Source organism: Pituophis catenifer, unplaced genomic scaffold (assembly GCF_029215685.1).
Source record: "Pituophis catenifer annectens isolate HBS135680 unplaced genomic scaffold, rPitCat1.0.hap2 SCAF_6, whole genome shotgun sequence".
Taxonomy (NCBI): domain Eukaryota; kingdom Metazoa; phylum Chordata; class Lepidosauria; order Squamata; family Colubridae; genus Pituophis; species Pituophis catenifer.
In genome coordinates, this window is record NW_027256886.1 from 78,371,175 (window position 1) to 78,424,369 (window position 53,195).

General features: G+C 40.6%; 2 protein-coding genes across 8 annotated transcripts; one reads left to right on the forward strand and one right to left on the reverse strand.

Annotated features, from left to right (window-relative positions):
• Positions 1–2,127: 2,127 nt before the first annotated feature.
• HNRNPH3 (heterogeneous nuclear ribonucleoprotein H3) lies at positions 2,128–15,030 on the reverse strand. 6 transcript variants are annotated; one of them, XM_070946226.1, is made up of 10 exons: positions 14,873–15,030; positions 6,494–6,612; positions 5,877–6,015; positions 5,220–5,359; positions 4,749–4,835; positions 4,378–4,493; positions 2,998–3,133; positions 2,811–2,891; positions 2,641–2,730; positions 2,128–2,426 (listed from the first exon to the last, which is right to left on the reverse strand). In XM_070946226.1, the coding sequence occupies exons 2-10, from the start codon at positions 6,606–6,608 to the stop codon at positions 2,350–2,352; spliced, it is 981 nt and encodes a 326-aa protein (XP_070802327.1). In that variant the 5' UTR covers positions 6,609–6,612; positions 14,873–15,030; the 3' UTR covers positions 2,128–2,349. The 6 variants fall into 6 exon arrangements, with proteins under 6 accessions (XP_070802327.1, XP_070802324.1, XP_070802326.1 ...); XM_070946223.1 differs by having other exon boundaries at positions 5,175–5,359; XM_070946225.1 differs by lacking the exon at positions 14,873–15,030 and adding an exon at positions 14,168–14,606 and having other exon boundaries at positions 5,175–5,359.
• Positions 15,031–18,590: 3,560 nt separating this feature from the next.
• PBLD (phenazine biosynthesis like protein domain containing) lies at positions 18,591–35,997 on the forward strand. 2 transcript variants are annotated; one of them, XM_070944836.1, is made up of 9 exons: positions 18,591–18,732; positions 23,605–23,704; positions 26,748–26,843; positions 26,933–27,042; positions 27,135–27,164; positions 28,584–28,672; positions 29,616–29,794; positions 34,147–34,209; positions 35,868–35,997. In XM_070944836.1, exons 1-9 carry the CDS (start codon positions 18,649–18,651, stop codon positions 35,978–35,980), a joined length of 864 nt encoding a protein of 287 aa, XP_070800937.1. In that variant the 5' UTR covers positions 18,591–18,648; the 3' UTR covers positions 35,981–35,997. The 2 variants fall into 2 exon arrangements, with proteins under 2 accessions (XP_070800937.1, XP_070800938.1); XM_070944837.1 differs by lacking the exon at positions 26,748–26,843.
• Positions 35,998–53,195: the final 17,198 nt, after the last annotated feature.

Here is a 53,195-nt window from a genome sequence, read left to right on the forward strand (position 1 = left end):
TTGAAGTAGAAAATAACAGTCTTCCATACAGATACTGACACTCTGAATGTGTGGGAACCTGATTCAGTTGCATTAATCTTAGAATGCACCCTTATTTAGAATGAAGAATGAAACTGATGCTAGAATGATCCATCCCCCTTGCCTCTTTTGAGCCAAAGTATCAATATATTGGTTATCAGAGGCTTACATAATGAAGTCCTTGCTTTGATGGACACATCTTTATGAATCTGACTGTATGATCCTGTTAATACACACTACCCTTTGTACTATTACTAACAAGCTTAGTAATTCAGAGGCAGATGCCACTTGAATGTTAGGATTTTTTCTAACACTTGAGTGTTCAACACTAGAACCTATTATTAAAGGAGGCTCCTTATTAAGGCTCCCATTTGCTCACTGTATTCAAGCAAAGCTGTTTTAACCCTCTTTTTGATCCAACACTATAGAGCAGGGCTGTCAAACTCACAGCCCGGATGCGTCATGAACTGGCCACCCCCACCCCCAGTTTAGTAAAGGGGGGGAAAGTCCCAATATAACATATGACAATGTGAGTTTGACAGCCCTGCTATAGTGGAAAAAAGGCATAATTTAGTTTTTATGATAAAACTAAATGATGTTAATATTTTAAGGATGGTTTACTATATAAGGACTACAGTACATCAATATATTGCCTCCCTGAAACTAATATTAATTTTAAAATATTAAAATTAATTTTACTAAACCACCTCCTAGTACTCTTCTTGGAAGACACAGTGCATTGAGTAAAGCACACTGAAATCATGGATCTCACCTTTGTTTTTCCTATTTGATTTATTCTGTAAAACCGTTTAGGATCCTAAGATTTGCAAACAAGTGTATCTTCATAATCAAATATGGCTAGTACGACATACGTGGCTGCTGTCTGTACAAACTTTACCGAGAATAAAACTTATCTACAAATTAACATTTTTAGCTTTGGAATCATAGTATTGAATATAAATTTGAATCTTTTTTATTTTTCTATGACCCATGAAATTCTCATACTGAACTCTCTACAGTATTAAGCATCAAGCCTTGATGCAAATATGCTCAACCAAAAAAGAGCCCTTCTTATGGATCTAAATTACTTCCATTTTTAGTATAAACCTAAAAAAGTGTTTCTCTATACAAAATTTTGTACAAAGTAGAAAAGATTTAAGATTTGTATTGTTTGCCCTTCAATTAGATAAATTGACACAACACATGTCCTAGAATGAAATCTATTTTGCTATCTCCCACAAGACATTTATTACATACATAACATTACTAGCAAAAACAGGCAACAAACTTTCAATTTATCACATTTGACAAATTATTCAGAAGAATCTGGAGGACAAGCAATTAAAACAAAAAAATATCCTTGAATATTAGTACCTTTTCTTCAAAACACAGAAAATGCTTATGTGGCTAAACAGTATTCCATCCAAACAATCTTACATATTAAAAATGCAAAGCAAGAGGACTACTTATATAATCCATCAGACTTTTAGGTGGATATGTTGTTGGTTGTCAGATTGGCCACAATCCTTACATCGGTATCTTCAGCAATAGAACTGGTATCCTTAAGTCAATTGTTTTATTTTTAAGAACTGTAACAGTTACTTCTCTATCAATGTTACTATAGTCCACAGCTCTCTGCTTTTCTCCCATATCTTTCTCATATAGTATCTATTAATAACTTATCTCAAACTTTAATTGCCAAGAAAACAAAGTGAAGTTTCAGACCATGTTTATCAATATATTTTAAATATTATGAAAATTCTGATATACACATTGCTCAGACGGCATGTGTAGCAGTTGTGCCTTAGGTCATTCCAGAATTTTAATTCATGGCCTTCATGTCCTGCACTATTTTCAGACATTCTTCCATTAGTTTTCATTGAATTAGTTTTCATTGACAAACAATTTATTAACACTTAATACTTGCTTTCATTCCAAACCTCAACAAATGTAACATAAATCTGATGGTTATTTCATTTCATAGATGTAGAATCAATAATATAATCTTCCAGTACAAGTGCTTTTAATGAACCAAATTTCTTAAACAAAATCCTAGAATACGCAACTATCTTCAGGAGGAGCTAGTATAAAAACTATCAACATCAGTGGTTTGAATATAAAAAATTTATTTAAAGTCAGAGTATGCAACAAATAAAACCTACAGAAAACAGATTTCCCCATCACAATCTGATGCTTACCAAATAATGGGAAAACACATTCCTTCAGTCATTATAAAGTTTTCAATACAAAAGAAATTTAAGTTTTGTAAGAAAGCCTAGTAGACCAAGTACTGTTTCCTTCCAACACGCTTTGGAGACACAATGACACTCTTCAATACATTCCACGCCAGCCACCTCCTCCCATGTTGCCTTGCCCGTAATATCCACCACTATTTCCGCTGCCACGACCTACAAAATAACCGCAACACTTTTATTCCTGTAGTTAATATCATTTAAACTTTATATCCACCTATACCAATGAAAGAAATCTTACCACCCTTATGATGCCACTCATGCCTTCCAAGCATGGAAGCTATACTGCATTCTTAGTTCTTCATGCAATGCAAAGTACTGGTGGAGATTTAAAACCAATATCTTAATATTAAACAAAACAAAATCTTACCATAGCCACCCAATCCATCAGGAGTACCATATCCTCCAGTGTAACTGCTACCCATTCCCATTCTTCCAACGGAACCATAACCACCTTGCTCTGGAAAAGAGCAGCTACCATTAGTCTCTAGAAATCCTGTATAGACTGAAATTGAATTAAAAATCTGAAATTAAACCTACCCATGGCATCTCTACCATAGCCACCCATTCCAGAACCACCTCCAGCAGTTGAATTGAGGAATAGCTCGATGTATCGATGCTCTTTAAAAGAATAAAAAGCTTACTCCCATAAATGCAAGTGTTACAATTACCTGTACAAAATCAAGGGGAAATGTACAAAACTTCAGACCTATTTACTGTAACTTACGCATATGGTTTTTATCTTTAGACATGGCAGCTACTGCATCTTCATGTGTCATAAATTCCACATCAGCCTCTCCAGTTGCTCTTCCATCTGCTCCAATGTCAATATGAACCCTTATAGGAGTCAGTGGTGAGAAAAACTAAAAGAAAGCAGTAAGTTAAAACTCCTCAAATTAATCCATTATTTTAAGTCTGTCATGTCCAAGATGCACATAGTTGTGTAAAATAAATCACACTTCTCCCATGCATATAGGTTTTACAATACAAATCTTGATTCTGCAGATCCATTAGTTATTATTATTATTATTATGAGTACACGACAGTTTTAATAAAGCATATAACTTCTTTAATATGCAACAGCATATGCAATTATTCCCATAGTTGCTTTTTGTGTACAGAAAAATGTAAAAAATGTGCTGCTGCTTTGGGTCGTATATCTGTAAACCATACACTGGAATGACGCTGAAATATCAAGAGAAGTAACTGAGCTGATATAAATTTACATATAATATTTACATTTTTGCATTAACCTGCAGTTATTTTCAAATCAAAATATTCTTCTTTTCAGCAACTTGTGTCCGATCAGTATACTGGCTACAATTAGCAGGTCCCCTCCCAGATTTACCTATCTATTATACTGTTGCTACTATTTAACATCCTTCCCACTAAGTCCCTAAATGCTAATTTATATTATGGCCACCCCTTTTATAAGCTTGCCTTCATTTGAAGATTTCCAGCCCCCTTAGCAAGAAAAATACAAATTCATCAGCATAGAAGAATCACACAACTTAGATATCTCCTAATAGCTATATTTCTATATTACATTTAACTGACAACTGACTGATGATACCAACATCAAGTTTCAAACAGATATAGATTGCATGGCTAGTTAAAAGAAATTGAATAATAGTTCTTATATTTCCTATTAGAAATTCTCTAATTTTGACTACAGTATTTGTAATTTATATGTGTATCATTTAATTGTAATAACAACTGTTTAAAATTTTGATTATCAGATTTACAAACCTTTCTGAATAATTTTGTCAGAGAAGAAAGATGGGGATATAAATCAAATACTGGGGTTTCTTTTTCTTTTGCATTTTTTTTCTCCTTCTGTTTAATTATGTAAAATCTCCCCACCCCAAGGCGAATTCTAACATGAAACGTGCACTTCAGTTACTTTCAAACACCACTAATCATTCAATTACTAAAAGTAACACACACATTTAATAACCGTAATTTATGTGTTTTTTAAATTCTCCAAAGAAAAAAAAAAGGAAGGTTACTCTGAAACTTCTTGATACTTTAAAACAGTTGCATCTGATTCCAGATGTGAAACTTTTCATCTCTTGTTTCAGCTAGAAATATTTTCAACAATACTCACATTAGCAATATCATTTTCAGTGGCTCGAAAAGGCAAACCTCTCATGTGAACAAAATGACCACCATGGAAACCTGAACTTGCATCTCCTGCTCCACCATAGCCATGACCTCCCATTCCTAAAAGCAAAACAGGTCCATGAAGGCATAACTGACTCTTGACTGAGGATATGCGCTGCCTCCTCTAAAAAAGTAAAGTACAATTGCAGTATTCTAAGTGAGCCAATCAATTCCTGTACTAACAACAGAATTAGAGATACCATTTCTTGTACCCAACTGTTTATAAACAGGATACTGAAAACATCAAAGCAATATCCCTATCTCTAGCCAAGTCTACAATAGACAGCTGAACAACACGGTAACATTTTTTCTTACCTCTCCCATCTCTCATTCTGTCGTCATAGCCATCATTTCCATAGGCATAATTGTTATAGCCACCATACTCATCAAAGCCACCATATCCTGTGAGATTTAAGAGGGGGACAGACTGTGAAGAGTCTTTAAACACCAAAAAGGATGTAAGCTTAGAACCAAACTGATTTGAAATGAAATACAAACATTTCTATGTAGACATAACAGGCTCAAAGACATGCAAACCAAGTTTCAGTCATATTTAAAATCTCATTTCAAATGCCTCTCCATATCTTTTCAATCTCAAGTCATATGGCTGGTATAAACAAAGTGAAATATAGCCAGGTTTCAGACTTGGTATGTATTATAATTACTGTCATTTCTGTATTTCTTGACAAAATGTCAGGAACATGAAAATGACAAGAGCCTGTGGTCATTAGATACACATACCACCGTCATATCCACCACCTCCTCGATGGATTCTGTCATACATACTTCCACGCCCAGCTCCATAATAACCCCCTCTTCCTCCCATTGGTCTATCATATGGTCCGGGTCGCTGTCCCATCATTCTTCGGGGTGGATCATAGAATCCTCGGATTTCACTCCTACTACTTTTGAAGATCTCAATATATCTGAGTAAAAAAAGATTTACAATGTACAAATGTAAGAATACAGATATATAACACTTGGAAAAAATACAATAACTGCACATTTAAAAATTTTTAAATCTAGATATAGCATTGAAGGCAAGTGAACACTTTTTTTCCAGTGTCACATTTAGGATATTAAATGCAAAAGCAAGCAGTTCTGTGATTTACTTTACTGACTAAAAATTCTAACTGCAAATTAAATACAGCAATTCTCTGAACCACACTCCCCCCTGCCCCAGTAAAAAGTTCTTTGAAAAAAATCTGGCTATTATAGAACACCCTCCACAAAAAACAAACAAACGAACAAAACTAGCCCAATTTTAGCAAGCTACGTAGTATTATCAATCCCCCTCCCACCACATCTATTTTACTCCCAGTTACTTAGGGTGTTTTTCTTTAAAAAAAATAGCCAGTTGACTTATGTACCCCAGCCCCCCAAAAGCAATTCTGACCCCCAACCCCCACAAAATATTTACCATCCCAAACTCTCCATCCCCACCTGTGCCCTATTCTTTCCTTGTGTTTCCCCAGAGCTTTTTCTGCTATCTCCTTTGAAGCAAACTGCACGAAGGCCTCCCCTGTGCTTCTCCCCTGGTAGTCCAGCGTCAATGTTATCCCATTTGGCACGATTTCCAACCCTTTAACCCAAGGACAAATAACCCCATCAAGGGGAAGAGTGTTAAAGTCTGAAACATTCCCATCTGTAGAAAATACTTAAAGCAAATCTACACAAATGCAAGAAAATAGCTTAGCTTCCCCCCAACCCAAATACACAGGCTAAAGAGTTTTCATTTAGACATTGTATTACTGTCTCTTTGTTCAGATTACACAGCAACAGCTACATCACAAAGAACCCACCTATACTACATGATGTCATAACTACATACTCCAAATTCTGACTCCTAATAGGCTATCTAAATGTGTAAATTTTTATCCTGCCAATGCAAACTCTTTACTTTTTAGTAGAGTTTTAACAAAGAATACCAACATTAGTAATCTAAATTTTAAAGACTGATTCCCCCTCCCCCAATACTAATAAAATTTTAAGCTGTTTCAAATATCAATCTTGCAGACATAGAAACACTGAAAGTCACTTGACATTAACACTAGAGCTACCTTGAAAGAACTGAACGATCTCCTCCTTGCTGCAGCCAAATGGCAGACCACGCAATCGTACTGTTCCATCACTAGATGAATCATTTGGACCATTATGTTTCCCAGCCCAGTCCATTTTGCTGTTTAAAATCAAACACCATAAAAAACATAAACAGCAAATTTAGCATTTGAGAATGACGATTCACCCCCAACCCCTTCCTAAGCAGGACTGTATATATTAGAAACATCTTGAACTTTTAAAAAAATGCAACAACTGCTCAGAGTATAATGCTGTGATAATTTACAACTGCCAGTCTTGAACTCATACAGAACTAGCATGACCTGCTCATGCAACCTGCCACATAGCTATTCTCAAGACCTCGACTGATAGGCATCTATCTATGAAGACAAATTCTACTACTGAATACTTAGCTCCTCCCTCTTGCATTTGCCCAGCCAGTTCAATACACATATTCAATCACTGCAAAGGGCACTATTTTTAAATTCATACTACTGCAGGCCAGTGAAGCCACAGCAAATTGTTTCCCAAAAATACATATGAAATAAATGCATGCTTCTCAACCTGCATACAAATCTCATGGGTGTTCATTCCAATGCCAGCTACAAGGGCCAAGGCAGCAGTCCTACAGGGCTCAGGACTAGAATTCTCACAATTAAATAAATGGAAAGACAGTCAAACAACTCATTCTGGGGGCAGAGGTTGACAGGGAAAAGATAACATTAAGCTAACAGGGGAAGGGAAATGAATTTGGGTGTGTGCACAAGAGGCTGCGTTATCCCAGCAACATAAAACACCAGCAAAATAGAAAAGCAAAGTTCATGTTGTTTTTTTAATTCATTGAAATTGTAAGGTGCAAATGCAAAATAATACTCAGTAGTCTGTATGGGAGTATGTCTATGCATAGTGTGTACATACAATGTAAAAACTGCAAAAGTTGAGAGAACCAGGAAGTACATTTAATGATACAATGGCTAGCAAATTCAAAGTACAATTCACATACCTGCAGACATTTCCTCCGCTACAATTAGACTAGCATTCTTCCACTTTAATCTTACCCAAAGTAGTCCCTCCACATATCTTGGACTATAGTTCCCAGAATAAAATATCTACAAATAATGTCTTTACAATTTTATTTATGAAGTGTTGGTTGGTGGGGTAGAACAATTTACTTTGAGTTGAAGCTCCACCTACAACTACAGGAAAGAGTAGGTTTTTCTAATATTAAAGAAAAATTATGAGAAAAGTATTATGCTCAGAATAGTTTGTGCTTTAGACCTTGCTAAGGTGGGCTAGAGATATCAGAAAGAAAATGATATTCTCAGCACACACAATTGGGCAGGGGGATTTCACAAAATGAGGAAAAATGGATATGGTACACATACTAAAAACATTTCATAAGATTGCCACTGAAGTGAATTTTCTTGTAGAAAAAGTATCTCACTGCAGTACACAGCTTAAGATGTAATGACAGTAAGAAAGAAGCAAAAGGCAGCAGTACAAGTAGTTCATAATACTCTTGCTACCTGGCTAAATTAAAGCAGATTTTGTAGAGCCTGCTAAAGTCTGATTCATTTATATTACTCATAATGTTAATCCCCCAGGTTCTTGGAGAAGGGGAAAATTTGACCAGTGTATTCAAGTAAAGCTCTATGTCCTGGGTTCTCTTTGCATCTACCAAGTTCCACAGCACATCTAAATATTTTTATATTTAAAATATCCATCCATCCATCCATCCACACAAAGCAAAATGCTAGACTTAAGCATTGGTTTTTACTTTGAGGTAACTGTTAATGCTTAACTGGAATGCCAAATCTCACCAGTTTACATTTTGAAACTAAAGTCTCCATGACTGGCCATACCTTCTAAAGCCGTTATACTAAAGTAACACATATTATCAGGTATTTTCCAGATTATAAGGGCTGGGGACTGTTTAACTTTAGATTAGAAAGGAGACTCTTTAGAAATGTTCTCTGATTTCAATCCAGATTTCCAGAAAATTTTAAACTCTATTAAAATAGGAATGGAGACCTCCTGGGGAAAATTTTATACATTTTCTCTGATTGGAGTTGTCTGTTCCCGTTTTATAAATGGAACAGTGTTTAATAAGGAAGACAGCAATTAGCATCAAAAGATACCAGTCTTACCCATATCAGTTTTACTGTTCTTTAGTGCAATGGTTTATGAACAAAATAGATAACAGTGCTACTTTCATTCTACTACTTATTAAGTTCACATTGGAAAAATTACTTTTCACCAGAGACTTTAGTATACATGCCGCTTTAAGACTCCCTATAATGGTCTCTCACCTTACCTTATCGCAAACAGCTCCTATTTTACATGTTTAATTTCTCCTAAAATGCCCAAAGCTGAGGTGGCAGCAAACTAAAAAAAAATAAAATCTAATTTTATAGTCACAGCACATAAAAAAACACCGAATAAAGGACAGCCACAGCTAGTAAAGTTACCAAACCCAGATTTATATCCCATTACCTGGTTTACCGTTTCACCAAAGCTCTGTGGAGGCCATGATTAACAAGTCTCTCCCAGCAGCCCATACATCCTAAGTCAACTGCACCAATTTTTGTCTTCAATATCTTTTAAGTTCAACTAAAACTGTGTCATAAAGCGTTGAGAGTTTTTCATTTGTTCAGCATGAATGGAAGCTTCACCATCAGAGCAAAATGCATTCTAAAACATTATCTCTAAAGAACTTGATAAGCCGAACCAATTAGAACAGCCAGGGATGGTCAAAGAAGGGAGAAACTTGGAGGAGCAAACACCACTGGGAATGCCAGAAGGAAATTGTGGATCTCCATCTCCGTCTTCTGAAAGCATAGTCATTATGCAGTGCATAGTAGTGCAGAACTTGTGAAAATGCACATTATGATGCATGTAGTATTCCAGAGGCTGCAGTCTCATTTCCTCTTCCTGAAAGTGAGCATCTTCTCAACAAAAACAAGTCACATTTCAACACATATGCAGTGATTCTTAGGGTGGGCTTTTTTCCAGGCAGTTTATACACTCAAAAATAAATTTAAATCTCAGCTGAATCAACAGATTTTCCCGCAGGTTCTTTTCAAAGACAGGTGTGTTTTCACCGCAACGTGACTTCCTCTTCCTTATACCCATCTCCCATTTCCATTACAATACAAAGCTTGGAAAGAATAGTGAGAATAGGTTTAAACCAACTAGAGAATAGGATCTATGGTAGAGCTATGGGGCTTGATATTATTTCACAATCAACATGGTTCCAGTTGATAATGTAGAAGATAACAGAATATTCCTTATTTTCCTAATGTTTATCACTAGCAGAACCTTTAACTCTGCAAATGAATGTTGAACACATTATTAGGGGTTCTTAAGAGACCTTCACTGGAACATAGCCTTAATAGAACTTTGGGGTAATGCAATGTATTCTGTGTTTTTAGACCAGCTTTGTAGCTTTCCAATATAGTATCTTCGTTAAAAAATACATGTCCATTATTTATCAGAATAAGGAACCTAGATTCTTTTTACAAGACCCATAGATGTAGACTTTCTTTTAAAAGACTGTAATAAATAAAGGAAAAATATACTGCTCAAAAAAATAAAGGGAACACAAGCAGAAGACATCTGAGATCTGAATGAATGAAATAGCCTTATTAAATACTTTGTTCTTTACATACAGTAGTTTATACGTTGCTCAAACAACTAAAAGGAACACAAAACTACTGTATGTAACGAACAAAGTATTTAAAAAGGCTATTTCATTCATTCAGATCTCGGATGTCTTCTGCTTGTGTTCCCTTTATTTTTTTGAGCAGTGTATTTAAAAGCACTTGAGAAAATTGAATTGTATGGTAAAATATATTATATACAGAATTTAACATGCATACTTCTTTGAAAGAATTGTAATTATTCTACAACCAAAAAAAAAATATCTTTTTCAGATCACCCAAATTAAACTGCTCTATTCCACCAACCAATTAAGAAAATCTGAAATCACTATGAAGTTTCATTCTGGAGGGTAGCAGAACACTTTACTCCAATCCTGGGCATGGGATAATATTTTCCTTCACTGTGTTTTTACTAGTTCTTTTTAATAAAACCATGAGTTATTGATATACTGTACACTATCATACTCCAATTAAGACATTTCTCACAATTAATATAGAACTGCAGCATCAAAGAAAGTCACTCCCTCTTTCCTGCTGTATAGGTTTAATCTCTTTGGGGCGAATACCTTTATTGTATTTAATTAATGTACATTTAGAACATGTTCAAAACCCAATTGTTTCACAAAATTAATTAGAAATATAATGAACAAAATAGAAATCAAAATGGCTAGCAAGAACATGCTACTTAACAAAACTGAATTATTATTTTTTTTTACTACCTCCACAACACACACAAGAATTTTAGGCATACGTTTACAATTTCCAATTCATTCATATTTTTCTTAATATAAAAAAATGAGAATTAGAACATCAGAGTTATATTCTATTTATGTGGAACGAACAGTTGTTTTCCTGTTGAAGATTGCAATTCCTCTGGAACAATCTGTTGGGAACAAGCCAATGGTGGGGGGCCAGAGTAAAAAAAACAAACAAACCCTCCAGACACCCATCTCAAAAGTGCTTTTTGGACTGTTTTTTCCTTGAGGAGGAAGAACAAAACCATTTCATTTCTCATCCAAGAAACTTCAATTGTGATGACCTGCATAGATGTTCAGGTCACATTAGTTATAATGTTCCATAGACATCCAGACACCCATCCTGACCCTCCCTCTTTTCTTTCCTAAGGCACAAAGTCACTGAAGATATATAAACTCTTGCTCAAGAGTTGAACTTTTTTTGGCTACTAATGAATTAGTCTCAACTAAATAACACATACAGATGTTGTCAAACCACATTTACACTAAATCTGTGCTCACTTAGCTGGAAGTAAGCAACACTGAACTCAATGGATATCATTTCTGTAAATGCACTTTACTGTATTTTTCCTGTAATTATTTACTTCATCTAACCTTGAGCACTACAGCTGTTATTTAGACAGTATATACCACTGATGGCTAACCTTTTTGCCATCACGTGCCAAAAGTGGGGGGAGTGCGGGGTGGTTGTGCACACATGCCCACACCCATAATTCTATGTGCCCTGGCCCCCCCGTGCATGCACGTGCAAACCCCCGGTGCTCCCCCCGCTTTTGGCATATGATGGCACGGTGGACCTGGTAGGCCTGTTTTTCACCCTCCCCAGGCTCCAGAGGCTTTCTAGGAGCCTGGGGTGGGCGAAAACAGCTTTCCCCACATCCCCAGAGGCCGGAAACAGCCCGTTTGCCGACTTCCAGTGGGCCCAGAAGGCCTGAAAATCAGCTGACCAGCGTGCGCATGCTGGAGCTGAGCTAGGGCAATGCTTGCGTGCCCACCAATATGACTCGGCGTGCCATACGTTCACCATCACGGGTATATACAATTAGTTTTACTTACCAATGCCATTTTGATTTCCTAATTTATATCTACTAATTTAGTAAGATCTTGTATATATTTACCCAAAAAGAATTTCCAGTTTCTTCAGTTAAGTTTATTCCCATGTTCAATACTGTTTTAAACATCCAAACTTTATAGGTAGTCCTCAACTTACGATATAGGTCATTTAACAACTGTTCAGAGTTACAACAGCTTTGGAAAATGTATTTTATGGCCTGTCAAGCATTTTGAGCAGTAATAAAATCTCATCACAATCAAATGACCACATTTTGGGCACTTGGCAACTGGCTCACATTTAAGACTGATTGCAATATCCTGTAGTCACATGACTGGAACTTGTGGCTTTTTTGATCAGTTCCCAGCATTTTCTGTGATTTCCTGTAAAAAAATTACCCATTCAGGAGAATGGATTTGGGCTTTTGACTGTGTAATTTGCTTGACACTATAAAAAAAGATTTTAAAAAAAGAAACCTGCTCTGGTCACATAGGTACCTTAACTTACAGCCAAAATTTTGGTGCCAATTGCATTTGTAAGCTAAGGACTACCTGTAAAGACTTCTTGTACTTATTAAAAAACAAAACTGCTTTTTTGTACTGTCAAACTTATAACTATTATCTAAAATACTACTTAAGATCAAATTTTTGATATACTGATCAATAGTTGTACTTCAGATTAAAACATACATACAATAAGAAATTATTTATGAAAATAAATCAAACTTTCCCATACATGTATGCAGAGGTGGTGCCTCAGATTTAAAGGAACTTGGTGTGCCTTTTACTGAAAGTACATTGTGCAATCAATGTAAACAATATTACTTTCAAAAAGACAATTAACTATTTAACCAATTGCCTTAAAAATATCTTAGTAAAGGCACAAATATTTTAGTTAGATCAATTATTATGCTATTATTTTAAATAATAAATTACTTAAACTGGAAATTAGATTAGCTTCACTCCTCTTGATGTTCTGGTTTTGTCATGAGGCCCAAGATACATTTAGAAGGCTCCACTATTGAGGTGGATCTACACATTCTCTTTCTGCTTTGGGCATGTATAACTATAACTTTAGTTAATTTTTAATATTGACTTTTTAAATGTATGTTATATATTTGCTGTTCTTTAAGTTATTTTACACTGCATGGCTGTATAAATTTGATAATAAATTTGAATATGGTAAACTGCCTAGAGCCAGGCACCATATACTTTTGGTAAATATCCCTACTGGTTAATACAAGGCTACGGACACAGCAGTCCTGCTTCAGCATTACCTTTTTGTGTTCAGTACAATATTTCTGCTTGAGCTGGTTCCAGCTTACATTTACTGCACACAAAGATCTCTGCTAAAAAACCACCACACTTTTAAGCGAGAGGCCCTAAATCAAGAAAGCGTCTCTTCACTTACATCACCAATGTGATTAAAGGGAGAGACCCATTCAAGTTCCTTTTCCTGACTTGCTGGAAACCAACCCCAGCCAAGTATCTTTAGTCCTGCCGTTTCTGAAATCCATTCAAAATTCAACCAAAGCAGCTACTCTTATGCACTTCATGTAATATTGGCAGTGGTTACATCGGTTACTAATTCTTTCCCTTATTCCTGGTCTCAAAAGTGGATCGAGCACAGCAATGACCTCGGTTGAGTGGGCCATTTACAACCAACAGCAGGGCCTTTATATCTGATTAACAAGACACAAAGCAGGTAAGGCCCTCACCCGTCCTCACCTGTTGCTGGTCAGCACACCAATGCCACCCCGGCACCATGACCTTTGCGCTCTTTTGAATCTTAAATCTCAAGAGCCTTGGTGGCGCAGCAGACTAAAGCACTGTTAAGTAACACCAGCTGCCTGCAATTACTGCAAGTTCAAATCTCACCAGGCTCAAGGTTGACTCAGCCTTCCATCCTTTCTAAGGTAGGTAAAATGAGGACCCGGTTTGTGGGGGCAATAAGCTGACTTTGTATAAAAAAGAACACCGCTTGGGGGGTGGGGGCGAAAGCCCTAGTAAGCAGGTATATACAAAAGTATGAAGGCTATTGCTTAACGCATTAAATCAAACCAATAAATAAATAAACTGCTTGCAATGCCCGAATCGCTGCCATTTTGGTCCTGTGGAAACTTTTCCACGTTTTTATACTGGTATTCTGGCCCAGCCCCTGCCACCGACGGCATGTTTCCATTTCGCCGGTTCCAACTGACTTCCAAGGCACCTTACTTCCGAGGAGCTGAACTTGGGCTTGCGAAGCTGCTTCAGGACGTTGTCAAGAGAAACCAACTCTTCGCCTTCCAAACGCGCAACGCTTCCAACCGGTCTTGAACCTTCCGCTACGAACGACCTCAGCGCGCAGGCGCACCAGCACCCCCGGGAGGCGTGGCACCGGAGAGATGGTCCTCGGCTGAGGAGGAGGGATATCAATGGCGGAGGCGCACGCTTCTTTTGTCACGCTCCGAGGGACCCCGCTTCGCCGTCTTCCGTCTTTCTTTCCTCCACTCGGGCTTGCCCTACCAAGAGCCGCCCTCGCCCCTTCGAGTAGCGGCGGCTGCAGCCAGCAAGAGGCACCGCGAGACCGTTATAGCAGGCCGAGGGAAGCCTTCGCACAGCTCCCGAGGCGTCGCGGCCACCCCCACCCGCGCTTGTGGCCGGCTCGTTAAAAATGGCGGCTGAGAGCAAAAAAAAAAAAAAAACCCCAACAACCCTTCCGAATGTTCCCGCGCGCGTGCGCACGGCGCCGTTTAACCCTTTCTTTCTCCCTCGCCCCCCTCCCTCCCTCCCTCTCTCTCTTCCCCCCTCCCCTCCCCTCCCAAGGAGTTCGCCCGTTTCTCAGGAGCGAGAAAGGCGGGTCCGCCCACCTCGGCTCTCTTTTCTCCCGGCATATCGGGACAAGTTGCCCGGTCGCTTCCCGCCACCCACTCACCGGCAACACCTCACCCACTTCCCCAGGCGATCGGCCCAAACGGCTGCGCGGAACTCCCCACAAAGAACAAGGAAGCGCTTAACCGACGGCCGACTAACAAGCTACGCAGCTGAGGCAGACAGGATGGCGTCGTAGGCGCGCGTATCGCGAGGACTCCCGTCGCCTAGCGGCGGAAATGGCGCATGCGCGGCGGAATGGCTAGCGAACGAGAGGACGCGCCGCGCGGGGGAGGAAACCGTCGCCCAGGAAGGCGGGGATACGCATGCGCAACGCTCTTACCGCGGCGGTCTGAGATATCTTTTAAGAGTTTGGGGCGGTTTTCTGTTTGGTTGGCCGCCTCCGCACAACTTTGGAATTACGAGTACAGTACCGCTCGTTAAAATGCTTGTCTCGGTGATCAAGCAAACCTTCCGTTCCGTTCCGTTAGAAAGCGCGTTAAAAAGCAAACGTTCAGTTAGCGCAGTGTTTCTCAAAGCCGGCAACTTTTAAGATGCTCAGACTTCAACTCCCAGAATTCTCGAGCTAGCCATGCTGCCTGGGGAATTCTGGGAGTTGAAGTCCATACGTCTTAAAGGTGCAGCTGTTGAGAAACGCTGATCTAGGAGTAAAAAATGCCAATCTTTTCTTGTTGTTGCCAGCATGTAAGGCACCAGCTCTTTAGATTTTATTTTTGTGTTGTTTTCAGTGAATCCTGCCAACAGAGATGATTGCAAGTCTGTTTTGATTTCCTGAACAAAGGATGTGCCAGTTTTTCTGAAAAAAGTAATTATTAGACCCAAATCCTTATATTTTTCAAGACCCTGATTAAGTTCCCTTTCTTTGCTGCTATTTAGGCAAACGATAGGCAGGGTAAAAGCCATGCATAGAATATACCTCATGTAGTGTTCTTGTGGAGTTCTTCAATGTATTATTCTGATTTTCACATCAATTCTTTGAACTAGAATGAATTTTCCTATTTATCAATATCAATATAAAAATAACTTTTACTAGTGGCAAATTATTTGGCTTCATTATACAGAGTCACAAAACAACCCAGATTTGCTTTCTTTTTTTCTTGTTGGTTTCAGTATGTTTTATGATTAGTCTTAATCTTTGTAATAATTGCTTGGTTTTAATTTTGTTACAATTTGATCTTCTGAGAAGTTACATATTTTGATGTTTACAGTTCCTAAATCTTTAATAAAGACAAATAAAAATGATACAATCAGCTGTATAAAAGGGTTAATAAAATACGATCGGACAAGTTTACCATTCTGTTTGTCTATGGCATTTATCAATCATCAGATGGTATAACACATACTTTCAGAAGCCATGTCATTTCATTACGTCTTTTTCTTTCAACAATCAAGACTTACTTGGTGTACAAATCACTTTTGCATACAATGTTCCAAAGTACAAGTACAAGCATACAATCATTATGATTGTGAGTCTGGATGGCACTCATATCACTGATCCAATTGTATGACCCTTCTTGCAGTGGTTGTTAAGAGAACATAGTTGCAAAGTGAACACTATGGTTGTTAAGTGCACCCATGGTCATTAAGTGAGCCCATTGTTTTCTGTGGACCATTTTTCTTGAAAAATGGAAGTTAATGCCAATTTTCAGCAAAAAAAAAATAAAAAAAATCAAACATCATTTGACAGCAGGATGCTGCAAATGGCCATAAATGTGAGCCGTTGCTGAGCATCTGACATGGTCTCATGTCTGGGGGGGTGGGGGGTGCTGTGGGGGTGGGGGGGGTTAGCCACTGGTGCTTTGGAACTGGGTTGTAAGTACCTTTGGAGTGGTCTGTTATAACTTCAAATGGTCAGCGATCAGTTGTAAGTCGAGGACTATCAATATGACAGCAGATTTAACTGTGTTCATTATTAAGGTATGTGTTTTATTATTGAAATGCAACTCAATGATTAGGAGCTCTGCTTTACATCAAGATCAGCTTAGAATAAAAATACTAAGTATGCATTTATCACCCCATGCACATTTGCTTAAAAATCTGCCTTATTTCATGTTTACCATCAGAAGATAATTCCAAGAATTAAATTACAAAGTCTATCAGTTCTTTTTTAAGATTACATAAAGATTCTTTCTTTAATATGACAATTTCATAGGGAGCTTTGTGGTGAACATGAATTTTAAACCAAAAATTTCATTTCATAATTAAGTTAGATTATGATACCTAGTATTTCAGGTAAGACACGGGCTCACACACAAAGACTTGAAAACATATATTTTGACTTGTATGCACAGTGAAAGAGTGTAATTATACTTTTTATAGTAGTTTATAATACAAATGAAGCTTAGTTTTAAAGATATGTACCATATTCAACAACATAGTAGAAGTAAACAATGCAAATATTGTAAATAAAATATTGCATTATTAGTGTAGGTATTGTTAATGCTGTTATCGATGTACAGTCAATGTCTTTCTATATTGGGGAAAGAATTTATTATAAAATCTCGCATAGTAGGTGAGCTGGGATTACAAATCTAAGGGAAAGCTGAAAACCCAAGAAGCCAATGGTAGTCCATGCTCCTTACCTCCCACAATTATGTTCCTCATCCACGTTTTCCAACACGTTTGCTTTCTGATGGGAATATTATGGCTCTCAAAGGTGAATTATGTGTGCTACTAATGTAATGTTAGGGAGGCAAAGGCAGGAGAAAAAGCAATGATGAAAGGAGGGAAGGGTTATGTCATTCACATGGTCAAAACCACAATTGCCTGCATTTTTCTATATTTGAGAATGGAATTTAGTTTCTTTTTTTTATTTAACTTTCTTGAATTAAAAAAAAATGAGCAAGAAGGAAAATCAATTGAAAAAGGGAAAATTTAGGAAAAGAGCAAGATAAAAGTGCAGAACAACAAAAAAAGAATAGAAAAAGAATCAACTTTCTTTGTCTGGAAATAAATAAAAAATACATCAAATTCAGACTTTTAACGTTTCCATAATCCCTTGTTTCTAATCATCAAATCCAAAAATCACAATTTCATTTCTTCCAGTCTCTTGCAAAAAGTCAAAAGGTGGTTTCTAGGTAGAAATAAAATTGGTCAAAGACTTCTTTAGTTTTCATCATTTGTCAATTCCATTGGCTTAGCCATCCATTCTTCCATTGTAGGTATCTGTAAGCCCTTCTAGCTTTGTACATATAGGGGCCTTGCCACTGTTATATATAAAAACAAAATTCCATAAGATCTTTCCATCCATTAACCCCAAAAGGAAAATCTCTAGCTTCAACTGTATGTTTCTTCTGACTCAAAACACATATTTGATCCCAATGTTTTGTAGCTTTCTTAATGTTATTTGGGGATGGAATATGAATTATTTTAGTTTTTGTTAGCTGAGTCCTTACAGGTTTCTTTCTTTGAAATGGTGGAAACTGCTGCCAGATGCAAACACAGTTGTGTTTTGAACTTAAAGGATGGCAAAAAGTCATTCTATAGCTACTGAAGTAATGGAAAAGTTAAACAATGTAGTAGGTTTTACTTCTGAGTAAATTTACAGAATCACAACTGTCCTGGCAACTACATACTCAGTTAAACAAAAACAACTCTTCAAAGTCCCATAGTAAATAATAATGCCATAAATTACTTAGTCTTTGCGTAGTTGCTGAAATAGGTAAAGATGACAAATCAATTTAAATAAAAAACTCCTCCTTCTTTCTACTTGCTGAGTTTAATATTAACTTGGACATTTCTGCAATAACAAGAAAGAGAGACTCAGCAATTTCCAAAGGGCCATTTTAAAAAGCCTTGTAAAATTCTGTAAGGAAGAAAATGCAGATTTCAGTTTTCATAATTGATGCGTTTACCAACCAACCCTTCAGTGGGAATCCTGCTGCTGTTTGTCTTCTTGAAGACGTAAGTTTTTAACAAATTCCTTTAGTTTAAAGAAAATTAACTAGCAATGTCTGCTATTTGTGAGTGATACCATTTTCTTTGACTAGCATTTACTTGACTGTTGATACAAAGGATTAACTGATCCTTTGTACAAACAGAGGATCTACATTGCTTATTTAAGTGACAGGTGGAGGTATGGGTGGGAGGTTTGTCCTCAAGAAAATCTTTTGCCAGTATTTTATGAAGCCACTGTATATTGCCAAAGATTTTGTGTGTATTCCGTGAACCTTTTCAGTTCAAATTGAGATAACAGCCTTGCATTTAGTGTTGCATGATCTGTAACCAAGCTTTGCAAAAATAGAACCAAGGGTGAAATGCACCCGATTCGGACCAGCTAGGGCAAGTAGGTAGCGATGATGGCCGGTGGTTCGGAGAACCGGTAGCAATGGCAGCTGGAGGCTCCGCCCACCCTCCCCATTCCCCGGACTCAGGGAATGCACCATTCCCCGGACTCCTACTGCTCACCTTTCTCCCGCGGCTGGCTGTTAGGGAAGGCAAGCGCCCGAAAGGTAGAGGAGTTACTCACTCTCTTTCTTGAATGAGCCACTCTGGTCCACGCGCCAGCTGTGCAAGCGCACACCCAACCTGCCGCTGAATTAAATAAACGGTGTGCGCTTGCGCAGCTGCGGTGTGGACCAGAGCGGCTCATTCAAGAAGGAAAGTGAGCGACTCCGCTACCTTTCGGGCGCTTGCCTTCCCTGACAGCCAGCCGTGGGAGAAAGGTGAGCAGTAGGAGTCCGGGGAATGGGGCAGGTGGACGGAGCCGTGGGAGAAAGAAATTTTAAAAGTTTTCCTACCAGGTTCTGTGGGCGTGGCTTGGTGGAAGGGGGTCTTGGGACTGAGTGGGCGTGGCTGTGAGTGACATCGAGTTGGCCACGCCCACTCAGTCACAGGACACCCCCCCCACCAAGCCACGCCCACAGAACCGGTAGGGAAAAATTTTAGATTTCACCCCTGGATAGAACACAGTTCTTTCAAAACTGGAATTTTTTGAGAAGTTTATGCAGGTTAGTTTCATGTTCCCTTCTTTTGAACCAAAAAAGGTTGCCTCAACTTTGTATGAACAGTGAGCTGATTATACAAAATTGAGAGAACAAAGACCACAGTTATTATATTTCAAAGTTACCACAAGATGGCGATGGTTAAAAACATACTGTATATCATGGTTATCAGGATATTCCTTTTGTTTTGCTGGGCTTTGAAAATAGAAAATTAGGTTGATAAATTCATGAAGATGATGCTCGGATGCCCATGTATCACTTCTAAGGTCCCTGCCTCAGCTGTTCAGAATTCTTCAGAATTCTTTTATTTTTTTTTAACAGATTTATTTTTGTTTGTCAACAAGAATAAAATACAAAGCCGAAAAACAGAAAAATGAACATCCAACCCCAACAATGAAAAAAAAAAGGGGGGTACAAAAAAAAGGGGGGTGGGGAGAAAAATGAGAGTTGAGCACAACCATTTTTTTGCAATGCAACATGATGGGGACTGTTTTATATTTAAATATTTGTTTGTTTAAATTTATTACATTTGGTAAGTTCAATAAATTTGGTTGAAACTGTCCACCTGCTCAGAAACAAAAGAAAGCAAAAAGAAGCTGGAGAACGGAAAACGTTGGGCATAACGAGTGTATCATGTTTGATCACACTAGTCATGGCAGCCCATTTGTTCGTAGCTAAACTTTGCAAGCCATTTTGTGAGTGTATGAAAAAGAGAGAGTCCATGTGTTCTCAACATTTCAGATCCCAAACCTAAAGATCTTCTGAAATATAGTCTAAAACTTATTTTGGCATAGTATGTTTCCAGTTTGGATGGTGGCAAGCAAATCCTTGCTGGAGAGAATTAGGGGGAATCACCATGACATATGCATCTAGGCCCCCAAAATCATGCACTGCATCTATTGCAGTATTTCTCATCCTTGGCAACTTTAAGGCATGTGGACTTTAACTCCCAGAATTCCCCAGCCAGCATGCTAGCTGGAGAATTTTGGGAGTTGAAGTCCATACTCCTTAAAGTTGACAAGTTTGAGAAACATGTTCTAGACCTGTTGTTGAGGAATTCGCAGAGCAACCCTTGAGTAGCAAGGGTATGCACATGAAAGCGATTGAGAGTAGTTAGGAAATAACACAGCCAACACACAGATACACTGAGTTGTGTTTACTTTCAGGAAATAGTAATAAGGCACAGTCCAATAAACAGTCCAGGTCATGCACGTATAAAGCAGTAGATAGTAAAACAATAGTCCAGGGATAATCCAATAACAAAGTCTTCTTACCAGTCGTTGTAGTCATACAGGATAAACAGTTGCAAACAGTAGCAAACACAGCAAAAAGCATAAAAAAGAGCAGTAAAGAGAAACAAACCAGGTTTCTAGCTCCCTTTTAAGGTCATTGGCTACAGAGCTAACCATATCAGGACACAGTATGATGCAATACAGCAATAAAGCAGTCTTAAAACTTTATTTATGGTTTATATATTGCCAACCCAACAAGTTAGGTAAAATCATTTCCTAACACCTGTCTCACTTTTAACTATAGGGACTCTTGTAGTCCCATCCTGGGATTTACTTCTGGATCAGCTAAATGTTTGCCAAAGCTAACTATTCTCATAAATGCATGCTCGATTCTGGGGGTTCTCTCCAGAGGTGGTATTCACTTACTTTCCCTAACGGTTCGCAAATGTGAGCATGAGCGTGCGCGCTCATTCGCTTTGCTTGCTTGCGCCCCATCCATACATGTTCCTGGCCCTCTATGCATGCGCTTTCCTGGCACACACACTGTCCAAGCATGCGCCCAGCTTCAAAAACATGCCTAAATAGGATGGCATAGAGCCGGGCTGGTGTGGAAGGAAGGCAACCCTTCACAGGCGCCCTCTTTCTGGCTTGCACAAAAGCCTAAAAACTTAAAACTGTCTAAACCAGGGGTCTCCAACCATGGCAACTTTAAGCCTTGGCGGACTTCAACTCCCAGAATTCCCCAGCTAGCTGGCTGGGGAATTCTGGGAGTTGAAGTCCGCCAAGGCTTAAAGTTGCCAAGATTGGGGACCCCTGGTTTAAACAAGCATCCTTGATTTACAACCATAGTTCGTACCAGAATTTCTATTCCTAAGCAAGGTGGTTGTTAATTGAGTCACGCCTGATTTTAAGACCTTTTTTGGCCACAATTAAGCAAATCACTGCAGTTGTTAAGGGAATCATGCAGTCATTAAACGAATCCGGCGTCTCCCATTGAACTTGCTTATCAGACGCTGGCTGAGAAAGTCGCCGATGGCAATCACATGAACTCAGGATGTTGCCTGTGTCGTAATTACACACCAGTTGCCAACCACCCAAATTTTGTCTATGTGATCATGAGGATGCTGTGACAGTTGTAAGCTGGTTGTAAGTCTTTTTTTTTTTCCAGTGCCATTGCTCAACAAATGTTCCTAAGTCAAGAATTACTTGTAGAGAGACACTGTGTTTGCCTTTGGCTACCAGAGTTTGGCTGCAAAAACGTGCACAATTACCAGAGGGCAGGAAAAATAGATTTTTCTGTACTCAGAGCTGCACACATAAATATAAATACAAATATTGTGGTATTTATTGTCACTACATAATGATAATAAAGAGCAATATTTCATTTCAGAAAGCTGACTGTTAGATTTATTTATTTTTTTCTTGGTTTCTTCTTGAATTTTCCTTTCTAAAACAAAGTTAAAACAGAAATAATTAATTTTTAAAGCTCCATATGAACCTCCTTCAGATTTGCCTCTTTTTGAGGTTGGTCCTTTATTTCATTTCAGGAAGATATGGTCACCGTAGGTAGAGAACACACCTCACCTTGAATCAGTATTTTGGGTAGACAATCGTCTCATAGAGGAACTGGAACATGAGTGATTTTTTTCATGTTGTTATTCATGGATCTTCTGTACCTTTTTGTTGAATAAGGAATTGGGAGATAGAAATGGTCCCCTCTTTTTGGGTGTAAGGAGAAGTGAGTTGTTTAAGAGTAAAGGTAAAGGTTCCCCTCGCACATATGTGCTAGTCGTTCCCAACCCTACGGGTGGTGCTCATCTCTGTTTCAAAGCTGAAGAGCCAGCACTGTCTGAAGACGTCTCCATGGTCATGTGGCCGGCACGATTAAACACCAAAGGCGCACAGAACGCTGTTACCTTCCCACCAAAGGTGGTCTCTATTTTTCTACTTGCATTTTTTACGTGCTTTCGAACTGCTAGATTGGCAGAAGCTGGGACAAGTAACGGGAGCTCACCCCATTATGCAGCACTAGGGATTCGAACCGCTGAACTGTCGACTTTTCGATTGACATGCTCAGCATCTTAGCCACTGAGCCACCGTGTTCCCTTGTTGTTTACAAGATACATTTAACTCAAAATATTTATTAAAATATTTATTAAATACAAAATATTTATTAAAAACTAGCTGTACCCGGCCACGCGTTGCCGTGCCTCAGTCTTGTGGGTATACAATATTTTTTGACCGAGTGCCAATAATTTCCCTCTGTGAACATTGAAATGGAATCGTAAAATATTTAGTATAGCGTGTGTTGCTTTTATGTCCAACAGATGGTGCTGTTTTTCAAAAAAGAATGTTTTTACCTGTCACAGGTGTGACATCTATATAATATAGGTATATAAAAACACGCGCATATTCGAATGCAACATTGTGTCAAAATTTCAAAGCAATCGGTGAAGAACTTTCAGAGATTTAAGATTTTGAACAAATGAACATTTACATTTTTATTTATATAGAAAAGATGTGAAACATTATATGCTTGCTACAAAAGACATGGGATGCATTTGTACATCACTGTTTAAATTGGTTGCTGTTCATTTTAGGATCTGGAAGAAGGTTGGCATCAAAAAATTGCTGCAGAAATGAACCTCTCAGAAACAGCCTTCATCAGAAAACTGCACCCCACAGATGACTTCACCAAAAGTAAATAATCATTTGTGTGTTTAAATGTAGCTTTGCTGAAATATGAATTTGACAATTGAGGCACTTTTGATAAAGAAGTTGGGTGTTATTATGACAGATTATGAAATGAAGGTGAAGATCTAACTTATAGCTGAATGGCGTTTGTAGGGGGTTCAAGAAATTGCAGATGGTGGATACAGCTGTCAAATCAAATCAAATCAATCAAAGTCCCTTCAATTTATATTCATAGGTGATGCCATCATACTCACAGGTTTGTTGTTGTGGGAAAAATAGGAGATAGGGATATGAGGTATGTTCACTGCCACAAGTTGACCAAATATATATATAACAAAAAAGGGCAGGTTAAAATATTGATAATATTATCAACAAACACAAAAAGGACCTGGTTCAGCCTGTCATCTCTTTTTTAATGCCTCTTCCCTGTAGATGTTGCTGTTATACTCATAAACTACTGAAATTAGAAAAAGTTGCCTTACTTTCGGTTCTGAAAAGCAACAATTGTTCCTTATTGGAATACTGAGAAGTTAATCAATCTACGGTTTCCAAAATTCCTTGGGGCAGTTCCATCTATCAGATGGCTGCCTTTGAACATTCTGATTTTTTTCTCTCTTAACGTATTATTAGTAAAGGCCTTGGGAATGGACATTAATGACTGGGAAACCTTGGCCTCTGATCGTTCAGCTTGGAGGCTAAAGACACAGCATGGCCTTCTCCAATTTGAAGAGACACTTGTTCGGAAGGCTGAGGCAAAGAGGCAGTCCCGGAACCAATCCGGGAAATCTGGGGACTGGGCAGGGGACAGAATGTATCTGCCCTCAGTATGGAAGGGATTGCCACTCTCGAATTGGCCTTTTTTAGTCACACCAGATGCTGTTTTAGGACCTCTTTCCAGAGCACGATACCATAGTCTTTTGAGACTGAAGGTTGCCAATCAATGAATGAACGTATTATTAAAATTGTACTTAGCCTTTCTGCTGAACAGTGGTTTGCCATAACTAAAACCAAGCATTTAAAAGAGTACAATCAATACATTCGAATCAAAACAAAACAAATCAAAATTGAAAGCAAAATATCGATATTTTTTTAAAAAAATATTTAATAGTCTATTTAATATTATTGACATCAGCACACAGTTTAAAGCTGTGAAAGAAATGCATTTTTGCTATTTTCTTAAATATTGGGCATCAAATGCAGGTCTCATGGGAGGGTCTTCCCTAAGCGGAGAAACTCACAAAAGGGGGCCTTTTCCAGTGATGGGTTTCAAATTTTTTTACTATCGGTTCTGTGGGTGTGGCTTGGTGGAGGTGGCAGGGGAAGGATACTGTAAAATCTCCATTCCCTCCCCAATCCAGGGGAAGGTTACTGCAAAATCTCCATTTCCTCCCAATCAACTGGGACTCGGGAGGCAGAGAATAGATGGGGGCGAGGCCAGTCAGAATTTTTACTACCAGTTCTCCGAACTACTCAAAATTTCTGCTACCAGTTCTCCAGAACTGGTCAGAACCTGCTGAAACCCACCTCTGGCCTTTTCCCATATACCATGTAGGGAAGTTACAGGCGGGGGGGCATCTCTTGGAAATGCCTTTCCTATTGACATAATTAGCTGGGCAAGTTCACTCAGGGGAGAAGTGATTCTCTGGATGACCAAATTGTAAATCAGCAATGGTTCTTTCTGTCCAGACATTACATGACTCCTGTTTCTCAGACCAGGTTTGCACCAGTTGGAAATTCTGCCTATTTTTCAAGAGTTACTCATTGGAGAGAATGCTGTGGTAATCAAGGCAGATGGTCTCCAAGTCTGGTCAACAGCTGGCCCATTCACCATATTGTACAACATGCTCCTTCCAACAGCTAACACCTGCAGATTCAGTAACAAGGCCCCTCTGAAACTGCAAATCTGCTCTTTTTTGCGGTGTCTGTGAACCCTAATCAAACAATTCTTCTAGTTTTCTCCATGTCACCAAAACCTCCCCCTTATTTAGGCTTAATTTCAGTTTATTCTCCCTCAACCTGCCCACTTTTGAGATATGGCAATCTTGAAGGATACGGGTTGTTTCCTTGGTGTTGGGTGGTAGGCACGGGTGAAATCCAGCAGGCTCTGACAGGTTCTGGAGAACCGGTAGCAGAAATTTTGAGCAGTTCAGAGAACCGGTAGTGGAAATTTTGAGTAGTTCGGATAACCGGCAAATACCACCTCTGGCTGGTCCCAGAGTGGGGTGGGAATGGAGATTTTGCAATATCCTTCCCCCAGGAGTGGGGAGGGAATGGAGATTTTGCAGTATCCTTCCCCTGGAGTGGGGTGGGAATGGAGATTTTGCAGTATCCTTCCCCTGCCATGCCCACCAAGCCACGCCCACAGAACTGGTAGTAAAAGAATTTGGATTTCACCACTGGTGGTAGGAATACAAGAACAACTGCACCTTACTACAAAACTCCAGATGACCTCCCCCGCAGATTCATATGGGTATTAAACGACATAGGAAATCTATACAGATTATAAAATCCAGTGGGAGATTTCAGGGCAATGCTGTAAATATCAAACAATGACTTAATTTAACCGGGCTGCATATAAAGGCATTCTACACTAATGAAATATCTATTTTTAAAAATTTATTTATCAAATTGATACACTGCCCAGAGTGTATAAATTTGATAAATAAATAAAAAAAATTAGATATTTCATTAGTGTAGAATGCCTTTTTATGCAGCCCAATCAAATTCTATAAAATTAACCCTTGGTATCCTAACTAGCTTAGAATAGGTCGCTTGGGGGTGATCTTTTCCTGTGTGTACCTTGTGGATTACCAGATCATCTTTAGAGGCATATTTCAAATATATGAAGCATTTTCAGAATGTCCGCCCGAAAGAAATGACCTTGAAGCCAGTCTTTCATTTTCTTCATTGTATTTTTCTACTTTAAAAAAAAAAAAAAGAAAGAACATTGAGTTTTTTGTTCCTTGTACCATTTTTGCTTCCTTGTTTAATTTTTCCGCTGTTGAAAAATCATTTCCAATAAGAGTGATTCGTGAGCATCCTCTTTCAGGTTCCTGTTTTGGATTAAGGTGGTTTACACCTACAAATGAAGTCCCTCTCTGTGGCCATGCCACCCTTGCATCTGCTGCTGTATTATTCCATAAGAGTAAGTGGTATTTTAACCGTTCATAGTTTGACACAACGCACGTTTTTTTAACCATCTTGACGGTTATACATTTCTGATTTTAAAAACAGAAAATATGAATCCCACCCTCACTTTCAAAACTCTTAGTGGAGAATTAAAAGCCAGGAAAGCAGGAGATGAGATTATCTTGGATTTGCCACTTTACTTCACTTATCCACAGGTTAGCTTTACGTGGTACCTCTTGAACATTTCCTTGAAAAGTGAAAGGCACGCATGATTTTCATATTGCTTTCATTTTTTTTTTAAATCTAGGATTTCCAGGAAGTAGAAGAGTTGGTAAAGGTAATTTACACAGCTTTTTTCCCCGTTGCATTTATCACCATAAAATCCAAGTGTCAAACTTGCGGCGTCACGTTGCTGTCATGTGACATATCACAACATTTTTTTCCCTTTGCTGAGCTGGGGTGGGCGTGGCCTGTACGTGATGTATCCGGCCCACGGGCCGCCCGTTTGACACCCCTGCAAAGGGTTCCTTAGGTTTGCTCACTGTTAAATTCTTCCTACATGTGAAATTTAATCCCCAAACTAAATGAAAACAATGTCTAAGTATGCTACAAATGAAGTGGGGAATTAAATATTAAAAGCCTAATCTAAAACCCACTAATTCAGCGTCAAAATCCGTAAAATGGTGGGTGAGGCATTGCATCTAAATCCCACCCCTTTTGTATTGCATGCGGATGATACTGTTAATTTAAATATTATGGCTGTGATTGATCTCCCTTTTTAATGTGTCTCTAGAATTTTCCCGTGAGTGGATCAATATATACATTCCATTTTTCTTTGCGTTGGGTAACATACCAGATAATGCACTTCACTTTTAAGAAAACAGTAAATAAAAATTCTACATGGAACCTTTCTCCTTAGCAATAGCCAAGGGTGTCCGCGGGATATATCCAAAAGGCAATTGTAGCTCTACACATGTGCCACACACACAAAAAACAAGATAAAGCCTTGATCACACCAACTCAACCAGTGGTGGGTTGCTATCGGTTTGATCGGATTGGGCGAACTGGTAGCGGCGGAAACGGGAGGCTCCGCCCACCTGCCCGGAAGTCTCTGCGCATGCGCAGAAGCGTCACATGCATGTGTGAGGTTGCGCACGCCCATGAACAAACCAGTAGCGACAGAAATTGACATGTTGTGAGTATTCCAATATTTAAGGGGCTGCCACAAACAAGAGGAGGTCAAGCTATTCTCCAAGGCACCTGAAGGCAGAACAAGAAGCAGTGGACGGAAACTAATCAAGGAGAGAACCAACCTAGAACTAAGGAGAAATTACCGGACAGCGAGAACAGTTAACCAGTGGAATGGCTTGCCTTCCGAAGTTGTGGGTGCTTGAACACTGGAGGCTTTTAAGAAGAGACTGGACAACCATTTGTCTGAAGTGGTATTTCCTGCCTGAGCAGGGGGTTGGACTAGAAGACCTCCAAGGTCCCTTCCAACTCTGTTATTCTGTTACTGCTGGCATTAAAAAGTCTCCTGACATGCTTTGGGATTGTCTGGTTGGTGTCTGTTGGAGGTTTGGCAAAGAGTGCTTAAATCATACACTGGAGTTAAGGCAAGTCCAGACTTCATGGAACAGGGATAAAACTGGTGTTGCCAGACGTAGTAAATAAGTAATGAAGAAAAGCTTGCTACTATGTGGACATGAGAAAATTACAATAGCTCTCTTTGGCTCATTCTGTCCCATTTTATCACTAGGTAGCAGTGGGGGATATGAACGTTGAAGAGGTCCGTTATTCTCCTGACACAAAAAAGCTACTTATCTGTCTCAGTGAGGTGTATGAAAGGTATATACATTTCAATTGCACATTTCTTTAAATGATTGCATGTACCGGTAAATTTATGCAGTCTCATCTCCCTTCCTTAGTTGATTTCCTTCATTTCTTTGATCTTGCACAAGCTCTAGGAAGGAGACATTCTTTTTACCTCTCCCTGTTAATTTTTGCCTTGCTCACCTTGCTCCAGCTTGATGCCCTCCACGTATTTGGACTATACCTGGCACTTCTCAGCTGGTTGGGAATTCTACTTTCTGGGAATTCCTAGTCCATTTAGGGCAGGGGTGCCCAACCTTGACAACTTGAAGACTTGTGAGCATGGCTGGCTGGGGAATTCTAGGAGCTGAAGTTCACAAGTCTTCAAATTCACAAGGAGTGGAAGTTCACAAGTCCAGAAGTCATTGGACACCCCTGATTTAATAGATACCACAGTGGGGAATCCCATTTTGGACAATCTTCTTATTACTGGACTTTTTTTTGCTTCTACTAAGCTTAATATTTTGGTTTCAAATCTATATTTTGCATGGAAAATATGCCAACGGTGAGCTAAAGCTTACAATTACCATTGGTATTATAGTAATTATTTTTTAAAAAATTTGATTTATATGCCACCCTTCTCCGGAGACTCAGGGCGGTTTACAATGCGTTAAGCAATAGCCTTCATACTTTTGTATATTTATACAAAGTCAGCTTATTGCCCCCACAAACTGGGTCCTCATTTTACCTACCTTTGAAAAAGGATGGAAGGCTGAGTCAACCTTGAGCCTGGGGAGATTCGAACTTGTAGTAATTGCAGACAGCTGGTGTTAATCACAATGTCTGCTGAGCCACCAGGCCCTTAATTAAAAAATGCAATATTGTTCAGTTCATTGTTCTCATTGGTATTTTTAGTTTTGCATTTTCAAGGGTATAGACATCTGTTTTGAGTCCTTAATGGTGAATGTTTGTCACCAAGGTATGATCTGGAGAAATTAAAGGTGGATACTCAGCGTCTTTTGCTGGCCGACAAGACTGGAAAAATAAAAGGCGTAATAATCACAGTTAAAGGAGATCATCATAAAAATCCTGACAGCTATGATTTTTACTCTCGTTATTTTGCACCATGGAATGGCATTTCTGAAGATCCGGTCACAGGTAAGTCTGTATATGAAGGGATTTTCCTATTTTTTTAGATATAGGTGAATAATTCTTATTTAAGAACAGTAAAATACGATAGCAGCAGAAGCCCCAAAATAATATTTCAACCGTAAAAGGAACAAAACATTTATGGAAACATAACTTAGTAGTAGCAACTACTACTAAAATAGGCTTTTATCTATAAAAGTGAGTGCGGCAATAAATTAGTTTGTCTAACTGGAATGCTGCCTCCAGTTTTGGTCATCAGGATACACAAAAGATGTTGAGACTGTAGAAAGAGTGCAGAGAAGAGCAACAAAGGTGATTAGGAGGCTGGAGAATAAAATATACAATGAATGGGTTATAGGAACTGGGTATGTCTAATCTAAAGAGAAGGACTAAGGGTGAGATGATAGCAATAGCATTTAGACTTATATACCGCTTTACAGTGCTTTACAGCCCTCTCTAAGCAGTTTACAGAGTCAGCCTATTGCCCCCAACAATTTGGGTCCTCATTTTACCTACCTCGGAAGGATGGAAGGCTGAGTCAACCTTGAGCCTGGTGAGATTTGAATTGCCAAATTGCAGGCAGCTGGCAGTCAGCAAAAGTAGCCTGCAGTACTGCACTCTAACCACTGCACCACATAACAATCTTCCAATATTTAAGGGGCTGTAAAAAAGAGAAGGGGGTTAACCTATTCTCCAAAGCACCTGAGGACAGAACAAAAAGTAATAGATGGAAACTTATCAAGGAAAAATCCAGCTGGAACTAAGGAGAAATTTCCTGACAGTGAGAAAAATTAATCAGTGGAATGCCTTGCCTCCAGAAGTTGTGAGTGCTCCATCACTGGAGTTTTTTTTTTTTTTAAAGAAGAGATTGGACAGCTATTTGTCTGGAATGGAACAGGGTCTCCTGCTTGATTGGGAGTTTATTTATTTATTTATTTATTTATTTATTTATTTATTTATTTATTTATTTATTGGTTCAATTTATATGCCGCCCTTCTCCAGAGACTCAGGGTGGCTTACAATGTGTTAAGCAATAGCCTTCATATTTTTGTATATACCTGCTTAGTAGGGCTTTTGCCCCCCCACCCCTAAGCAGAGTTCTTTTTTATACAAAGTCAGTTTATTGCCCCTACAATCTGGGTCCTCATTTTACCTACCTCGAAAGGATGGAAGGCTGAGTCAACCTTGAATTGAACTAGAAGACTTCCAAAGTCCCTTCCAACTCTGTTATACTGTTATTGTTAAGGTACCTTAAGACTGTTTGAAGACATATTTTTGAGGTAACATGATTTTTTTTTCTTTGCTACGTACATGGCAAGGTTGTGCAGCATTTTGGAAATAATGCAGAAAGGGCATTTTGGAGTGCACAGAGGTTTGAATGTAACCCCTGCCTGCAACTATTTAAAGCCATTGTCTGCTTTCTATGATGGGATCATGAGACCCCGTGCAGCAGTCACATGATCCCGGAGAATAGAATAGAATAGAATAGAATAGAATAGAATAGAATAGAATAGAATAGAATGGCAGAGTTGGAAGGGACCTTGGAGGTCTTCTAGTCCAACCCCCTGCTTAGGCAGGAAACCCTACACCACTTCAGACTAATGGTTATCCGACATCTTCTTAAAAACGTCCAGTGTTGGAATATTCACAACTTCTGGAGGCAAGTTGTTCCACTGATTAATTGTTCTCACTGTCAGGAAATTTCTCCTTAGTTCTAAATTGCTTCTCTCCTTGATTAGTTTCCACCCATTGCTTCTTGTCCTGCCCTCAGGTGCTTTGGAGAATAGCTTGACTCCCTCTTCTTTGTGGCAGCCCCTGAGATATTGAAAGATCGCTATCATGTCTCCCCTAGTCCTTCTTTTCATTAAACTAGACATCCCAGCACCTGCAACTGTTCTTCATATGTTTTAGCCTCCGGTCCCCTAATCATAGCTTGAATGAATTGCAACGAGGGCTGCAGGCATGTCCTTATGAGTGTTCCAAAGCATAATTTTGGAACTGAATCTGAAGCATTGCCCAACTCTAGTACTTCTTTTATGAATAAGTGGGTGTCTAGGAATTCTTAAAATAGTACTGTTATGTATTGTAGCCTTTAATAGCCTGGTACCTTCTGAAGGTGTTAGATTAAAAGTCTATCTGGTCAGGGCTGACACAATTATAACCCAGCACACATTCAGGAAAGTGTCCTTGAAGCAGGGGTGAAATCCAGCCGGTTCTATCCTGCTTGGGCGAACTGGTAGCGGCGGCTGCGGGATGCTCCGCCCACCTGCGCGGACGTCATGATGTCACTTTTTTGCAACATTTTAAGCCTCTGCGCATACATTTCTTTAACTTTGAGTGAAAGTGTTATACCCAAATATTTCAACACTTTCACTTAACACTTAACACTTAACACTTTCACTCAAAGTTAAAGAAATGAAAAAATTAAATTATGATGTGGTGATGAATGAAATTGAGAAAAAGATAGATAAATATAAAATGATAAAGTTGTCTTGGTTTGGTAGAATTGCAATGTGTAAGATGATGTTGTTGCCAAAGTTTAATTTTTTATTTGAGATGTTACCGTTAAACTTGACAGAGAAAGATATTGAAGGATCTCAGAAGAAATTGGATAAATTTTGTAATGGTGGGAAAAGACCTAGATTAGTGAAGAAAATGTGGTATCAAAATCAAAAGGAAGGTGGATTAGGAATCCCCAAACTACTCAATTATTATTGGGCCTATGCTATTCGGACTGTGGTAAAAATATTTAAAGGTGAAGATTGGAGAGATTTAGAATTAAAGGACATCAAGAGATTTGGCTCAACATGGTTTTTAGATAAAGCAAAATCAAAATGTGTAATTAATAGCTATTGGTTAAAGGGACTGAGTAAAATTTGGAACAAATTTGTTAAAATTTTAATTCCAGATATAATTTTCTTAGGGAAGACAATTGAAAATTGGCCGATTAAAACTAATATAAGTCGTGATAGGGTAATGGAAGATGAAAATATACAAACTATAATAGATTGGTTAAAAACTTCAGAAAATGAAAGGAGGAAAAAAGAAATCATTGAAAAATTGGGTTTAGGCTGGTTTGAAAAAATACAGATAGAAAAATGGACTAAGAAGGTAAGGGACAATTGTTCGATAAGTAGAAGTAAAACTGAATTTGAATATTTAGTATTCCAAATTATGAAAGATGAAATTGGGCTAAAGGGACTCGTTAGTAAGATATATAAGATTATAAATTTTGATGGAAAACCACAAAGGGTGATGAAGATGAATTGGGAAAAAGAACTTAATATTAAAATATCAGATTTAGATTGGAACGTGAATTGGAAGAGTAGAATTATGAAGACTTTATCTGTAAGGATTAAAGAGCATAATTATAAGGTTGTTTGGAAATGGTATTTGACTCCATTAAGATTGTCATTGATGGATAAAAAAATTAGTAAACAATGTTGGAGATGTGATATGGAATTAGGGACTTATGAACATATGTGGTACAAATGTGATAAAGTTAAAAAGTTTTGGCAACAATTGGAGGAAATGATATTTGAAATGATGGGGAAAGCAATAATATTGAGACCAGAAACTATATTACTGTTGATAATTAAGGAAATAGAACCAACAAAATATGAGAAAGAATTGATTAGAATTATGATTATAATGGGTAGAATTATAATAGCCAGATATTGGAAATTAGATGTGAATTTTAGAATAGAAGAATGGTATTGTGAAATGTGGAAATTAGCTTTAAATGATAAAATGACATGTGATATTAAAATTAGAAATGGTGACTATAAAGAAGACATTTTCTGGAAAATTTGGAAACCATTTGTGGACTATGCGCTGGGAAAATTGGATGCTTCAATACCTGTACCCCGAGAACGTGGATTTTGGCGATCATGAGGATATATCCGAAGAACCAAATCTTCCTTTCTTATGTATAGCACAGGGTGAAATATTGTATATGTTGTTTGTAATGTTAGCAATTTAAAATGTAAAATGTTAAAAATAATAATAATAATAATAATATAAAAAAAAAGCCTCTGCGCATACAGATGACGGGCGCTTGGACATTGGCGAACCAGTAGAGAAGGTACAGTAAGTAAATTTCACCCCTGCCTTGAAGCAGATTTGATCCATTGAGAATGGGTGGGATTACAACACAGAATGGCAGACTAACAATTTCAGAAATACAGCAAACAACTGAGAGAACCTTTTGTTTGTTAGGTGATAGGAAATTTATTTCAGAAATCGCAGTAACTTACACTCTTGCAATAATTACTATTGAAGTTAAGATACGCTGAAGTGCTTTGAACACTGATCTGCTATGACATTGTTATTACAGCTATTACATCTTATTTTTCCATCAGGGTCTGCTCATGCTGTATTAAGCAGCTATTGGTCACAGCAACTGTGGAAAAACAAACTATGCGGTAGGAATTCCCATGATTTTTGTTGTTGTTGTTGTTAGTTGCGAAGTCTTGTCCGACCCATCAAAACCCCATGGACAACATTCCTCCAGGCCTTCCTGTCCTCTACCATCCTCTGGAGTCCATTTAATCTCATGCCGACTGCTTCAGTGACTCCATCCAGCCACCTCATTCTTTGCCATCCCCTTCTTCTTTTGCCCTCAATCGTTCCCAGCATTAGGCTCTTCTCCAGTGAGTCCTTCCTTCTCATTAGGTGGCCAAAGTATTTGAGTTTCATCTTCAGGATCTGGCCTTCTAAAGAGCCGTCATGATTTTACAGTTTCTCTTTTTAGGTCTCAGTATAATCTGCCAAAATTTTATTTGCAATGTCCTCCTGAACTCTTGAACTCAAACAAGGACGTTGGTTGTTTCATTGGGTAGCCCTGATGCTGTACAATTGGTACAAATTCAGCCATCCTTCCCTGCCAAATTTAATCAAGATGAAAAAAAACAACAACCCCAGGCACAATCTTTTCTTCTAGTTTGCCCACCCAATGAAATTACTGTAACTTTAATTCTAAAATTAAGGATTATGGCAAATCATTGGCACTTAATTCGGTGGCTATCTACCGGTAGTCCTCAACTTAAACATTTGTTTAGTGACTGTTCAAAGTTACAAAAAAGTGACTTGCAACCATTTTTTGCATGTATGACCACTGCAGCATCCCATGGTCACGTGATCAAAAATTGGATGCTTGGCAACTGATTCAAATTTATGACGGTTGCAGTGTCTTAAGGTCATGCGATCACTTTTTGAGACCTTCTGAGAAGCAAACTCAAGGGGAAAAGCCAGATTCACTTTACAATTGTGTTACTTAACTTAACAACTGCGGTGATCCACTGAACAACTGTAGCAAGAACGGTCTAAAATGTGTCAAATCTCATTTAACAACGATCTCGCTTAGCAACAGAAATTTTGGGCTCAGTTGGAGTCGCACACTGAGGACTTCTTGTATTATTTTGGAGAAACGTACCATATTTTTCGGAGTATAAGACGCACCTACCTTTTTTGGTGAGGAAAAGAAGAAAAAGAAATCTCCCTCTGTCTCTGCCTCTGAGCAATTTTGCCTCCTTACAGCAAACAGCCTGCTTTACTTTCATTTTCGTTTTCAGCATAGCTTGATTAGCACAAGGAAAAAAAAATCTGCTCCAGCAATTTACCTCTTTGCAGCAAGCAGCAGAGCCCCGCGCAAAACAACTGATATCAAATCAGCTGAGAGTTGGGAGGCCGATCCAATCAACTTGTGCTAATTAGCCTGTGCTGAAGCTGAAAGGAGCTGCTTTTTCTTGCTGTTTGCTTGCAAAGGAGGCAGGGAGGCAGAGGCCAAAGGGTGGGGGCCAGTGGGTGGGTGCGGCTACATTCGGTGTATAAGACGCACCTAAATTTTCACCCCCTTTTAGGGGGGAAAAAGGTGCATCTTATACTCCGAAAAATACGGTAGTTAAAATTGTTTAGCTATTTCATCTTTTCCAGTCTGGCTTGTGTTTGTATTGCAGGTAATTGTGTTCAATTCTCTTTATCTATCTGCTCTTCAGCAGTGATCAGCAAGTCTGCACTGTTAATTTGGATAGAAAGAGAAGCATATTTCCTGTCTACCTAAACTAATTCTGTCATCATTTAGCATTTCAGTGCTCCAGTCGTGGGGGAGAGTTGAAGATTTTGCTCCGGCAAGATGGAAGAGTAGACATTGGTGGACAAGCATGCTTTGTGTTAGAGGGTTTTTTGGCTCTTTGAAAAATAATTAAAATTAAACGCTCAATAATTACATGCTTCTGTTTGTTTGGACCCACTGCTGATATGGATTTGTGTTTTACATTGAATATTATTGTTGGGCATTCAAATCAGTCTTGATTCTGGCAACTACATGGATAAGTTTTCTTGGCCACATTTTCAGAAGTAGGTTGCCATTGGCTTCTTAGGGCTAAGAGAAAGTGATCCAACCTGTCCAAAGTTATCCATCTACTACCAACCTGTCTTCCATTGAGGACCTGTATACTGCACCAGTCAAAAAAAGGGCTGTGAAAATATTTACAGGTCCCTCGCATCCTGGACATAAGTTGTTTCAAACTCCTACCCTCAAAACGATGCTATAGAGCACTGCACACCAGAACAACTAGACACAAGACTCAGACTTCAACTCTCTTTCTCTCTCCCACCCTCTCCCTCTCTCTTTTCCTCCCTCTCTCTTTCTCTCTCCCCCTCCCTTTCTCCCTCCCTCCCTCTCTCTCTCACCTTCCCTCCCTCTCTCTCTGTCTCTTTCTCTTTCCCTCCCCCTTTCCCTCCCCCTCTCTTTCCCTCTTTCTCTCTCTCTTTCTCTCCCTCTCTCTGTCTCTTTCTTTCCCTCCCTCTCTCTTTCCCTCCCTCTCTCTCTGTCTCTCTCTTTTCCTCCCTCCCTCTTTCTCTCTCTGTGTATTTCTCTTTCTCTCTCTCTTTCCCTCCCCCCTCTCTGTCTCTCTTTTTCTCTCTTTTTCTTTCTCTCTCTTTCTTTCTCTCTCTTTTTTTCTTTCTCTCTCTCTCTCTCTCTCTCTCTCTTTCCCTCCCTCTGTCTCTCTCTGTCTCTCTGTCTCTCTCTCTCTTTCTTTCCTATCTATCTATCTATCTATCTATCTATCTATCTATCTATCTATCTATCTATCTATCTATCATCTATCTTATTTATATATTCATAGTTTTAAACTACGAACCAGTTTAAAAACAGCTCTAGATCTGTGTTATCCCAATAACTAGACAGAACTGGCAGTTGAGTGTATTTATTTCTAGCTCAGTTGTGGCAAAACATAATCACATAAAGAGCAATCTTTTTGAAATAGCAAAACTTGGTAAAATCTGTGAACAGTCTGTTTTCCCATTGGCAGAAAGTCACCAGACACTGTTCCATGGGCTCTTGAGTTTCAGCTGCTGTAGCAAGTCCTGTAAATAAAATGTTACCAGGAGGCAAAATGGGTTCACAAGCTCCTTATGGTACAGGGGCGGTTCCAAATCCCATCGCTTTCGATTTGCTCATGCGCGGGCAATGCTTCTGCACATGTGCAGAAGCTTCTGTACATGCACAGAGGTGTCTGGGTGGGTGGGCAGAGCCTCCTGCTGCCACCACTACTGGTTCAACCGATCCACTGTGAACTGGTAGCAACCCATCACTTGGGGCCATGTAGGGGTACCTTTGTAGGTTGTCTTGAGTCCTAGGCTTGGTTGAATCTTGCTGGGTGATGTAATCTTCCCAGGTGCCATGTGGTGAGATGGGTAGAGGGCTGATTCTATTATGTCCTGAGGGTGAAGGTCTTTTGTGTTGTAGATAAACTGGCCCAGCCTTTCTGGGGCTATTAGCAAAGGTAGGGGCTGCTTTCCAAGAGCATGTTTCTCCTTTTCTCATCCAGGAAGGTATAATATTCTGCCTTTTTAATATTTCCTAGAATATTTCATTCTTCTAGGAGAGGGGTGGGTGCTAACTTTCTCTAGCCTTCTTTCCTTTACGCATCTTTTCTTTATTCTCTGTTCTTGTTAGTAGGCTACTATATTAAATTATTCTCTTTCAGTAAGTATTTTTCCAGATTCTAAAATATCTCTATCTTTATCATTAAAAAAACAACAATACTTTGTTGTGTTGTTCAGTTTGTTCTAGTTTTGTCCAGGTCTTCTCTATCATTTTTGTCCATGATTATTAAATGCAACCTGGGCATTGTATGGGTTGGATTCAGAGGTGGGTTTCAGCAGGTTCTGACCAGTTCTGGAGAACCGGTAGCGGAAATTTTGAGTAGTTCTGAGAACTGGTAAGTGCCACGTCTGACTGGCCCCGCCCCCATCTATTCTCTGCCTCCCGAGTCCCAGCTGATCGGGAGGAAATGGGGATTTTGCAGTACCCTTCCCCTGGAGTGGGGTGGGAATGGAGATTTTACAGTATCCTTCCCCTGCCACGCCCACTAAGCCACGCCCACAGAACTGGTAGTAAAAAAATTTGAAACCCACCACGGATTGTCCGTGACCTGCTGATGGCTCAAGCAAACTGTCAGTCATTGCTATTGGTGTGACTTTTTTGAGTTCGTTAGGATTTGAGAATACTTCATTTCAATCTGATATTTCTTATTTGGTTAAATTGCACTTTTTGGGTTATACAGAAGTTGTTGTCCTTACTACTTCCCTTGGTTTGTGAGTATTCCACGGGGTTTGTTTTGTAGTTCCACTTTGTTCATTCTGTCTTTGAATTCTCTGCTTGCTTGCTTTCAGTTCAATTATCGTATCTGTGTGTGTTTCTCTGCTCTGCTTCTGGGGGGAAAAACCCCACACGTTCTCATAATGACCACTGTTTTTAGAGGACAAGATTGCATGAAACATCTGTTTGCCTTAGCTCACCCGCTTTAGAAAGACTTTAGGGCTTCTGCTCTGGAAGTGGTGTTTTCCCTTTTATCCCATCTCCAGATATGCTGTGCAGGCATGTTGATGCATGTGGGAAGCTGTTTTGAATGAAGAAAGGTGAACAATGCTGACACGTTGCTGCCATCTTGTGATAGATATGTTGAACTGTTGGCTGATCGACCAATAGTGGAAAGAAATGTTTTTAAGACTTCTATTGTATGACAAGGAGAGAAAGACACGGAGATTAGCTGGACCATGTGGCGAAGGGAAGGTAATATATAGTGGGGTGGGGTAGACCAGGTTAGCTAGTTGTCAATTTTACAGGTTCTCCAAACTGCCCAAAATCATAACAACCGGTTCACCCGAACTGATCCGAACCGGCTGAATCCCACCCCGCTTGGAACTGAACCAGATGGATATTTCTTCCAACACTAGGATGGTATCTTAGCCCGTTTTTTTTAATTTCCTTTTTGTGTGATGTAGAAGTGAAGAAGGGATTATTTATTTATTTTGACTGCAGGACCTGCAGATGTTAGAGGACAGAACTGAATCAATGGTGTCTTTTTCCGTCCTATTTGTCAACTGGATGGAGCACTGTTTGACTTTCTGAGTGTCTAACTCAGGTGAGGTCATAAGATGTGGTCTAAAAAATAAAAATGATGGCCATGATGCCTGACTGACTGAAGTGTTACCTGTTTTCTTTTTTATATGGAAGAGGTGGAGCTTCAGTTGAACCATTGTAGCTGCCATCTTGACCTGACCCTGCAAATATCCTTGTCTCAGCTTGTCCTTATTAGCTGATGGTGGTGAAGACAAGGAGCAGATCAGTGGTGGAATTCAATTTTTTTTTACTACCGGTTCTGTGGGTGTGGCTTGGTGGGCGTGGCAGGGGAAGGATACTGCAAAATCTCCATTCCCACCCCACTCTAGGGGAAGAATACTGCAAAATCCCCATTTCCTCCCCACTCCTGGGGGAAGGATATTGCAAAATCTCCATCCCCACCCCACTCTGGGACCAGCCAGAGGTGGTATTTGCCGGTTGTCCGAACTGCTCAAAATTTCCGCTGCCGGTTCTCCAGAACCTGTCAAAGCCTGCTGGATTTCATCTGTGCCTACCACCCAACACCAAGGAAACAGCCCATATCCTTCAAGACTGCCATATCTCAAAAATGGTCAGAGGTGGTTTTTGCCAGTTCTTCGAACTACTCAAAAATTCCGCTACCAGTTCTCCCGAACCTGTCAGAACCTGCTGAATAGCACTCCTGGAGCAGATCTGCTTTGGAGGAATTGGAGAGGGAAAACCGAATCCCTGAGAGTTTGTGGCTAGTAAAATTAATCACTGTTGGAGGCTGTGTGTTTCTGCGTATAATTTACCTATGTGAAAAGTGTGTAGGATTCCTGGGGCTGCATTAAAGAAGGCAAAGATTGTGTTCATTTGTCCAAATAGCCTAACAAATAGGTGGTAGCGTTTTGTTTCCTAAGGGAATAAATAATCCCCCAGGCCTCATAATTACTTTCCCATCACAATTTTCATCATGAAACCAACTTACTTGCTATTGAATGTAGATTTTTCTCACCTTCCTAGTGCAAATTTTTATTTTGGCATAATTTATTTCTTTGTTATCTCAAATTCTGTTGCAGGCAGCAGAGGTCTGGGGTGGGTGGGTGTGGGCAAGGGATGCCCGACACAGGTGGGAATCTGAGCTCTAAGTGTGTTTGTAATCAACAGATTAGCTAATCAAACATGATTTATTAATGATGCATTACTTATTCCTGATTTTGCATTTCTGCTGGCTAAACGGAGCCTTAAAGAGGTTCTTTTATTAATCATTGTGGTGCTAATTGCAGACACTTACCGAAGGACTGCTAATTAAACATGCAACCTACGCAGAATGAGTTCTTAGCTGCTGAGAATGGCAAGAATAGAAAAGTCTTGTTTTCTGAGCTGTGAAACTTTATTCTTCAGAACATATTACAATATTGACCCAACAAGTCAAGTATGTTATTTGCCAAGAGTTCTTACAATGCCTTGAACTCTTCCCCAGAAACCCCCCCCCCGCACCGCCATCTTTTACCAATGAGAAAACATAACTGCAACCAAGGTGTATATTTTGTCCAGTTTGATGATGCAGAAGTTAGAAGGCTTGGATCAGAGGTGGTATTCAGCTGGTTCTGACAGGTTCTGGAGAACCGGTAGTGGAAATTTTGAGTAGTTCGGAGAACCAGTAAATACCACCTTTGGTTGACCCCGCCCCCATCTATTGGCTGCCTCCTGAGTCACAGCTGATCGGAGTCTCAACTGTTCAGCTGGGTCTTCTTTTGTTGCCCTGCACAGGAGAATGGAGCTGAAAAGCAGGTTAGCAGGGTGGGGAGGGAATGGGGGTTTTACAGTATCCTTCCCCTGGAGTGGGGTGGAAATGAGGATTTTACAGTATCCTTCCCCTGCCACGCCCACCAAGCCACATCACACCCACCAAGCCCCGCCCAACCCACCATGCCCCGCCCACAGAACCGGTAGTAAAAAAAAATTGAATACCACCACTTGGCTTGGATAAGAAAAACCAAAATGAGAAACAAGTAACTTCTGAGACTTGTTTTAAAGGGATGAATTATCGCAACTCTGGACTTCAATCTACTGATGATCTGCCTGCTCTTTTTTTTTCCACATGTCAATGCAACTATAGGAAATCTTATTATAAAGCAGCAGCAGCCCTTAATTCTAAACACACACACATTTCTCATCCATTAAAGCACAGGGAAGCTGATTTTTTTTTATAGAGTAAGATTTACAAATTATTAATTGCTACCATAGCAGCATCCTTGATCGATAAGATAAGAAATATTTATGGTTTCAGTGTATCAGTGGCAGTCACATTTAATGAGTAGGTGGGAGAGCATTTTGGGAAACCCCAGAGTTGATTTATTGGGAAAGGGTGGCATATCAATTTTTTATTTATTTTTTATTTTATTTCCAATTTATATACCGCCCTTCTCCGGAGACTCAGGGCGGCTTACAATGCCTTAAGCAATAGCCTTCATACTTTTGTATATTTATACAAAGTCAGCTTATTGCCCCCACAAACTGGGTCCTCAATTTACCTACCTTAGAAAGGATGGAAGGCTGAGTCAACCTTGAGCCTGGGGAGATTCGAACTTGCAATAATTGCAGGCAGCTGAATGTTAATAACAGGCTATTAGTCTGCTGCGCCACCATGCTCTTTGTTTAATAAACACATAAATAAAATTTGTGGATATCAATTTGACCTCTATATGAAGTAAGGGAATAGGGACAGAAAAATGCTAAATAATGAATACAATAGGAACCAGTCTGGTGTAGTGGTTAAGGCATCAGGCTAGAAACTGAGAGATAATGAGTTCAAATCCTGACTTAGGCACAAAGCCAGCTGGATAACCTTGGGCCAGTCACTATGTCTCAGCCCTAGGAAGGACAAGGAGAAATTCAACCTGAAAATAAGGAGAAATTTTCTGACAGTGAGAACAAACAACCCATGGAACAGAAGTTGCCTTCGGAACTTGTGGGAGCTTCATCACTGGAGACTTTCAAGAAGAGGCTGGACTGCCATCTGTCAGAAATGGTGTAGGGTCTCTTGCTTGGGTGGGGGTTGGACTAGATGACCTACACGGTCCCTTCCAACTCTGTTAATCTGCATCTGTATCTAAGGAGGCAACAGCAAATCACTTCTGAAAAAACTTGCCAGAAAAAACTGCGGGAACTTATCCAGGCAGTCTTTGAGAATCTGACATGATTGAATGGAAGAAAACAAAAATAATGAATAGAGTCTTTCAAACATGTAGGAAGAAAAGAATCATAACAATCTACCAAAGCAAATCAGCATTTAAAGTATTGCCACCTAAAAAGCCCTGCACAGCACAGGACTTGGTTATTTGAAGGGCTGCCTGTCTCCAATAATTTCTGCCTATCCAGGGGTGGACTTCAAAAATTTTAGCAAGGGGTTATCTGCCTGGTTGCTGGGTGGGCATGGCCATGGTGGGCGTGGCCTAGTCGGCCTCCTGCACCATGGTTTGGGGGGGTCATTTTTGCCCTCCCCAGGCTCCGGAGGCCTTCCTCAAGCCTTCGGGGAGGGCGAAAACGGCTTCCCAGGCCCTGTTTCTGGCCTTCCTGAACATGCGCAGTAGCTCAAAATTTCACAAGACTAGTGTTATCTCTGTTGCTATAGATACGTGATAAAGTCTCTGGCGGGCTACCGTAACGCTCAGAATGGACGCTCGGCTGACAAACACATAACACAGTGACACCGATAGACCCGTTTTTCACCCTCCCTGAGCCTCCATGCGTGCCCTGCACTAACCTGCATCCAAAACAGGCCGCGTGGGAATGCCTGGGAGGGGTGGAGTGAGGTAGGTGGGGCCAGCCAAGAGTGGGGTTTGGGGGTTCTCCTGAACCCCTGAAAACCCCCAGCAGCCCAACCCTGTGCCTATCCAGTGAAATCAGGTAGAATGGGGGCACTTGGATCTCCTCGTTTAAATCATGTCACCTAGGGGGATCCCAGAAGCGTGTTTTCTCTGTTGGGATGCCTACCCTCCAAAACAGCATTCCCCCTAGTGATTGACATCCCTACAAGGGTTCTGCAAATCTTTGAAGATGAGGCTTTGTTCCTAGTGCAGGTTTTGGGTTGTGGATTGTGCATCTACAACATACAGTGTGACAGCCACTATGTAGGACAGTTTACAGAAGTCTAGTAAGGCTATTACAGTCCTTATACTGTATGCTGTAGATAATTCCTGTTTCTCCTCTAGTAGAATAGAATAACAGAGTTGGAAGGGAACTTGGAGGTCTTCTAGTCCAACCCCCTGCTTAGGCAGGAAGCCCTACACCACTTCAGGCAAATGGCTATCCAACATCTTCTTAAAAATGTCCAGTGTTGGAGCATCCACAACTTCTGGTGGCAAGTTGTTCCACTGATTAATTGTTCAAGCGTGCGCTGCATGCACTGTGCGTTTAAAAAGCTACCAGTTTGGTAAAACCGATAGTTAGGTAACCGATAGTTAGCCAATTGAACTGGTAGCTTTTTAAACTACCGGTTTGCCCGAACTGAAGCGAACCGGTAGTATTTCACCCCTGCTTCTGTTTATGCAGCCTAGAACTGGGTTGGCTTTTTTGGCAGCTGCTGCACAGTGCTGGCTCATATTTAAATGGTTGTCCACTAGGACTCCAAGATCCCTCTCACAGTTACCACTATTGAGCAAGGTACCACATATACTGTACCTGTGCATCTTGTTTTTCTTGCCTAAATGTAGAACCTTATTTTTTTCACCATTGAATTTCATTTTGTTAGATAGCGCCCAATGTTCAAGTCTATCAAGGTCCTTCTGTATCTTGAGCTTAACTTCTGGAGTGTTGGCTATTCCTGCCAGCTTGGTTTCATCTGCAAATGAGTTCCCCATCTATCCCCTCTCTGCAGAAGACTAGGACAGTGTATCCATAAACACCAACTATCAACCAGAAGACATGATGAAAAGTGTTTAATTTCACATCACATGGACAGACTTAACTGTAATTTCAACTGGAAATGGTGAGCATCCTAGACCAAGCCAACTCCAAAAATGTTGCCAAATTCCTGGAAGCTTGGCACTCAGACAAATCTGCCATCAACAGGCACAGTGAGATAAACAACATGTACATACCATTCAAAAAAGAATCAAAAAGTCAACCTACCTACCTACCTACCTACTTACCTACTGTCTATTCATCCATCACCTCGCTCTCTCTGTCTGTCTCCCTCTCTTTCTCTCAACAAACATGTCTGGGCTAACCTAACCATCTCCAAGGAAGCACACTTCAGGTATGTTTGGCTACACTTCCCATCATCCACAGCCAGCAAGATAAGTATCTGTGTAGGTAGTTCTACCTACACTCTCACGTGTGTCCTTTTAAAACAAAATAACACAATTAAAATATCAATAAGGATCCATCCAATAATGCTGATAATTAGCCAAGGCCATTTTTGAGACAATTTTTCAGCAAAAAAAATAATTAAAAAAATTCAAATGAGCACCTGTTTTTTTATAAAACTACTCTGCGGCAGGTCCTAAACCCCAGGAGAGGCTGCAGATGGTTTTGCATTTGTAAGCCTGACCTCAACAGCTCTTCATTAATCTTAAATCAAGTGATGCTTCAGGAAGCAACCAGCATTCTGTTCAAGTGCGCTGCAATCTTCCTATACGGCTGCAAACCAGAAAGATAATTAATTAGGGATTTTACTTTCCAGTTTTTTAAACTCTTCCAAACTTTTCAAGATATTGAAAAGATTTGGCTAAGGAAGGGACGTGTTTCAAGAACGAGCACTTCCTGTAACAGGAAACCAGGGAGGAGCACCAGATGAGATCCACTGTGGATTTTCCCGCCAGTGGGATTTTCCCATGTATTTTACCAGGAAATGCAGGTAGGCCGGACAAGAAATGTAAGTGCCCTCCTAAACATACGCATGTGCTCCGAATTCATTGGCAATGTCCATATTTCTGTCTGAATTCATGAAGGCCTAACTCTAACCCTAAGTGGATTTTCCCACCAATGGTATTTTCCCATGTACTTCACCAGGAAATCCAGAAAAGCCAGACACGAAAAGTAAGTGCCCTCCTAAACATAGTCATGTGCTCCGAGAACATTGGCAATGTCCATTTTTCTGTCCGAATACATGGTGGCATAACCCTAACCCTAACCCAAACCCTAACCCTAAGTGGATTTTCCTGCCAATGGGATTTTCCCATCTACTTTACCAGGAAACCCAGAAAAGCCAGACACGAAAAGTAAGTGCCCTCCTGAACATACACAAGCGCTCCGAATTGATTGGCGATGTCCATCTTTCTTTCCAAATTCATTGAGGCCTAACCCTAACCCTAACCCTAACCCTAACCCTAACCGTAATCTTAACCCTAACCAAATCAGATCCACTGTGGATTTTCCTGCCAATGTGATTTTCCCATGTATTGTATGTCCAGATATGTTAAAAGACAAAACCAGAGAGTCCCCCAAATAGTCAGTGGAGAAATTGGGTGGCAGCTGATTAAAGAAAAGCATTCGGGCTGGTGGTTTGGATACATTTCAATATTTGCTGCAGATCCTGTTTTATCTGAAAGTAAAAGCTTGAATAAAGTTCCACGCAATTTCATTTTTTTAAAAAAGTAATGCCATCTTAACGGTAAAGTCTTAATCTGAGTTCAAGTCATTGTATGTTTTACATGCATTCTTGTGAATTCACCGATAGTACCAGGTTGTTCTTAATTAGCTACGTTGGTCCTTATAGAGCCCAGTGAAATATTGTTCCAATCATCGAATTAACTATCTGTTTCCCTTATAGCAATTTCACGCAGAATTTTAAATTATGTTAAAGAAACTATGCTTAATCGAGGCAGAATTAAACAGGTGCTCAGTGCAGAAAGTGTTGTGTGGTTTTTTTTTTTAATTTATTTTTATATGCCGCCCTTCTCCGGAGACTCAGGGCGGCTTACAATGCGTTAAGCAATAGCCTTCATGCTTTTGTATATTTTATACAAAGTCAGCTTATTGCCTCCACAAACTGGGTCCTCATTTTACCCACCTTAGAAAGGATGGAAGGCTGAGTCGACCTTGAGCCTGGTGAGAATTGAACTCGCAATAATTGCAGGCAGCTGGATGTTAAATGCTGCCTTAGTAGGAGGCATAAGCTCCTGGTTCCGAACCAGACCAAGTAAAACCATTAAAAACAAAACAATCATACAAAATTTAATCGAAGATTATAGAAACTACAATAAAGAAAGTTGAGTGTTTTCCATAGGAGGAAATTAAGCACCTGCGCTCACCAGAGCTGCTTAAAAGCTTTTAACTTGGGCTGAAGTGCTGCGATTGTGTTTGAATGCAAAGGAAAAATATTGAAAATAATGCTGCGTTAAGAAAGGCTGCATTAATTACTCAACAACAAAATGCCAGCATCTCTCAATTCAATGGACAAGTCTTTATTTCTATTATTATTTAAGATTTAATTTTCAATTCGATTCGCAGTCTGGGACTGATAAAAACTTAACAGTTCAAGTCCTAACCAAGGAACAAAGAGCTGTTCAGGTAGCATCTGAGTATATAGGCAGTTCCAAGTAGGGTGATTTTTTGCAAAGTCAGGATACTCAGGATTATTATTATTATTGTTGTTGTTGTTGTTGTTGTTGTTGTTGCTGTTCTGCTGCTGAAAGTCAAGTAAACATTACATGTCCACTTGTACAGCTTGTCTGCAAATGAAATAGCTCAAAAGATGGACCAATTGTGTAATTCATAAAGCAATCAATTATTATTTAGACAACTGGTTTGGTCCATTAGAAGCTTACTAAAGATGCCTTTTTGACTTCATGATAATCTTTATCTAACTTTTTGCAAATGGGGCACCTCCCTCCCTCCCTCCCCTCCCTCCCTTCCTTCTTTCCTTGTCGTTGTTTTCTTTTGTTCATCAGAAGAGGGCAAAAATATTTAATTAGATTGGAGGCATTTATAATACCTTCTGGGCCATCTCAAGCCATAACACTGGAAGCCCCTTCGGAGTTAATTCCCATCAGCCGGGCCCTCCCACCACCCGACATATGGGACCCACTTAGACGTTTCCAGCCAAAGGTGGGGCTTCCCTGCTGAGAAAACCCTAAGCGACCAAGCCGGAAAGCTCTCCGTGTCACTAGTGGAGGTCAAAGCCAACAACCAAACAACATCTGGCATACTGTGCCAATTGGAAATCAATAAGACATGCTGGGTGGAAGGTTGTAATTTTATGCCTGTTTGCACAAGGAGATAAATTGGAATTAAAAAATAATAGGTCTGTGTCATCTGCCAGCACAATACTCTTTATGATCACGTGTTCCTGAATGACAAGCCAGGCATTGGGCCAGGGCATTGCGTATAATGCTAAACTCTTAATTCATAGGTGAATTTTAGTTTTTACATGAATCAGGAGGTCCAGTAACTGGAGGGAAAACTGGGGCTGATAAAAACACCTGCCCAGTCTAAGTCCTTGTGATGGATTTCAATTCATGGCTGCTACTATGCAGAAATCAAATCTGGTTTCTCGCAAATTTCATTTCATTTCATTTATTGGATTTGTATACCGCCCTACTCCCGAAGGACTCAGGGCGGTGAACAGCCACAGAATAAAACACATAAATACAAATTTTAAAAACAGAATAAAACCGAATTAAATAATTTGGCCGAGACAAATTTAAAACACCCAATAATTTTAAAAACAAATTAAAATTTACATTTTAAAGGGGAAAGATTTAGGCCAGGCCGGCTTGATGGAATAAAAAAGTCTTGAGAGCGCGACGGAAGGTGCGCAGATCCGGGATCCTCCGTATCTCCGGGGGGAGCTCATTCCAGATAGTAGGTGCCCCCACAGAGAAGGCTCTCCCCATGGGGGCTGCCAGTCGACATTGTTTGGCCAACGGCACCCGGAGGAGCCCCTCTCTATTAGAGCGTACCGGCCGGTGGGAGGCTATTGGTGGTAGCAGGCGGTCCCGTAGATAACCAGGTCCTAAGCCATGGAGCGCTCTAAAGGTGATAACCAAAACCTTGAAGCTGTTAAAAGCTGGATCTAGCCCAATAACTCAAAGACAGACTCCAATTCTTTTCTGTAGCTTTATTATTGATCTGTTGGTACTGGAGGTCACTGACCTTGTACCTTTCTCTTTCAGGTATACATCTGGAATCATCTGTGGACCATGTGATCGGACCTTTTGTACCCAGGAGGAGGGGCTAAGAGGTAAGGAGTGGTTACAGGGATTATGGGATATGTGGTTAGTTAACCCTTGAAGGTCCGGGTGATCAGGGAGATATAGTAGTTAGGCATTTATTATGACAAAACCCCCTCTAAATGCCTAACTGGGTACCTGGGGTGGTGTTTGCATACATACAGAGAATGCACAGGTACAGGCATGAATTACAAGCAAACACGCATTTTTGACATGAGGTAAGCATGTTGTTTATGTGGTAGGGGTTTAGTGAGGATATCTGCTGTTTGCTCCTCTGTGTCACAGTGTACTGCCCTAATGAAACCTATCTCTGAAAACTGCCTGACGTGTTTGTATTTAATGTCAATGTGCCTAGAACGCTGACCTATGGCATCGGCCCTAGAGATCTCTATCGCTGCCTTGTTGTCTTCGTGGATAACTATTGGATATGAGGGTTCAGCCCAGATGTCGCAGAGCAGGTCATCGAACCATACTAAATTGTTTGCGGCCTTTGATAGGCAAACAAATTCTGCTTCCGTAGTTGATGTGGCCACCAGTTTTTGCTTTCCAGTGTACCAATGGATGGGGCAATTGTTGAGTAGTAGCACGTAGCCTGAGGTGCTTTTTCTGCACTCTATGTCCCCAGCCCAGTCAGCGTCAGCATAGCAGGTTAGCTTTGGTTTCTCGGATGTTTCTGGTTCTAGGCAGAGTAGGGCATCCGCACTGAATTTTAAGTATCTAAGTAGTCTTTTGATGGCGTTCCAGTGTGTTACCGTGGGTTTGCTTACATGCCTGGACAGCAGATTGACGGCTAAGGCGATGTCGGGCCTGGTCCAGTTGGATATGTACAGCAGTGACCCTATCGTTGATCTATACAATTTGTTGTCTGTGAAAGGTTCAGATTCCTCATACATGGTCTTCAGGAACTCAGGTTGCATGGGGGTCTCGCTGGGTTTTGCTTCGGACATGTTGCATTTGGACAGCAGCTCGATGATCTTTTCTCTCTGGGAGAGGCGGAAACCCTTGTTGGTTTTTATCACTTGGACCCCTAGGTATCTGTCAATCTTTCCAAGTGACTTTAAGGAGAAGTGGCTACCCAGGTCAGTGGCGAACTTGTCACATCTGTCCTTGTGTTTGCTGATGTACAAGATGTCGTCCACGTAAACGAGCACACCTTCGAATGTGTTGTTTTCTCTCCTCGTAAAGAAGCATTTGTCGGCTGAGGTGGCCTCGAAGCCCATGGATCTGAGGGCCTTGGCCAGGCAGTCATACCACCTTTTGCCTGACTGCTTGAGCCCGTACAGGCTTTTGTTCAGCAGCCAGGTTTGGTTCTCACCTTTGTTGTACCCAGGCGGCGCTTTGACGTATATTTCTTTATCCAGCTCGGCGTGCAAGTACGCTGTTTGTATGTCGAATTGGAAGACCTCCAAGCCCAGGATGGTGGCCACCACCAGGGCGCTTTTGACGCTCTCCGCCCTGACGGTTGGCGAGTAGGTGTCTGTATAGTCTTCGGGGTATCTTTGGGCGAAACCCTGCGCAACTAGTCTTGCCTTGTATAGGACCTTGTTGTCCTCTAATGTCTTAACCCTGAACACCCATTTGGTTCCTATTGGTTTTTTGTCCTCTGGAACTTGGGCAGGTGAGTATACCTGGAGGTTCCTTAGGCTTTCCATCTCCTTCTCCATTGCAGACATCCATTTTTCTTTCTCTTCCTGGGGGAGCCCGAGGATGTCTTCATATGAGCTGGGCGTGAAATGGGTGTTGTGGATGGTCATAACGTAGTCCTCTAACTTCTTTGGTAGCTTGTTTCTGGTTTCTCTGATTGGCCTGCTGGGGGTTGGCTCGGTTTCCTGCATGTTGTCTGCCTCTTTGTCCGTCAGGTCATCTATCTTCAGTGAAGGGTGCCCTTCTTTCCAACCTTTGACGCTCGCCTTGCGATGGTTGGCTTTGTGCCCTGTGACCTCTCTGACCTCCCTTTCCCCTTGGTCATGCTCGAACGTGACCCTATTGGTTGGGATGTCATTGGAGTGTACCCTCGACCAGTTTGCGTTTTCGTGGAAACTGGCTGATCTGGAAACCACAAAACGGTTATTGTTGTCGACAAATCTGTAGCCCTTTGTGCCCGGTTCGTAACCCACGAACCTCAACCTTTTTGATAATTTCTCCCCTTTTCTTCTTAGCTGTCTGGGAATGTGGACATCAGCTGGGGCGCCGAATATGTGTAAGTGTGCAATGTTGGGCTTTTTGTTGTATAGCATCTCATATGGTGTCTTATTGATAGAGCTTGACCACAGTCTATTCAGGGTGTAATTAGCGTAGTGTAATGCCTCTGACCAGAAATGCTGCCCCATCCCAGCATCCTCCAGGGCGCATCTCATCATGGTTTGCAACACCCCGTTTTTTCTCTCTGAGACTCCATTTTGAAAGGGGGAGAAAGGTGAAGAGGTGTAATGCGCTATGCCCTGCTCCCTCAGCCACCTTGTGAATTCTTTGGCCATGAACTCTGAGCCCCTGTCAGTCATATCTGCCTTATTCTCATGTTATGTTGCATATCTACTCTTCTGTGGAATTCCTTAAACCTTTGGAACACTTCGTTTTTGTGTCTGAGGGAGTAGACATACCCGTATCTGGTGTAGTCATCCACAATCGTGAGGAAGAATCGCTTCCTATGTCCTACAGAGGGTTTCATTGGCCTACCAAGTCCATATGCACCAATTGGAAGGGGTATTCCGTGGTTCGCTTGGATCCCCTGGGGATGGCCTTAACCTTGATCTTAGAACGCTTACAAACTGAACACTCCAAGTAGTTTTCGCAGTTCTTTACTTTGAGACCCTCGGTACATTCCGTCATTTTCTTTACAATGGGGAAGCTTATGTGTCCTAGTCTCCTGTGGAGGAGGTGGGCGCAGTTATCATGCAATGGCTTGCCGATAGATACAGACTTGTTTGTCTTCTCATGGCTACATCCTGCCTCCTGCTGCACCCCCTCTGTTTCTGGATACTTATCTACCTTGTGGTTTGTGCTGGTATCAATGCCTTCTTCCTCCCTTGCGTTGGGTGTGAAGTAGGGAAGTCCCTCGTGTATGGTTACCTTTCCTATCTCTTTCCCTTGCTTGATCAAGTGTGCCTTTCCATCTTTAAATTTTATTTCTATATTTGTGTCTCGTGTCAGCTTTGTGATGGCTAGCATGTTGTGGGGAATCTCTGGTACGTACAGTACTCCTTTTAAGTCCCCTACCTGTGTGATGTGTACGTTTCCTTTCCCCACTACTTTGACCTTGCTTTGGTTTGCCACCTTTATTTCTGAGTCTATTTCTGTGAGTGAGTCTAGCAGCTCTGGGTTACAGGTAGTGTGACTTGTGGCCCCTGAATCTAGAAGCCATGAGTTTCTCTCTATCTTGTGTTTGTCATTTGGGTCATCGTGCCTGATCCCGTACATGGAGCCAGAGTTACTGTCCCTGGAGTGGTCTCTGTGCTCGTGGTGTTTCCTGGGGTTGGGTGACCACCCTCGCCCTCTTTCCTTTGGGTACCTGCGTTCAGGTGACCTTCCCCCTCTACTGTCGTGCTGTCCCCTATCCCTATGGTTCCTGGGGCAATCCCTCTTTAAGTGGTTCCTTGATCCACAAGAATAACATTCTGAGGTATCCCTGGCCCTATCCTGGAAATCCACCCTCTTTGTGGGTCTAGGGTCCCCTTTGGCTAGTTGGCGTTCCCTCCTCAGAGTGTCCTCTGCAACGAGCTGACTGGTCAGTGCGCCTAGTGTGAGGTATTGCAAGCTGAGGCTATTTAGTTGGGTCATGAAGCTGTCCCAGCTGCTATCAAGAGAGTTTATGATTATGCTTATCATGCTCTCTTCAGTGATGATTTCCCCCCTCTGCATGAGTTCTGCCCTTGCAGCATTCATCTTCAAGATGTGCTCACTCATGGGGACCCCTGCCTTATGCTTGGTGGAGTGGAACTCCCTAGATAGTCTAGTGGTAGTGGCTCTGCTTTGGCTATAAAACAGGTTACATAGTTTTTGCATAATATCATAAACAGTTAGATTGTCCTCAATAGATGGATACATAGCAGATGGAATGGAGGTTAACATGATGCAAAATGTCCTGTGATGAATGCAGTCAATTTCCAGTGACCAGGGCTTTTGGGGAGGTCTGTTAGCTAGGAACAGTGCATTCTCTCTCATGAGAGCAACTCTTAATTGTTGGCTCCATTCTATAATATTACCCCCATCTAACTGCAATTTTGGCAAATTGGTATAATTTGCCCCAGAAATATTAGTAAGGTTACTTACTGGGGGGAGCTGTCCATGGTCCAAAATGTGATTAAACTCACAATAAGGCTTTGGGATGTCTGTGGCCATTCTGTACTTGCTTGGATCTATGTAACTTGCTTCTCTTGTTACAGGCAGGTACTGGGCATGCGCGAAGCTCATTCTGCGCTGGAGTCCATCGGGTGAGGTTCCTGTTGCTGGAGTTCCCAGGCCTAGGCCTAGGCCTGTCGGTGGGAGGCTGGACCCGCCCCCGGTGGGTCCGAAGATTCCTCCTGAAGGTGGACACCACTGCTGGATGGCCGGATCCCCGGTGAAGAAGGGCAGAAGGTGTGGGGGTGATGCGGTCGCAAGTCGAGGACTTTCGCGGGTCGGCGGCGTGGCAGCAGCGGAGGTCGTAGGTTGACGATTCCCTGCACCCAGCGGCTCGGCGGTAATGGCGGCGGTGGCGGCAGATCCTCCCTCATGGTCGCTGGTCCCTGGTCGCGTGGACTGGCCTGATGGATGTCGTGGCGTTGGTGAGTAGCCGGTTCTTCTCTTCTCCCTCGGGCCTCGCGTTGTCGGTGTAGCGGGTGGTGAGTTCGAGTTCTGCGGTTGATTCTTCCTGCAGGTG

What these genes read in the sequence shown, in the direction of transcription:
- HNRNPH3 (XM_070946223.1), bottom strand. Translation starts at nt 6,608, where the DNA reads ATGGACTGGGCTGGGAAACATAATGGTCCAAATGATTCATCTAGTGAT. An exon ending in AAGGAAAGAATAGGGCACAG is followed by an intron (nt 5,360 to 5,876) that starts GTGGGGATGGAG and finishes TTTTTTACTCAG; the next exon opens with ATATATTGAGATCTTCAAAA. An exon ending in TAAAGATAAAAACCATATGC is followed by an intron (nt 2,892 to 2,997) that starts GTAAGTTACAGT and finishes ATTCTTTTAAAG; the next exon opens with AGCATCGATACATCGAGCTA.
- PBLD (XM_070944836.1), top strand. Translation starts at nt 18,649, where the DNA reads ATGCAGATTTCAGTTTTCATAATTGATGCGTTTACCAACCAACCCTTC. An exon ending in CTCAGTGAGGTGTATGAAAG is followed by an intron (nt 28,673 to 29,615) that starts GTATATACATTT and finishes TTTGTCACCAAG; the next exon opens with GTATGATCTGGAGAAATTAA. An exon ending in TTCTGAAGATCCGGTCACAG is followed by an intron (nt 29,795 to 34,146) that starts GTAAGTCTGTAT and finishes TTTTTCCATCAG; the next exon opens with GGTCTGCTCATGCTGTATTA.